Source organism: Melanostigma gelatinosum, assembly GCF_949748355.1.
Source record: "Melanostigma gelatinosum genome assembly, chromosome: 1".
Classification (NCBI taxonomy): domain Eukaryota; kingdom Metazoa; phylum Chordata; class Actinopteri; order Perciformes; family Zoarcidae; genus Melanostigma; species Melanostigma gelatinosum.
This window is the reverse complement of record NC_136634.1, coordinates 22,261,299-22,332,852: the sequence shown is the minus strand read 5'-3', so window position 1 is coordinate 22,332,852 and position 71,554 is coordinate 22,261,299. Positions and strand designations below refer to the sequence as shown.

General features: G+C 43.5%; 3 protein-coding genes across 10 annotated transcripts; 2 read left to right on the top strand and 1 right to left on the bottom strand.

Moving 5' to 3' along the window:
• Nucleotides 1-24,130: 24,130 nt before the first annotated feature.
• Nucleotides 24,131-26,999, top strand: setd6 (SET domain containing 6, protein lysine methyltransferase). The gene is made up of 9 exons (XM_079280880.1): nt 24,131-24,258; nt 24,681-24,761; nt 24,935-25,079; nt 25,174-25,315; nt 25,481-25,675; nt 25,770-25,920; nt 26,021-26,201; nt 26,303-26,439; nt 26,545-26,999. Exons 1-9 carry the CDS (start codon nt 24,232-24,234, stop codon nt 26,887-26,889), a joined length of 1,404 nt encoding a protein of 467 aa, XP_079137006.1. The 5' UTR covers nt 24,131-24,231; the 3' UTR covers nt 26,890-26,999.
• A 1,055-nt stretch (nt 27,000-28,054) lies between these two features.
• On the bottom strand, nt 28,055-52,830 carry cnot1 (CCR4-NOT transcription complex, subunit 1; the record flags this gene model as incomplete). 7 transcript variants are annotated; one of them, XM_079271328.1, is made up of 49 exons in its annotated part: nt 52,725-52,830; nt 50,795-51,086; nt 50,549-50,656; nt 48,193-48,285; nt 46,800-46,868; nt 46,591-46,645; nt 45,726-45,929; nt 45,433-45,601; nt 45,074-45,200; nt 43,807-43,917; nt 43,498-43,668; nt 43,256-43,383; nt 42,720-42,960; nt 42,501-42,620; nt 42,149-42,271; nt 41,888-42,039; nt 41,484-41,634; nt 41,108-41,321; nt 40,732-40,929; nt 39,293-39,417; nt 38,898-39,184; nt 38,729-38,807; nt 38,357-38,596; nt 38,076-38,216; nt 37,798-37,977; nt 37,524-37,640; nt 37,326-37,436; nt 37,046-37,123; nt 36,613-36,790; nt 35,063-35,217; nt 34,608-34,904; nt 34,339-34,479; nt 34,032-34,136; nt 33,744-33,863; nt 33,287-33,481; nt 33,036-33,178; nt 32,750-32,858; nt 32,276-32,445; nt 31,933-32,164; nt 31,597-31,845; nt 31,044-31,207; nt 30,793-30,910; nt 30,552-30,653; nt 30,245-30,418; nt 29,979-30,128; nt 29,702-29,882; nt 29,386-29,518; nt 29,159-29,293; nt 28,055-29,018 (listed from the first exon to the last, which is right to left on the bottom strand). In XM_079271328.1, exons 2-49 carry the CDS (start codon nt 50,894-50,896, stop codon nt 28,940-28,942), a joined length of 7,224 nt encoding a protein of 2,407 aa, XP_079127454.1. In that variant the 5' UTR covers nt 50,897-51,086; nt 52,725-52,830. The 7 variants fall into 7 exon arrangements, with proteins under 7 accessions (XP_079127454.1, XP_079127453.1, XP_079127456.1 ...); XM_079271327.1 differs by having other exon boundaries at nt 38,357-38,606; nt 38,730-38,807; XM_079271330.1 differs by having other exon boundaries at nt 41,120-41,321.
• Nucleotides 52,831-54,072: 1,242 nt separating this feature from the next.
• Nucleotides 54,073-61,557, top strand: LOC306776414 (uncharacterized protein). Of its 2 annotated transcripts, none has more exons than XM_079267095.1 (9): nt 54,073-54,235; nt 54,422-54,508; nt 54,928-55,001; nt 55,326-55,449; nt 57,457-57,656; nt 59,613-59,891; nt 60,047-60,151; nt 60,520-60,765; nt 60,973-61,557. In XM_079267095.1, exons 1-9 carry the CDS (start codon nt 54,168-54,170, stop codon nt 61,008-61,010), a joined length of 1,221 nt encoding a protein of 406 aa, XP_079123221.1. In that variant the 5' UTR covers nt 54,073-54,167; the 3' UTR covers nt 61,011-61,557. The 2 variants fall into 2 exon arrangements, with proteins under 2 accessions (XP_079123221.1, XP_079123220.1); XM_079267094.1 differs by having other exon boundaries at nt 60,047-60,205; nt 60,973-61,554.
• Nucleotides 61,558-71,554: the final 9,997 nt, after the last annotated feature.

Genomic DNA, 71,554 nt, shown 5'->3' with positions numbered 1-71,554 from the left:
CACGGCCGAAATGTAGTTAGGGAATATGATTTTATTGGTTCAGAGTGGCAAATCGGCTCAATAGCGCCCCCTACAAAATTTCGACGAACCAGCCCTCGCAGTACGTTTGACCTAGATGTATGAAATTTGGTAGGAACATGTATCACATATGGACTTAATTAAAAGTATATTGGCGCCATGCTCTAAACCTGCATGCAGTGTCTGACGGTCACAGAACTGAATGGCAGCATCAGCCAGAGTCCTCGCGCCGTCCGACGGTCGCGGACGTTCTCGGCCGCGCAGGCCGGAGTCCCGCCGGCACCCCGACGTGCATATTGCGAGGGCCCGCCCATCGCTGCTCGCAGCTTTAATTATTATTATTATTCTTATTTTTAGTGTTTCGTCGCAAAAAGGAGGTGCTTGGGATATTGGGAAGTCTGTGAAATTTTTCACGCAAGCCAGAATTTGCGAAAATTGCAGTCTGATTGGGGTATCCAGCTACGGTATGAAATATTGGCTCGCTAGCGCCCCCTATTGAGTAGCCCCAACATCAGGATTCACCCAGCTGTATGAAAGTTGGTAGTTATGTGGAACGTGATGAGACGCACCAAAAATCCTCTTGGAAGGTTTCTCTAAACCAAACAGGAAGTCGGCCATTTTTACTTTTATGACGTTTTTTGACCGTTTCAAGGCGTCATACTTTAACGAACTCCTCCCAGAGATTTGACCCGATTGACTTCAGATTCGGCTAGTCTGCTCTTGAGACCTTGGCAGTGAAAAGTTACTCAAAGATCAAAAAGTTATCGAACGATGTGGCCGTGGCGTGGCGTCAAAGAAACACCATTCGCCACGAAACAGGAAGTTGTTGTAACTCGGCCGTACATTGTCGAATCTGCTCCAAATCTCTCATATGTCATAACATCCTGACCCGGAACACATCTATATGATAATTTAGAATCATAGTGATAGCGCCACCTAGTGGCAACCGGAAGTTGTACGATGCGTACTTTGACATCCTGCTCCTCACAGATTAATCAGATCCCTCTCAAATGTTGTCAAACAAGCCTTAAGACCTTGATAATGCTTCATTGTGAAGATTGTAAGAAGTTACTGAAGGGCGGCGACGTGGCGGCTCGGCGAATTTCGATCCTTCGCCATGAACGAATAAACTGATGTATCTCGACTCCACATCATCAGATCTTTACCAGATTTCACATGCTTGATTAGACTCCAGGCCTGAAGACATCTGCAGGCCACTTTTGAATCATAGTCATAGCGCCACCTACTGGTAACAGGAAGTTAAAGTCTTTATACTGTGGCTTGTTTCTCTTAGTAGGTAAATCAAATCAATACCAAATTTGTTCCACACAAATAGGAGTTCATAATGCCAGATCATGAAGCTTTTGATGTTTCGTCGAACGCCGTTGCCGTGGCGATGCAGTCTTCGCCGTTAACAACGAAGGTCATTTTGAGAGGCTAAAAATGCTTGAAACATAAGCAAACTTGGCAAGTAGATTACAAGGCCGAAATGTAGTTACGGAATATGATTTTATTGGTTCAGAGTGGCAAATCCGCTCAATAGCGCCCCCTACAAAATGTTGACGAAGCAGCCCTCGCAGTACGTTTGACCTAGATGTATGAAATGTGGTAGGAACATGTATCACATATGGACTTCAATAAAAGTCTCTTGGGGCCATGCTCTAAACCCAACCGGAAGTCAGCCATTTTGCATTTCTTATGAATTTCTAGTGTCGTTTTTGTCATTTCCAGGCGCTGCACTTTAACGAACTCCTCCTAGGGAATTAATCAGATCAACTTCAAATTTGGTCGGTACAGTCTAAAGACCTTTGTGATGAAAAGTTACTCGAAGCTTGTTGTTTCGTGAAAAGCTGTTGCCGTGGCGACACATTCTTCGCCGTTTACAACGAAGGTCATTTTGAGGGCTAAAAATGCTTGAAACATAAGCAAACTTGCCAAGTAGATTACAAGGCCGAAATGTAGTTATGGAATATGATTTTATTGGTTCAGAGTGGCAAATCGGCTCAATAGCGCCCCCTACAAAATTTCAACGAAGCAGCCCTCGCAGTACGTTTCACCTAGATGTATGAAATTTTGTAGGAACATGTATCACATATGGACTTCAATAAACGTCTCTTGGGGCCATGCTCTAAACCTGCATGCAGTGTCTGACGGTCACAGAACTGAATGGCAGCATCAGCCAGAGTCCTCGCGCCGTCCGACGCTCGACGGTCGCGGACATTCTCGGCCGCGCAGGCCGGAGTCCCGCCGGCACCCCGATGTGCATATTGCGAGGGCCCGCTCATCGCTGCTCGCAGCTTTAATTCTTATTATTTTATGTGTTTCGTCGCAAAAAGGAGGTGCTTGGGATATTGGGAATGTTGTGAAATTTGGCACGCAAGCCAGAATTTGCGAAAATTGCAGTCTGATTGGGGTGTCCAGCTGCAGTATGAAATATTGGCTCGCTAGCGCCCCCTATTGAGTAGCCCCGACATCAGGATTCACCCAGCTGTATGAAAGTTGGTAGTTATGTGGAACGTGATGAGACGCACCAAAAATCCTCTTGGCCGTTTTCTCTAAACCAAACAGGAAGTCGGCCATTTTTGCTTTTATGACGTTTTTTGACCGTTTCAAGGCGTCATACTTTAACGAACTCCTCCCAGAGATTTGACCCGATTGACTTCAGATTCGGCGAGTCTGCTCTTGAGACCTTGACAGTGAAAAGTTACTCAAAGATCAAAAAGTTATCGAACTATGTGGCCGTGGCGTGGCGTCAAAGAAACACCATTCGCCACGAAACAGGAAGTTGTTGTAACTCGGCCGTACATTGTCGAATCTGCTCAAAGTCTCTCATATGTCATAACATCCTGACCCGGAACACATCTGTATGATAATTTTGAATCAAACTGATAGCGCCACCTAGTGGCAACCGGAAGTTGTACGCTGCGTACTTTGACATCCTGCTCCTAACAGATTAATCAGATCCCTCTCAAATGTTGTCATACAAGCCTTAAGACCTTGATAATGCTTCGTTGTGAAGATTGTAAGAAGTTACTGAAGGGCGGCGACGTGGCGGCTCGGCGAATTTCGATCCTTCGCCATGAACGAATAAACTGATGTATCTCGACTCCACATCATCAGATCTTTCCCAGATTTCACGTGTTTGATTAGACTCCAGGACTGAAGACATATCCAGGCCAATTTTGAATCATAGTCATAGCGCCACCTACTGGTAACAGGAAGTTAAAGTCTTTATACTTTGGCTTGTTTCTCTTAGTAGGTAAATCAAATCAATATCAAATTTCATCCACACAAATACAAGAAGTTCATAATGCCAGATCATGAAGCTTTTGATGTTTCGTCGAACGCCGTTGCCGTGGCGATGCAGTCTTCGCCGTTAACAACGAAGGTCATTTTGAGAGGCTAAAAATGCTCGAAACATAAGCAAACTTGGCAAGTAGATTACAAGGCCGAAATGTAGTTAGGGAATATGATTTTATTGGTTCAGAGTGGCAAATCGGCTCAATAGCGCCCCCTACAAAATTTCGACGAAGCAGCCCTCGCAGTACGTTTGACCTAGATGTATGAAATGTGGTAGGAACATGTATCACATATGGACTTCAATAAAAGTCTCTTGGGGCTATGCTCTAAACCCAACCGGAAGTCAGCCATTTTGCATTTTTTATGAATTTCTCATGTCGTTTTTGTCATTTCCAGGCGCTGCACTTTAACGAACTCCTCCTAGGGAATTCATCAGATCAACTTCAAATTTAGTCGGTACAGTCTAAAGACCTTTGTGATGAAAAGTTACTCAAAGCTTGTTGTTTCGTGAAAAGCTGTTGCCGTGGCGACGGAATTTCGATCCTTCGCCATGAACGAATAAACTGATGTAACTCGACTCCACATCATCAGATCTTTACCAGATTTCACGTGTTTGATTAGACTCCAGGCCTGAAGACATCTGCAGGCCAATTTTGAATAATAGTCATAGCGCCACCTACTGGTAACAGGAAGTTAAAGTCTTGATACTTTGGCTTGTTTCTCTTAGTAGGTAAATCAAATCAATATCAAATTTGTTCCACACAAATAGTTCATAATGCCAGATCATGAAGCTTTTGATGTTTCGTCGAACGCCGTTGCCGTGGCGATGCAGTCTTCGCCGTTAACAACGAAGGTCATTTTGAGAGGCTAAAAATGCTCGAAACATAAGCAAACTTGGCATACACATTTAAAGCCCAAAATGTAGTTGTATAATATGATTTTATTGGTTCAGAGTGGCAAATCGGCTCAATAGCGCCCCCTACAACATTTCAACGAAGCAGCCCTCGCAGTACGTTTCACCTAGATGTATGAAATTTGGTAGGAACATGTATCACATATGGACTTAAATAAAAGTATATTGGGGCCATGCTCTGAACCTGCATGCAGTGTCTGACGGTCACAGAACTGAATGGCAGCATCAACCAGAGTCCTCGCGCCGTCCGACGGTCGCGGACGTTCTCGGCCGTCCAGGCCGGAGTCCCGCCGGCACCCCGACGTGCATGCACCCCGACGTGCATATTGCGAGGGCCCGCTCATCGCTGCTCGCAGCTTTAATTATTCTTATTATTTTATGTGTTTCGTCGCAAAAAGGAGGTGCTTGGGATATTGGGAATGTTGTGAAATTTGGCACGCAAGCCAGAATTTGCGAAAATTGCAGTCTGATTGGGGTGTCCAGCTGCGGTATGAAATATTGGCTCGCTAGCGCCCCCTATTGAGTAGCCCCAACATCAGGTTTCACCCAGCTGTATGAAATTTGGTCGGTATGTGGAACGTGATGAGACGCACAAAAAATCCTCTTGGCCATTTTCTCTAAACCAAACAGGAAGTCGGCCATTTTTACTTTTATGACGTTTTTTGACCGTTTCAAGGCGTCATACTTTAACGAACTCCTCCCAGAGATTTGACCCGATTGACTTCAGATTCGGCTAGTCTGCTCTTGAGACCTTGACAGTGAAAAGTTACTCAAAGATCAAAAAGTTATCGAACTATGTGGCCGTGGCGTGGCGTCAAAGAAACACCATTCGCCACGAAACAGGAAGTTGTTGTAACTCGGCCGTACATTGTCGAATCTGCTCCAAATCTCTCATATGTCATAACATCCTGACCCGGAACACATCTATATGATAATTTTGAATCATAGTGATAGCGCCACCTAGTGGCAACCGGAAGTTGTACGCTGCGTACTTTGACATCCTGCTCCTCACAGATTAATCAGATCCCTCTCAAATGTTGTCAAACAAGCCTTAAGACCTTGATAATGCTTCATTGTGAAGATTGTAAGAAGTTACTGAAGGGCGGCGACATGGCGGCTCGGCGAATTTCGATCCTTCGCCATGAACGAATAAACTGATGTATCTCGACTCCACATCATCAGATCTTTACCAGATTTCACATGCTTGATTAGACTCCAGGCCTGAAGACATCTGCAGGCCAATTTTGAATCATAGTCATAGCGCCACCTACTGGTAACAGGAAGTTAAAGTCTTTATACTTTGGCTTGTTTCTCTTAGTAGGTAAATCAAATCAATATCAAATTTGTTCCACACAAATACAAGAAGTTCATAATGCCAGATCATGAAGCTTTTGATGTTTCGTCGAACGCCGTTGCCGTGGCGATGCAGTCTTCGCCGTTAACAACGAAGGTCATTTTGAGAGGCTAAAAATGCTCGAAACATAAGCAAACTTGGCAAGTAGATTACAAGGCCGAAATGTAGTTACAGAATATGATTTTATTGGTTCAGAGTGGCAAATCGGCTCAATAGCGCCCCCTACAAAATTTCGACGAAGCAGCCCTCGCAGTACGTTTGACCTAGATGTATGAAATGTGGTAGGAACATGTATCGCATATGGACTTCAATAAAAGTCTCTTGGGGCTATGCTCTAAACCCAACCGGAAGTCAGCCATTTTGCATTTTTTCATGAATTTCTCATGTCGTTTTTGTCATTTCCAGGCGCTGCACTTTAACGAACTCCTCCTAGGGAATTCATCAGATCAACTTCAAATTTGGTCGGTACAGTCTAAAGACCTTTGTGATGAAAAGTTACTCAAAGCTTGTTGTTTCGTGAAAAGCTGTTGCCGTGGCGACGCATCCTTCGCCGTTAACAACGAAGGTCATTTTGAGAGGCTAAAAATGCTCGAAACATAACCAAACTTGGCAAGTAGATTACAAGGCCGAAATGTAGTTATGGAATATGATTTTATTGGTTCAGAGTGGCAAATCGGCTCAATAGCGCCCCCTACAAAATTTCAACGAAGCAGCCCTCGCAGTACGTTTCACCTAGATGTATGAAATTTGGTAGGAACATGTATCACATATGGACTTAAATAAAAGTCTCTTGGGGCCATGCTCTGAACCTGCATGCAGTGTCTGACGGTCACGGAACTGAATGACAGCATCAACCAGAGTCCTCGCGCCGTCCGACGGTCGCTGACGTTCTCGGCCGCGCAGGCCGGAGTCCCGCCGGCACCCCGACGTGCATGCACCCCGACGTGCATATTGCGAGGGCCCGCCCATCGCTGCTCGCAGCTTTAATTATTATTCTTATTCTTATTATTCTTATTTTTAGTGTTTCGTCGCAAAAAGGAGGTGCTTGGGATATTGGGACGTTTGTGAAATTTGGCACGCAAGCCAGAATTTGCGAAAATTGCAGTCTGATTGGGGTGTCCAGCTGCGGTATGAAATATTGGCTCGCTAGCGCCCCCTATTGAGTAGCCCCAACATCAGGTTTCACCCAGCTGTATGAAAGTTGGTAGTTATGTGGAACGTGATGAGACGCACCAAAAATCCTCTTGGAAGTTTTCTCTAAACCAAACAGGAAGTCGGCCATTTTTACTTTTATGACGTTTTTTGACCGTTTCAAGGCGTCATACTTTAACGAACTCCTCCCAGAGATTTGACCCGATTGACTTCAGATTCGGCGAGTCTGCTCTTGAGACCTTGGCAGTGAAAAGTTACTCAAAGATCAAAAAGTTATCGAACTATGTGGCCGTGGCGTGGCGTCAAAGAAACACCATTCGCCACGAAACAGGAAGTTGTTGTAACTCGGCCGTACATTGTCGAATCTGCTCAAAATCTCTCATATGTCATAACATCCTGACCCGGAACACATCTGTATGATAATTTAGAATCATAGTGATAGCGCCACCTAGTGGCAACCGGAAGTTGTACCCTGCGTACTTTGACATCCTGCTCCTCACAGATTAATCAGATCCCTCTCAAATCTTGTCAAACAAGCCTTAAGACCTTGATAATGCTTCATTGTGAAGATTGTAAGAAGTTACTGAAGGGCGGCGACGTGGCGGCTCGGCAAATTTCGATCCTTCGCCATGAACGAATAAACTGATGTATCTCGACTCCACATCATCAGATCTTTCCCAGATTTCACATGCTTGATTAGACTCCAGGCCTGAAGACATCTGCAGGCCAATTTTGAATCATAGTCATAGCGCCACCTACTGGTAACAGGAAGTTAAAGTCTTGATACTTTGGCTTGTTTCTCTCAGTAGGTAAATCAAATCAATATCAAATTTGTTCCACACAAATACAAGAAGTTCATAATGCCAGATCATGAAGTTTTTGATGTTTCGTCGAACGCCGTTGCCGTGGCGATGCAGTCTTCGCCGTGAACAACGAAGGTCATTTTGAGAGGCTAAAAATGCTCGAAACATAAACAAACTTGGCATACACATTTAAAGCCCAAAATGTAGTTGTATAATATGATTTTATTGGTTCAGAGTGGCAAATCGGCTCAATAGCGCCCCCTACAAAATTTCAACGAAGCAGCCCTCGCAGTACGTTTGACCTAGATGTATGAAATGTGGTAGGAACATGTATCACATATGGACTGAAATAAAAGTCTCTTGGGGTCATGCTCTAAACCCAACCGGAAGTCAGCCATTTTGCATTTTTTATGAATTTCTCATGTCGTTTTTGTCATTTCCAGGCGCTGCACTTTAACGAACTCCTCCTAGGGAATTCATCAGATCAACTTCAAATTTGGTCGGTACAGTCTAAAGACCTTTGTGATGAAAAGTTACTCAAAGCTTGTTGTTTCGTGAAAAGCTGTTGCCGTGGCGACGGAATTTCGATCCTTCGCCATGAACGAATAAACTGATGTAACTCGACTCCACATCATCAGATCTTTACCAGATTTCACGTGTTTGATTAGACTCCAGGCCTGAAGACATCTGTAGGCCAATTTTGAATCATAGTCATAGCGCCACCTACTGGTAACAGGAAGTTAAAGTCTTGATACTTTGGCTTGTTTCTCTTAGTAGGTCAATCAAATCAATATCAAATTTGTTCCACACAAATAGTTCATAATGCCAGATCATGAAGCTTTTGATGTTTCGTCGAACGCCGTTGCCGTGGCGATGCAGTCTTCGCCGTTAACAACGAAGGTCATTTTGAGAGGCTAAAAATGCTCGAAACATAAGCAAACTTGGCAAGTAGATTACAAGGTCGAAATGTAGTTACAGAATATGATTTTATTGGTTCAGAGTGGCAAATCGGCTCAATAGCGCCCCCTACAAAATTTCAACGAAGCAGCCCTCGCAGTACGTTTCACCTAGATGTATGAAATTTGGTAGGAACATGTATCACATATGGACTTCAATAAAAGTCTCTTGGGGCCATGCTCTAAACCTGCATGCAGTGTCTGACGGTCACAGAACTAAATGGCAGCATCAGCCAGAGTCCTCGCGCCGTCCGACGGTCGCGGACGTTCTCGGCCGCGCAGGCCGGAGTCCCGCCGGCACCCCGACGTGCATATTGCGAGGGCCCGCCCATCGCTGCTCGCAGCTTTAATTAGGGCCCGAGCACCGACGTAGTCGGAGCGGAGGACCTATTGAAACCGTAATGTTTATTATTATTATTAGGGCCCGAGCACCGACGTAGTCGGAGCGGAGGACCTATTGAAACCGTAATGTTTATTAGGGCCCGAGCACCGACGTAGTCGGAGCGGAGGACCTATTGAATTTCGAATGTTTATTATTCTTATTATTCTTATTTTTAGTGTTTCGTCGCAAAAAGGAGGTGCTTGGGATATTGGGAATGTTGTGAAATTTGGCACGCAAGCCAGAATTTGCGAAAATTGCAGTCTGATTGGGGTGTCCAGCTGCGGTATGAAATATTGGCTCGCTAGCGCCCCCTATTGAGTAGCCCCAACATCAGGATTCACCCAGCTGTATGAAATTTGGTCGGTATGTGGAACGTGATGAGACGCACAAAAAATCCTCTTGGCCGTTTTGTCTACACCAAACAGGAAGTCGGCCATTTTTGCTTTTATGACGTTTTTTGACCGTTTCAAGGCGTCATACTTTAACGAACTCCTCCCAGAGATTTGACCCGATTGACTTCAGATTCGGCTAGTCTGCTCTTGAGACCTTGGCAGTGAAAAGTTACTCAAAGATCAAAAAGTTATCGAACTATGTGGCCGTGGCGTGGCGTCAAAGAAACACCATTCGCCACGAAACAGGAAGTTGTTGTAACTCGGCTGTACATTGTCGAATCTGCTCAAAATCTCTCATATGTCATAACATCCTGACCCGGAACACATCTATATGATAATTTAGAATCATAGTGATAGCGCCACCTAGTGGCAACCGGAAGTTGTACGCTGCGTACTTTGACATCCTGCTCCTCACAGATTAATCAGATCCCTCTCAAATGTTGTCAAACAAGCCTTAAGACCTTGATAATGCTTCGTTGTGAAGATTGCAAGAAGTTACTGAAGGGCGGCGACGTGGCGGCTCGGCGAATTTCGATCCTTCGCCATGAACGAATAAACTGATGTATCTCGACTCCACATCATCAGATCTTTACCAGATTGCACATGCTTGATTAGACTCCAGGCCTGAAGACATCTGCAGGCCAATTTTGAATCATAGTCATAGCGCCACCTACTGGTAACAGGAAGTTAAAGTCTTTATACTTTGGCTTGTTTCTCTTAGTAGGTAAATCAAATCAATATCAAATTTCTTCCACACAAATACAAGAAGTTCATAATGCCAGATCATGAAGATTTTGATGTTTCGTCGAACGCCGTTGCCGTGGCGATGCAGTCTTCGCCGTGAACAACGAAGGTCATTTTGAGAGGCTAAAAATGCTCGAAACATAAGCAAACTTGGCATACACATTTAAAGCCCAAAATGTAGTTGTATAATATGATTTTATTGGTTCAGAGTGGCAAATCGGCTCAATAGCGCCCCCTACAAAATTTCGACGAAGCAGCCCTCGCAGTACGTTTGACCTAGATGTATGAAATTTGGTGGGAACATGTATCACATATGGACTTAAATAAAAGTATATTGGGGCCATGCTCTAAACCTGCATGCAGTGTCTGACGGTCACAGAACTAAATGGCAGCATCAGCCAGAGTCCTCGCGCCGTCCGACGGTCGCGGACGTTCTCGGCCGCGCAGGCCGGAGTCCCGCCGGCACCCCGACGTGCATGCACCCCGACGTGCATATTGCGAGGGCCCGCTCATCGCTGCTCGCAGCTTTAATTAGGGCCCGAGCACCGACGTAGTCGGAGCGGAGGACCTATTGAAACCGCTATGTTTATTCTTATTCTTCCACTTTCATGGCAAAAAGGAGGTGCTTGGGATATTGGGAATTTTGTGAAATTTGGCACGCAAGCCAGAATTTGCGAAAATTGCAGTCTGATTGGGGTGTCCAGCTGCGGTATGAAATATTGGCTCGCTAGCGCCCCCTATTGAGTAGCCCCAACATCAGGATTCACCCAGCTGTATGAAAGTTAGTAGGTATGTGGAACGTGATGAGACGCACAAAAAATCCTCTTGGACGTTTTCTCTAAACCAAACAGGAAGTCGGCCATTTTTACTTTGATGACGTTTTTTGACCGTTTCAAGGCGTCATACTTTAACGAACTCCTCCCAGAGATTTGACCCGATTGACTTCAGATTCGGCTAGTCTGCTCTTGAGACCTTGGCAGTGAAAAGTTACTCAAAGATCAAAAAGTTATCGAACTATGTGGCCGTGGCGTGGCGTCAAAGAAACACCATTCGCCACGAAACAGGAAGTTGTTGTAACTCGGCTGTACATTGTCGAATCTGCTCAAAATCTCTCATATGTCATAACATCCTGACCCGGAACACATCTATATGATAATTTAGAATCATAGTGATAGCGCCACCTAGTGGCAACCGGAAGTTGTACGCTGCGTACTTTGACATCCTGCTCCTCACAGATTAATCAGATCCCTCTCAAATGTTGTCAAACAAGCCTTAAGACCTTGATAATGCTTCGTTGTGAAGATTGCAAGAAGTTACTGAAGGGCGGCGACGTGGCGGCTCGGCGAATTTCGATCCTTCGCCATGAACGAATAAACTGATGTATCTCGACTCCACATCATCAGATCTTTACCAGATTGCACATGCTTGATTAGACTCCAGGCCTGAAGACATCTGCAGGCCAATTTTGAATCATAGTCATAGCGCCACCTACTGGTAACAGGAAGTTAAAGTCTTTATACTTTGGCTTGTTTCTCTTAGTAGGTAAATCAAATCAATATCAAATTTCTTCCACACAAATACAAGAAGTTCATAATGCCAGATCATGAAGATTTTGATGTTTCGTCGAACGCCGTTGCCGTGGCGATGCAGTCTTCGCCGTGAACAACGAAGGTCATTTTGAGAGGCTACAAATGCTCGAAACATAAGCAAACTTGGCATACACATTTAAAGCCCAAAATGTAGTTGTATAATATGATTTTATTGGTTCAGAGTGGCAAATCGGCTCAATAGCGCCCCCTACAAAATTTCGACGAAGCAGCCCTCGCAGTACGTTTGACCTAGATGTATGAAATGTTGTAGGAACATGTATCGCATATGGACTTCAATAAAAGTCTCTTGGGGCTATGCTCTAAACCCAACCGGAAGTCAGCCATTTTGCATTTTTTATGAATTTCTCATGTCGTTTTTGTCATTTCCAGGCGCTGCACTTTAACGAACTCCTCCTAGGGAATTAATCAGATCAACTTCAAATTTGGTCGGTACAGTCTAAAGACCTTTGTGATGCAAAGTTACTCAAAGCTTGTTGTTTCGTGAAAAGCTGTTGCCGTGGCGACGCATTCTTCGCCGTTAACAACGAAGGTCATTTTGAGAGGCTAAAAATGCTCGAAACATAAGCAAACTTGGCATACACATTTAAAGCCCAAAATGTAGTTGTATAATATGATTTTATTGGTTCAGAGTGGCAAATCGGCTCAATAGCGCCCCCTACAAAATTTCAACGAAGCAGCCCTCGCAGTACGTTTCACCTAGATGTATGAAATTTGGTAGGAACATGTATCACATATGGACTTAAATAAAAGTATATTGGGGCCATGCTCTGAACCTGCATGCAGTGTCTGACGGTCACAGAACTGAATGGCAGCATCAACCAGAGTCCTCGCGCCGTCCGACGGTCGCGGACGTTCTCGGCCGCGCAGGCCAGAGTCCCGCCGCCACCCCGACGTGCATGCACCCCGACGTGCATATTGCGAGGGCCCGCCCATCGCTGCTCGCAGCTTTAATTATTCTTATTATTCTTATTATTATTTTACCAGTTTGATGGCAAAAAGGAGGTGCTTGGGATATTGGGAAGTCTGTGAAATTTGGCACGCAAGCCAGAATTTGCGAAAATTGCAGTCTGATTGGGGTGTCCAGCTGCGGTATGAAATATTGGCTCGCTAGCGCCCCCTATTGAGTAGCCCCAACATCAGGTTTCACCCAGCTGTATGAAATTTGGTCGGTATGTGGAACGTGATGAGACGCACAAAAAATCCTCTTGGCCGTTTTCTCTAAACCAAACAGGAAGTCGGCCATTTTTACTTTTATGACGTTTTTTGACCGTTTCAAGGCGTCATACTTTAACGAACTCCTCCCAGAGATTTGACCCGATTGACTTCAGATTCGGCTAGTCTGCTCTTGAGACCTTGGTAGTGAAAAGTTACTCAAAGATCAAAAAGTTATCGAACGATGTGGCCGTGGCGTGGCGTCAAAGAAACACCATTCGCCACGAAACAGGAAGTTGTTGTAACTCGGCCGTACATTGTCGAATCTGCTCAAAATCTCTCATATGTCATAACATCCTGACCCGGAACACATCTATATGATAATTTAGAATCATAGTGATAGCGCCACCTAGTGGCAACCGGAAGTTGTACGCTGCGTACTTTGACATCCTGCTCCTCACAGATTAATCAGATCCCTCTCAAATGTTGTGAGAGAAGTCGTAAGACCTTGATAATGCTTCGTTGTGAAGATTGTAAGAAGTTACTGAAGGGCGGCGACGTGGCGGCTCGGCGAATTTCGATCCTTCGCCATGAACGAATAAACTGATGTATCTCGACTCCACATCATCAGATCTTTACCAGATTTCACATGCTTGATTAGACTCCAGGCCTGAAGACATCTGCAGGCCAATTTCGAATCATAGTCATAGCGCCACCTACTGGTAACAGGAAGTTAAAGTCTTTATACTTTGGCTTGTTTCTCTTAGTAGGTAAATCAAATCAATATCAAATTTGTTCCACACAAATATAAGAAGTTCATAATACCAGATCATGAAGCTTTTGATGTTTCGTCGTACGCCGTTGCCGTGGCGATGCAGTCTTCGCCGTGAACAACGAAGGTCATTTTGAGAGGCTAAAAATGCTCGAAACATAAGCAAACTTGGCAAGTAGATTACAAGGCCGAAATGTAGTTATAGAATATGATTTTATTGGTTCAGAGTGGCAAATCGGCTCAATAGCGCCCCCTACAAAATTTCAACGAAGCAGCCCTCGCAGTACGTTTGACCTAGATGTATGAAATGTGGTAGGAACATGTATCGCATATGGACTTCAATAAAAGTCTCTTGGGGCTATGCTCTAAACCCAACCGGAAGTCAGCCATTTTGCATTTGTTATGAATTTCTCATGTCGTTTTTGTCATTTCCAGGCGCTGCACTTTAACGAACTCCTCCTAGGGAATTCATCAGATCAACTTCAAATTTGGTCGGTACAGTCTAAAGACCTTTGTGATGAAAAGTTACTCAAAGCTTGTTGTTTCGTGAAAAGCTGTTGCCGTGGCGACGGAATTTCGATCCTTCGCCATAAATGAATAAACTGATGTAACTCGACTCCACATCATCAGATCTTTACCAGATTTCACGTGTTTGATTAGACTCCAGGCCTGAAGACATCTGTAGGCCAATTTTGAATCATAGTCATAGCGCCACCTACTGGTAACAGGAAGTTAAAGTCTTGATACTTTGGCTTGTTTCTCTTAGTAGGTAAATCAAATCAATATCAAATTTGTTCCACACAAATAGTTCATAATGCCAGATCATGAAGCTTTTGATGTTTCGTCGAACGCCGTTGCCGTGGCGATGCAGTCTTCGCCGTTAACAACGAAGGTCATTTTGAGAGGCTAAAAATGCTCGAAACATAAGCAAACTTGGCATACACATTTAAAGCCCAAAATGTAGTTGTATAATATGATGTTATTGGTTCAGAGTGGCAAATCGGCTCAATAGCGCCCCCTACAAAATTTCAACGAAGCAGCCCTCGCAGTACGTTTCACCTAGATGTATGAAATTTGGTAGGAACATGTATCACATATGGACTTAAATAAAAGTATATTGGGGCCATGCTCTGAACCTGCATGCAGTGTCTGACGGTCACGGAACTGAATGACAGCATCAACCAGAGTCCTCGCGCCGTCCGACGGTCGCGGACGTTCTCGGCCGCGCAGGCCGGAGTCCCGCCGCCACCCCGACGTGCATGCACCCCGACGTGCATATTGCGAGGGCCCGCCCATCGCTGCTCGCAGCTTTAATTATTATTCTTATTATTATTTTATGTGTTTCGTCGCAAAAAGGAGGTGCTTGGGATATTGGGAAGTTTGTGAAATTTGGCAAGCAAGCCAGAATTTGCGAAAATTGCAGTCTGATTGGGGTGCCCAGCTGCGGTATGAAATATTGGCTCGCTAGCGCCCCCTATTGAGTAGCCCCAACATCAGGTTTCACCCAGCTGTATGAAAGTTGGTAGGTATGTGGAACGTGATGAGACGCACAAAAAATCCTCTTGGCCGTTTTCTCTAAACCAAACAGGAAGTCGGCCATTTTTGCTTTTATGACGTTTTTTGACCGTTTCAAGGCGTCATACTTTAACGAACTCCTCCCAGAGATTTGACCCGATTGACTTCAGATTCGGCTAGTCTGCTCTTGAGACCTTGGCAGTGAAAAGTTACTCAAAGATCAAAAAGTTATCGAACTATGTGGCCGTGGCGTGGCGTCAAAGAAACACCATTCGCCACGAAACAGGAAGTTGTTGTAACTCGGCCGTACATTGTCGAATCTGCTCCAAATCTCTCATATGTCATAACATCCTGACCCGGAACACATCTGTATGATAATTTAGAATCATAGTGATAGCGCCACCTAGTGGCAACCGGAAGTTGTACGCTGCGTACTTTGACATCCTGCTCCTCACAGATTAATCAGATCCCTCTCAAATGTTGTCAAACAAGCCTTAAGACCTTGATAATGCTTCATTGTGAAGATTGTAAGAAGTTACTGAAGGGCGGCGACGTGGCGGCTCGGCGAATTTCGATCCTTCGCCATGAACGAATAAACTGATGTAACTCGACTCCACATCATCAGATCTTTACCAGATTTCACGTGTTTGATTAGACTCCAGGCCTGAAGACATCTGCAGGCCAATTTTGAATCATAGTCATAGCGCCACCTACTGGTAACAGGAAGTTAAAGTCGTTATACTTTGGCTTGTTTCTCTTAGTAGGTAAATCAAATCAATATCAAATTTGTTCCACACAAATACAAGAAGTTCATAATGCCAGATCATGAAGCTTTTGATGTTTCGTCGAACGCCGTTGCCGTGGCGATGCAGTCTTCGCCGTTAACAACTAAGGTCATTTTGAGAGGCTAAAAATGCTCGAAACATAAGCAAACTTGGCAAGTAGATTACAAGGCCGAAATGTAGTTACAGAATATGATTTTATTGGTTCAGAGTGGCAAATCGGCTCAATAGCGCCCCCTACAAAATTTCGACGAAGCAGCCCTCGCAGTACGTTTGGCCTAGATGTATGAAATGTGGTAGGAACATGTATCGCATATGGACTTCAATAAAAGTCTCTTGGGGCTATGCTCTAAACCCAACCGGAAGTCAGCCATTTTGTATTTTTTATGAATTTCTCATGTCGTTTTTGTCATTTCCAGGCCCTGCACTTTAACGAACTCCTCCTAGGGAATTCATCAGATCAACTTCAAATTTGGTCGGTACAGTCTAAAGACCTTTGTGATGAAAAGTTACTCAAAGCTTGTTGTTTCGTGAAAAGCTGTTGCCGTGGCGACGGAATTTCGATCCTTCGCCATGAACGAATAAACTGATGTAACTCGACTCCACATCATCAGATCTTTACCAGATTTCACGTGTTTGATTAGACTCCAGGCCTGAAGACATATGCAGGCCAATTTTGAATCATAGTCATAGCGCCACCTACTGGTAACAGGAAGTTAAAGTCTTGATACTTTGGCTTGTTTCTCTTAGTAGGTAAATCAAATCAATATCAAATTTGTTCCACACAAATACAAGAAGTTCATAATGCCAGATCATGAAGCTTTTGATGTTTCCTCGAACGCCGTTGCCGTGGCGATGCAGTCTTCGCCGTTAACAACGAAGGTAATTTTGAGAGGCTAAAAATGCTCGAAACATAAACAAACTTGGCATACACATTTAAAGCCCAAAATGTAGTTATAATATGATTTTATTGGTTCAGAGTGGCAAATCGGCTCAATAGCGCCCCCTACAAAATTTCAACGAAGCAGCCCTTGCAGTACGTTTCACCTAGATATATGAAATTTGGTAGGAACATGTATCACATATGGACTGAAATAAAAGTATGTTGGGGCCATGCTCTGAACCTGCATGCAGTGTCTGACGGTCACAGAACTGAATGACAGCATCAACCAGAGTCCTCGCGCCGTCCGACGGTCGCGGACGTTCTCGGCCGCGCAGGCCGGAGTCCCGCCGCCACCCCGACGTGCATGCACCCCGACGTGCATATTGCGAGGGCCCGCTCATCGCTGCTCGCAGCTTTAATTATTCTTAGTCTTTCGTCGCAAAAAGGAGGTGCTTGGGATATTGGGAAGTCTGTGAAATTTGGCACGCAAGCCAGAATTTGCGAAAATTGCAGTCTGATTGGGGTGTCCAGCTGCGGTATGAAATATTGGCTCGCTAGCGCCCCCTATTGAGTAGCCCCAACATCAGGATTCACCCAGCTGTATGAAAGTTGGTAGGTATGTGGAACGTGATGAGACGCACAAAAAATCCTCTTGGCCGTTTTCTCTAAACCAAACAGGAAGTCGGCCATTTTTACTTTTATGACGTTTTTTGACCGTTTCAAGGCGTCATACTTTAACGAACTCCTCCCAGAGATTTGACCCGATTGACTTCAGATTCGGCTAGTCTGCTCTTGAGACCTTGGCAGTGAAAAGTTACTCAAAGATCAAAAAGTTATCGAACTATGTGGCCGTGGCGTGGCGTCAAAGAAACACCATTCGCCACGAAACAGGAAGTTGTTGTAACTCGGCCGTACATTGTCGAATCTGCTCAAAATCTCTCATATGTCATAACATCCTGACCCAGAACACAACTATATGATAATTTTGAATCAAACTGATAGCGCCACCTAGTGGCAACCGGAAGTTGTACGCTGCGTACTTTGACATCCTGCTCCTCACAGATTAATCAGATCCCTCTCAAATCTTGTCAAACAAGCCTTAAGACCTTGATAATGCTTCGTTGTGAAGATTGTAAGAAGTTACTGAAGGGCGGCGACGTGGCGGCTCGGCGAATTTCGATCCTTCGCCATGAACGAATAAACTGATGTATCTCGACTCCACATCATCAGATCTTTACCAGATTTCACATGCTTGATTAGACTCCAGGCCTGAAGACATCTGCAGGCCAATTTTGAATCATAGTCATAGCGCCACCTACTGGTAACAGGAAGTTAAAGTCTTTATACTTTGGCTTGTTTCTCTTAGTAGGTAAATCAAATCAATATCAAATTTGTTCCACACAAATACAAGAAGTTCATAATGCCAGATCATGAAGCTTTGGATGTTTCGTCGAACGCCGTTGCCGTGGCGATGCAGTCTTCGCCGTTAACAACGAAGGTCATTTTGAGAGGCTAAAAATGCTCGAAACATAAGCAAACTTGGCAAGTAGATTACAAGGCAGAAATGTAGTTACGGAATATGATTTTATTGGTTCAGAGTGCCAAATCGGCTCAATAGCGCCCCCTACAAAATTCCGACGAAGCAGCCCTCGCAGTACGTTTGACCTAGATGTATGAAATGTGGTAGGAACATGTATCGCATATGGACTTCAATAAAAGTCTCTTGGGGCTATGCTCTAAACCCAACCGGAAGTCAGCCATTTTGCATTTTTTATGAATTTCTCATGTCGTTTTTGTCATTTCCAGCCGCTGCACTTTAACGAACTCCTCCTAGGGAATTCATCAGATCAACTTCAAATTTGGTCGGTACAGTCTAAAGACCTTTGTGATGAAAAGTTACTCAAAGTTTGTTGTTTCGTGAAAAGCTGTTGCCGTGGCGACGGAATTTCGATCCTTCGCCATGAACGAATAAACTGATATAACTCGACTCCACATCATCAGATCTTTACCAGATGTCACGTGTTTGATTAGACTCCAGGCCTGAAGACATATGCAGGCCAATTTTGAATCATAGTCATAGCGCCACCTACTGGTAACAGGAAGTTAAAGTCTTGATACTTTGGCTTGTTTCTCTTAGTAGGTAAATCAAATCAATATAAAATTTGTTCCACACAAATAGTTCACAATGCCAGATCATGAAGCTTTTGATGTTTCGTCGAACTCCGTTGCCGTGGCGATGCAGTCTTCGCCCTTAACAACGAAGGTCATTTTGAGAGGCTAAAAATGCTCGAAACATAAGCAAACTTGGCATACACATTTAAAGCCCAAAATGTAGTTGTATAATATGATTTTATTGGTTCAGAGTGGCAAATCGGCTCAATAGCGCCCCCTACAAAATTTCAACGAAGCAGCCCTCGCAGTAGGTTTCACCTAGATGTATGAAATTTGGTAGGAACATGTATCACATACGGACTTAAATAAAAGTATATTGGGGCCATGCTCTGAACCTGCATGCAGTGTCTGACGGTCACAGAACTGAATGGCAGCATCGGCCAGAGTCCTCGCGGCGTCCGACGGTCGCGGACGTTCTCGGCCGCGCAGGCCGGAGTCCCGCCGGCACCCCGACGTGCATGCACCCCGACGTGCATATTGCGAGGGCCCGCCCATCGCTGCTCGCAGCTTTAATATTAATATTATTTTTTTAAACATAATTTGGACCCATTGTATACCCCGGGTCAAATAGTGTTTTATAGAACTGGGGGCAGACGTCTCGCTACCTCGCTCCTCATTGCTGTATTTAATTTATCTTGAATATTATGATGGTTGTTGTATTATTTTTTACTGCAAGAATCATAATGTACAGCATATATATTACATTAAAACATTACTATATCTTGAATTACATGAATATATTGACCAAACACAACACACAAGACTAGCAGCAGGCTACTGCACATGAAAACATTTATTTCTCTACACATTGTAAAATCAATCAATGCGTTGATTCACTTCCACACATTGCATTTGCACAGCAAATTCATTTGTGGAGACAACAAACATTTTTTTCTTTTTCTTTCTTATGCATGTTTATACAAACTCGCTGATGTTGGCTTCCATTGTTGTTGTACACAAGTCCTCACCTGTGGTCTTTTTAAAGTGCTTACAACCTGATTGATGAGTCAACAATCAAGCAATCAGGTGTTTGGCCAGTAATTGGCTGACATATTTGTTCTTCAAGTGAACAGGACAAGTATCTGCCTTAAGCAGCTGTCAGCAATGTATTTGGACACTTCCAAAGCTCCTGACAGACCTCTGACGTTGCTGACAATTACCTCCTCTTTTCCCCTGCATCCCTTTTTTGCACCATGTTTCATATTTGTCCTGCACTATATTTCATATTTTTATTTCGCACATATCGTATCGTTGTACAAATTGTATTCCTGTATAATATTGTATTTGTATGATTATATTTCAATGAGTATGGTGGCGGCACAAGAAGGTGTGGTTGCGCAGTCTTTAGGGACATGACAATCTGAGGGTCAGTGGTTCAAGTCCTAGTAGTGACCAAGTACACTGTCACTGGATACCGGCATTGTAACACAATTTAATCGTTTTTGATTTGTGTAAACTGTGAGATTCATCTGACTTGTTTCATGTGTTCTATGACATTGAAGCCCAAATGTTCAAAATCAGGGCTTGTCCGGGATTTGAACCCGGGACCTCTCGCACCCTAAGCGAGAATCATACCCCTAGACCAACGAGCCATACTTTTACAACTAAAAGGAGGTTACAAATCTTTCTTTCCTACTCTTTCCAGACCTGTACTTAAAGTGTACACTGCTGATGTGGCATCTTACAGACCCATATCATATCGGGTCAAAGAGCGCCCTCTGCTGCTCAACATGTTATATCGTGTGGAACGGTGCCTCGTTATTGAGGCTATTTTGAGCAGATTACGTCAACATAAGCTGCATATCTCATGTTGTGTGGGCCAGCCTCACCCAAACAGACATCAAGTTGAAAACGCACCCATTTGGGAGTGTGATATGGCTGCTGGCTGTTCCCCGAACTCTGCTTCGGATTTGCATGTTTTTGTTCATCCGGCTTACTGTTTCCATTGTTTTCCCTCAGCACGTGAGCTCAGACAACAGCTTCACGTAAAAAAAAATGTTCTGATGACATAGGATGTTTTCATTTTTCTGTCAAGGTTTTATTTCATCAAAGCATATTTCTTATGACGTTACTGGAGGTGAGCACTTGGAGTGCTGTAACTTTGTAGCAACATATTAGCTGTAACATTTCACAAACATGTTGCCATTTCTAGCTTTGCGTGTCCTTTTCTGTGGTTTCATCACAGATGGTTGTTCTCACAGACTGTTTAAGAAGATTACGTCTGATATTACTTTCTTGGATGTTTTTTTTCCTCAGAGTATCGTCACTTGGATTTGTAGGTTTTCTAATTTTCCATCTTCATTGACACATTGAGCTTTTACCAAATGATCAGTCAGAGTGAAGTTGCTTTGTTACTGTTAAATTGCCCATTTTTGTCATTTGTGCAGTGGATAAGTCTGAAGTACTGTGTACACATAAATGACAGCCTTTTTGTATTCAAATTGAATGTCATATATTTTTGTATCATGTGAGAGATCCAGTATTATTTTACATTATATAAAAATGAAGGAGAGACCGAGAAGCTTTAGGCCATGTCCTCACTCGGACTCGGTCCTCCGCTCCTCACTCACAGTATTATTACAACGGGGTACGTAGCGCTGTCGCTCATGAGCACAACAACACAGGCACGCGAAAGCTTCTTCTTCTCCTCCTTTGAGGTGTACTGGCGGTTGGCAAACGAAGAATTGGCGCATTACCGCCACCAACTGGTAAAATAAAATAAGGCATGAGACGTGTCGTATTTTGCCAGAGGGGGAAAATATGCTCATATTTCTGCAAAAGAATTGCTGCAGTGTGTGTACAAAGTGTGTGTGTGTTTTGTATTTATTTATATTTATTAAGTATACTGTAAACTGTTAACAGTTAACATATTGTTCATAGTTAAAAAGTTTGAAGCTGTAGTTTGAAGCCAAGTGTTTTGTATTTATTTATATTTATAGTATACTTTCACAGTTAATATATTGTTCAATTTGAAGAAAAAAGTATCGGTTCAGGCACCGTTCAGGCACCGGTATCGTTTTAAAAGTATCGTTTTAGCACCGGTATCGGAAAAAAACCCAAATGATACCCAACCCTACTACTGACATACATATACATATAAGTAATCACTCTGCATCACCCTGCGTCACTCTCTGGCAGCTTGTGTCACTCTGCATCACCCTGCGTCACTCTCTGGCAGCTTGTGTCACTCTGCGTCACCCTGCGCCACTCTCTGGCAGCTTGTGTCACTCTGCGTCACCCTGCATCACACTCTGGCAGCTTGTGTCACTCTGTGTCACCCTGCGTCACTCTCTGGCAGCTTGTGTCACTCTGCGTCACTCTCTGGCAGCTTGTGTCACTCTGCGTCACTCTGCGTCACTCTCTGGCAGCGTGTGTCACTCTGCATCACCCTGCGTCACTCTCTGGCAGCTTGTGTCACTCTGCGTCACCCTGCGTCACTCTCTGGCAGCTTGTGTCACTCTGCGTCACCCTGCGTCACTCTCTGGCAGCTTGTGTCACTCTGCGTCACTCTCTGGCAGCTTGTGTCACTCAGCGTCACTCTCTGGCAGCTTGTGTCACTCTGCGTCACTCTGCGTCACTCTCTGGCAGCTTGTGTCACCTACTGACAGACATATACATATAAGCAGAGGAAGAGTGAAGATATTTTCAAACATGTATTTTTGGATTGGACATTATATGTCTTTTAATTTTAATATATACCTTTAAATGATTATAAAACGGATGATTTATTTTCATTATTTTAGCCGATTGTTGTAAATGACTATAAAAGTAATAATTTGGAAAGAGTGCATTATGTTCCATTTTGTTGCAAAACCAGCAAAATCATACTTAAATGAAATGAATGAGAAACAAAAAAGGACAACGTACTTACTCTAAGGATGCATACAGAGAACAGCTGCTTCCTCCACATAAATGCAAAGTTTACTGCACAACAGCTGCTAGTATGCAACAGGTAATACAGCGTGCACAAAACCGGCGCTCCATATACGGCTGATAGCGTCTCTGGACTTGGGAATTGTCGCTGGTCGCCCGGCTGTTTGTTTTCTTCCGGGTACGGGTCACGTGATAGTGAGTGTGACGAATCAGGGACGGAGACGTCATGGTTGCCAAGAACCAATCCAGTAGCGAACACGGGTGTGGGCGTAATTTTGTTTCTAAGCACATCCGTGTCCGACCCTCTACACTCAACCAAAACTCCGGAGTTTTCAAATACCTCCAACCTCAGCGGAGTTTTCAGGCTCCTCCGTTTAGGGTGCTCCAAAACTCCGGCGTAGTGTGGCTGCTCAGTGTAAACATAGCAAAGATGGAGTAAAACTGGAGTAGTGTGGACTAGGCCTTAATTTAGTGTTTGTGCAATTAAGTGTGATCGTAGACGTTGCCATATAGCTTGTTCTCTGTCGGTGTGGGACATGTGTAAGCTTACTGTATTTACTGACTTTGTGACTTCGAATAACGTCTGTGAACTAAAAGCTTCAAGTCTGTTGTGAATGTATACCCTTTGATTTAGAAGTCTCCAGGTTAAAATCAGGTGTTGGAATTTGAAGATGTATGCGGTGATTTGGCCGTCAGTGTTAAAACAGCAGTCACAGTAGACAAACCTAATCATGCTATGACAACAATTATTAAATTGCACATCAAACAAAATATTTATATTTGTACACAACGTTTTTGGACACATATGACAATTGATTCATAGGTATTCCAATAATGTAATGGCCTCTTGCTGACATATGTCTCCAATCTAAAATCAGGAACAACAACTTGCAGGCCCAATCGTGATTTCGCCCCTTAGCGTTCATTCCTCTGATTCATTTGTCTGATTCATTTGTTTGTATGTACCACACAAACCCTGAACGTCAAATGTATCTGTGTAAATGTATGTATATGCTGGGCTAAATTCCCATGCGGCATCTTCTTTGTTTGCCTTTTTTTAAGCTTCCGGGTTTCCCCTCGTAACCACGTGTTTAACGTCATATCGCTATGCAGTTTGGGTATTTATCCCAGTGAAAGACTTACGGAAAGTATTCATAAAGGGCTCGAAATGTCTGCGAGGGCGCCCTCAAGAACTCGGCTGTTTGACAGATGGACAGCCCTAAACCCCTTTCCGGACTTTGTGGGAACTTTTCTTAAAGTCCACGAGCGTGGACGTTGGGAGGTGGTCCCCGAAAAAGTCAAAACGCCAGATTATACGTCACCGTTACTTGCCTGCAAGTCTACGTTTGGGTCACAATAAACCCTCTCACTATCACAGTCCGCATGCTCGAGCTGGTTCTTCACACACTCGTGTAGCGACCCAGGACCCACCGAGTCCTGAGGAACTACATTGACAAGATGGCAACCAAAGCGAAACGACCCAAGGTTACAATATCTTTCGAATTAACAGAAAACCGAACAGTTTGTACAGTGTGTCTGTGTAACGTTATGCACTACAGTCGCTTCACTGTACAGTTAGTTAGCTTCACGTGTGAGTAGTTAGTTGCTCCTGGTACATACTTGACGGTACATATTCTGTAACGTTATGTGGTGTAAAGTTGGGTACAATCTAACGTTTCTGAGGTTTCTAGCCAAAGTCATTCACGCAGTTTTTATGTATTCCAGCTGTTGGTGCTATTAATTTCCTAATTACTCGTTCACTCACAGCGAAGCTAACGTAGAGCGGCAGCGGTGACTGTCGGTGTAAATGTGGTTTTACGGTGAAACCAAGTGCTCCACAGCACAAGATCCCACGTGCCATTTCATGTTATTGATGTTTCTTTTTTCATATATCCATGCGCCGACAGGTCGATGATGGTTTCGAGATGAATCCGCTGCAGGACTTTCTACAGTGGTGCAACAGAGTCGGCTTGGTACTCAGCAATAAGGTGTGTTAGCCTAAATATGTCTGTCAACCAGTCTGTGTATTTTGTTGTTCCTGCCATTTTCTTTTCATTGTTCAGTATTTGTAAAAACTTTCTGAAGAAGGTGCACTTATTTCACTTAGCAGAGTTGATCCCAGTCTTCATAACCCCATTGGCCGTGATGCGTCTCTCTGTAGGTGTGTGTGAGCAAAGAGGGAACCGTGGCCGAGTACGGGATGCTGGCTGAGGACAACATAGAGGAGGGAGAGGTTTTATTCACCATCCCCAGATCGGCTCTTCTCCACCAGGAAACCACCGAGGTCTCCGTCGTGCTGAACAAAGGTGATAGATTTTAGTGACAAAGACGCTTTAGCGAGACCGAAGCCGCCTGCGCCGCCCGCCTGTTTGTAACCCAGCTTCTCCTTTTACCCGTCAGAGAGCTCGTCTCTGGAGAGCCCGTCCGGCTGGGTTCCCCTGCTGCTGACTCTGCTGTATGAATACACATCTCCACGGTCCCATTGGAAACCATACCTCGCGCTGTGGACCGACTTCAAGACGCTGGACCACCCCATGTTCTGGTAAGAAACAGATTTAAGTCCGTGTCTAAACCCTATCCTAAATCAGTAAAAAAAAAAAAGAAGCTGTCCCGTTGCCAACCACAGGAGCAGCTTTTTCTTGAGTTCTCTGATTGATGAAGTGAATTTCTAGCTTTCTCTTCAGTAATCTGCAGTTCATTCGTTCAGGTCGAAAGAGGAGAGAGACGGACTGTTGAGGGGAACAGGTGTTCCAGATGCTGTGGACACAGACCTGGCTAACATTCAGAGGGAATACACAGACGTGGTTCTCCCCTTCATCGCCAAGCATCCCGACCTGTGGAACCCCGACACACACACACTGGAGCTGTACACACAGCTGGTGGCCTTCGTCATGGCCTACAGGTTAGTGGGCATGAGACAAAATACACACGCACACACTCAAAGTATATGGATCCTCGTTGTCCCTCTAAATTCGTCCCCATCCTCCTCTCTGTAGTTTCCAAGAGCCACAGGAAGAGGATAGTGAAGACGATGATGAGGAGGACGAGGACGAAGAGGAGAAGGTCCCGAACCCACCGATGATGGTTCCCATGGCCGACATGCTTAACCATGTGTCCAATCACAATGCAAATCTGGAGTTTACACCGGTGAGGGGACCCCTCCGCTCCTAATAACGATGGAACTTTTCTTGTTTCAAAACGTCTGGATTTACCTGAAGTGTGAACTGACTGCACACTCATTTCTCAGGGCAGTTTGAAGATGGTTTGCGTGCGCCCCATCCGCAAAGGCGAGGAGGTGTTTAACACCTACGGGCAGATGGCCAACTGGCAGCTGCTGCACATGTACGGCTTCACGGAGCCTTACCGGAGCAACGGCAGCGACACCGCCGACGTCCCCGTCAGCAACCTGTACAAGGTCGCCACGCAAGGTGACGAGGTCGACGGATTTGTTCGAAAGAGTTGACGAATTGGGAGAAATACAACCCCCGTTACTCTGTGCTTCCTCTCAACCCTCCTCTTCTCTTTGCAGGTGTTCAGTCCGATGTGGACCGGCGGCTGGCGGAGGAGCAACGGGAGGTGCTGTGTCGCATGATGCAAGAGAAAGGAGCCATCGTCTTTGGCAAACAGGGCTGCCTGACGGACGCGGAGCTCCATACTGTGCTCAAGGTGAGAGGGGAACCTGCAACAGTGCACGAAACCTGGAAAAAACACACAAGACCACTTTGTTGGGGATGAATATTTGAAACGCAACTCTCGCTTGTGTATTTTCAGGTGCTGTGCATGTCAAAGGAGGAGTTCTCAGAGTTCAAAGACAATGAAGGCTGGGAGGAAGACGAGGAGGACGAGATTTCCCTCGCTTTCTCTAACGAGGGTCTCCCCGGGTTAAAGGCTTCGTGGAAAAGGCTGATTCATGAGGCAGCCCGCCTGACTGTGAGGTCCTACGGAGACATGGAGGAGGGTGGTGTGAAGAGCGACCAGGCGCTGATGGAGGACAAGGCGGCGTTTGAAGGACTGAGCAGCAGGAAGCAGCAGGCGCTGCAGGTCCGCTGTGGACAGAAGAGCATCCTGCACAGACTGATGGAGCTCACCGAGTCACGGCTCCAGCTGCAGCAGTGAGGCACACCGCTGGAGGACTTTTTCGTTTTTTGCTTATTTTTAAATATTTTTTTATCTCAATGATGGAACTGGAATGTCTAAAATCTGTGTCAATAAAGTTTTTTTCAACAGTCCTTGTTTTGCACTCCCGTTAATACACACCATCGGTGTCGATAAGCAGGATGTTGTCATCTGTTCATGCAATAGGGATCATTATGACTGCATCATTTGCTAAATAAATAAGTTTGTTTTTCTAAATATGCAAACGTGATCTTGCTGTCAATAAGAAACCTGAGAATTAGATTTTTCTCAGTTTTGTAGCATATAGTAGAAATTGAGTGTTCGTGCAAATGTCAAAAGTGAACCAGTGCAGGTATCAGTAGCTCCACTTTGAACCCGTTTAGACTTTAAGGAGTAACGGACCAGTGTCGATCCGTACTGATCCCCCCTCACGATTCGGAACGTGTGTCAACCGCGGATTCATTTCACAGATTAACTTGAATAAATCCTGTTTGAAGATGATGTATCTGCTACAACAGATATTATAGCGGGAATTATGAGCTGTTTAACTTCCTAATACTGGCTCTAAACAGATTATACATCATTCAAGCTATTGACAAGATTGTTTTCTTATTTAAAGAAAAAAACACAACTAAATTACTTTAGCAAACTAAAAGGAGCCCTTCTAGAACTGTTTACACTGACTTGAGTGGTTAAAATGTTTTTTGGGACTGGCAGACAAAAAAAAGTCTGGAGCCTTGTAAGACCAGCTGCTGTAATCAATCAATAGCATCTCTATCAGCCATTACAGATCAATGACTGGTGGCAAAATAATCAAGGATCTATAAAAGTTGTTTGCTCCTTTTTATCTTCTGTGATCAGTTTTACAACCCGTTGCACCATTATTTATAAGCCATTCATAGTTAAATGCGAAACATTTTGTCGTCTCGAATCCTTTGTAGACACAGCAGACCACTCAGTCCTCTGGACGTACAGAGTATTTCACTTTTTCTAAAATTAAATGTAAACGACCAAAAACAGTGTTTCAAAAGTAGGTCTACACATTGTGATGCTGAGAAACATTTAAACCTTGCTTAGAACTTAAGGACTATATATACACTTTTGAAACCGCTGGTACATCAACACCATCACATTACTCCTGTAGTCCTGAATGAACACAGATGCCTTGCAGTTTGAATGCTTTATTTCCTGTATGTACGCATTCTGCAGTTAAGTAGCAAGAACTAAAGGCAAACTAGAAAGGACTACAAAATACAACACATGGACCAATACATTTACAAAACATTCAAAATGTTACAAAATGGGCTGTATTGGTCCTTCTATTGTTGTTCTTCAATTTGGATCTTTGTACAAATCGTCAAGATACAATGTCACCATCACTTTGCACAATTTACAAGTGCCAGGGAGAGACTTCCAGAGCCGGTTTACCGTGGACGAACCATCAGCAAACCGTCTCCACCGACACGCCCGGAGTAGACCCCCACCCCACCTGGGAGACTAAACTTCATCTTCCTGTCCCACTCGGGGATAAAAAGGAATCAAATGAAAGTATCAGGCAGCTTTTTTTTTTCTTCAATCATCTACCATTCAGCCTCTGAAAGCAACAAAAAAAAAAAGAAAGTCAGAAAAAAAGGTTTGTGTGGGAGGGAAGCAAACCAAGGACTTTGGTAGTGAGTGAAAATATGTTGTCATGTCTTTTACATGTCAGGATACACTTTATTCGACATGTGCATTGCTCTCCACACATCTACTCGCCCGTTCTCCCTTTTTTCCAATATTTACATCAAACCATCAAAAAAAAAAAAAATAAGTATATTAAACAGCATGTCCCAATCCATTCTCTCCATCTCAATTCAGCCCCAGAGGGATAAACAAAAATCGAACTCCTTAGATCCGTGAGCAGTAGTCATTTCATCCACATTTCAAATGACTGTGGTTGCCAGTTCATCCAGTGCCGACAGTTGAGAGAGGGGTGTGGTGGTGGTGGTGGGGGAGTGAGTCAAGGCCGCGGCGTCTTCTCCCGAGGGCTAGGAGCTGGCTGGTGCACCAGCTAGCTGGCACCGGTGCCCTCCATCACCTGCTGGGCCTGCTTCTGTCCCATGCAGCACTGGGCCACTGACTGGAACAGCCTGAGGGGAGATAACATGACCATCTGTTAGAGAGCAGCGGAGCTGCGGACGGTCGGGCGGACATTACCGCGTCATCAAAACTCTCCCTAAGACAGCAACAATGAATGCATTCTGCGGTCATCGCGCCAATATGAACCTACTTCTCGATCTCGGGAGCACAGTGCACGAAGTCGTGGCTCCAGAACTTGAAGGCAGGATTCTTGATCAGCTCGATGAAGGTGATGAGGAGACCCCATGGGTGGGGCCTGTTCACTATCAGCCTCTCCAACAGGACCCTGGAAGAGACAGAGAAAGTATGACCCGACGGCACTCATAGTCAAAACGTCCGCTCGGGGACGGTTCGATGTCACTCAGACTCGGGTCTCACCTGGTGATCTGCTCCTGGATGGCCTCGGTGTTGGCCTCGGCGAACAGGTAGAGCATGGTGCAGCTGAAGTAGTGAGTGTGGCTGTTAGGGTAGCGCAGCTGGTTGGCGATCGCGTTCAAGAACAGGTAACGCCCTGGAAACACATGACGGCAGAAACCTTTGTTAAGCACACATGTTAAATATCTAAATAAAACGTAAACTTCCCCAAAAGCTGCTTTTAAAATGAGCTCTTAAGTTAGCACTTTCAGTAGAACCCGCGGCCTGACGTTTTTGTAGCAGTGACCGACAGAACGCCGATGCGGTTCGTGGTTCTCACCTTCGGTGTCCAGGTCCACGGCCAGGTTCTGGAAGATGTCCATGTGTGCAGAGTGGGTGATCGTGCTCATGGAGGGCGTGCTGCCCTTGTTGTGGATGTGAGCGATTGCCTGTGTGCCTACGTACAACACTAGAGCATTGATTAGCTGGATGTTGTAGCGGTTTCCTGGCTCGTTAGACACCTGGGAGACAAAGATTACAAATACATGTAAAAAAAAAAAAAGCCCTTTGTTGAAGTCCAATACTAATTCAAAATAAAGGTTTGAGGCCACTCCTACCTGCAGGTTGCTGCGCAGCTCAGACAAGAAGGTGACTGGTGAACGAGTCTTCAGATATGAGTCCAGGTCCTTCTTGAACTGGGAAGGCATCACGCCTGTGAAGTTGGTGAGGATACGGGGCGCGATGTTGATCTCACTCAGCATGTCCACCTGCAGCCGGGGCGTTTATAAAACACGGGCTCATGAGATCAGTCTGAACAAAGCTCATAGGTTCTGCTGATCTGAGCCATGCTTTGAAACATCTGGGAATGTATAATCAGCTGTACCTTGAGATTGGGTGTGAAGGGGTCAGGGAGCCTCATATTGCGTGGAAAGGCACTGAGGATGAGGTTGCGGAGCTGAATGCAGTTGGGTGGGATGACATCACAGAAGCCGTAATGGTAGTCACACAGGAACTCTGGGAAGTCATGCAGCAGGACCAGGAGCACCCGCAGCGTGCCCTGAAACGGAAAAGAATCAACAGATGTCAGAGGGAGCACAGAGGTTCTGTAATCCAACATTCGCACATTAACAAAAACAATAAAGAACAGTCAATACTCGTTACTAAATTAAATTCTAGAAACGAGAGAGCACCTTGTAGAGGATTTGCATAGGTTTGTTGAGCTCTACATTCCTCAGGAACGGGGCCAGGTACTTGAAGAGATCAATCAGCAGCTGTGCGTACATGGGCCAACCCTGAGAGAAATCATCAGTCTATTACACAAACAACTCAAAAAGCACACATACGGGGAAAGCAGCGACATTTACGCATCAACAAGACTAAATGCGAGGTAGTTAAAGAGCGTTATCTGTCAGTTATCCTGTTCTTGCATACCTTCTGCTGCGGAGTGTGCGCTAGCATCCTGGCGATGAAGATGCGATGGGAGATGAGTTCCAGCCAGGCGTACACAAAGCCGGGTGCTTTGGTGGGTCTCAGGATGTGGAAGGTATTGCTGCACATGAAAAGGGGAAAAAAATAAAAAAATGTGAGTCAAAGTGCAGCAATCACATGTGGACAGAAACGTTTAAAACATTCGGTATCGGCAGCAGGCGAGCCTTGTTTCTGGCTGGAGGTGGCCGTCCTACCAGAAGGCGGTGAGCGTCTGAAAGTTGATGGTCTCCAGAACATGTTCGGGAGCGTTGAGCTCCAACAGCAGCATGATGAAGATGCGGTGGTAGGGCAGCTGCTGGAATTCTGTCTGACGGACATCATGGTCCTGAATCAGCACCCCCACTACGATACCCAGCACCTGTAACAACAATGTGGGGCACAATCAGAGTGGGTGCCAGCAGTATCTACAGAGGAGATGAGCATGTACATCGTCGTGGATGTTGACGATGTAATTTCCCTTTTGATTATTAAATCAGGCTTTCCAGAAGGATTCTGAAATACTCAATACTCATCAAACTGGTGTTTTAACTAAATACTTGAATTAAATGATTTAACCTTTCAAATCGTTGCCACCCTCCTATTCCAGAATAAATCTAGTCACACACCTGGTGGACTCTACACAGTTCCACTTCTACATTTGAGCCGACACAGACATCCCTCAAGTGTTTCGTTAGCACAACCAAATGTTCTACGACGTGCCGTAATAGATTCTACTTTGAACCGTCGTGTCACAGACGTACACAGTACCTTGTTGAGGAGGTTGATCTTCGTCACCGTGTTGGTGGCCTCTCCAGAGTGTTTGACCAGCAGGGCTATGAGCCGAACGAAGGCATCCAGGTTGTGGTAACACTTGGCTCTGATGATGGCTGCGCTGGCTGCTGGGTTGTGCTGCTGCTCGGCCTGAGCCCGATAGCTTATCTCCACGCACATTTCTGTGCACAGCCGGAAGAACCTCGTGATTAGGTCATCCGTCTTCAGGATGCCCTGCTGGTGCATCTGGAAGGAAAAAGAAACGGAAGAAAATCTGAATGATGGGCAAGGGTCCTTGTGCGGTTGACTTTAAACGGATGAAAGAGTGTTTACCTGGCCGACAAAGGCAGAGAAAGCTTTGGTGCTGTCCCTGCCGGCAGCAGCCGAGTGGTACAGGTTGACCCACTCCCTCAGGAGATACTCGGCCTTCTCCCTCAGGCCTGGAGGGTCGTCATATTCTGACGCCTGTGAAATCCCAGAGTGCATCATGAAGTTGGGTCCTCCGTGGGCCCGGTCAATCATGGCCTCATAGTTGGAGCGAACAACATCCATCAGCTGGGGAAGGCTGGGCAGGAGGACAGAGAGACGACAGTCAGTTTTACCGCCTCTCACATATGATTTGATTCGGCAAAAACTTTAAATGGCCTTTTCAATCTTTAACATTGCAGTCGTTTACCCCTCCGGTGCGTTGGCTCTGGAGTGTGCACAGGTTCTCATCAGAGTCTCGATTGTGTGGAAGAGATCGGCCTCTGTGACGTGGCTGATGCTGCGTTCATCCACCAGCAGCAGCTTCACCAGCTGCATGGCAAAGGCGACTGCCATGTAGTGCAGTCCGTTCTCCATTGACTAGAAGAAAAAAAACAAAAAAAAAACAACATTAGCTCGTCATGACACTTGAAATGTCTCTCAGCCAGACGACTGATGCACAGACCTGTTGATCAAGGTGCACAACACCACACAGGGCGTTTGCACCTCCAGAATTTGATCAAAAAATTACAAAAACCACGACACCACTGTATTGGATATGAGGAGGACATTTTAACACCGTTTAACAGAAAGAACAAAACTTGACTCCACGACAAATCGTACGTAGATTTTGAGGACTGCATAATTACTTTACATCTAACAAAACATAAGATAAAGTGTGTACCTGTGCCAGGTGCAGGTCATACTGCTGCATGTTGACCAGATGGTTCCTGATCAGAAGCTCCACTGCCTCTACGTTGTATTTGTACTCATCACGACATTCAATCAGACACCTGCAAACAATCACAGCGAAACACAGCGAGCAGAACTATTAAATATGCTATATATCCAACTGCCTTATGTTCAACAGCCCTTAAAGCAAATGAACTGTTCAGAATTACAATCTCTACCCCTCGGCTTAACATGAGTTTGTATGATTCAAATCAGTGAGAGAATATGTCCCGACTCACCTGGTTATCTGCTTATTGCACCACTGTGGTCCATAGGCACGTCCATCCTGAAGGGCTTTGAGCACCAGCAGGTGGCATTCCCTGTAGCGGAGCAGCAAGTCTGCATCAGCACCACTTGTAGCATCCAGAAGACCTTCCACAGCCTGGGAAACAGCAAAGCAAACTTCGTAAAACACAGGTCGGCGTAGATTACGTCTCCCTCGCACTGTTCCTGAAGACTAGACTGCAGCCTTAACAGTAACCGCCCTAACCTTCTGCAGAAGGCCAAGTGCGGCGATGCCGTCCCTGGAGTTCCTCGCCAAGGCCACGGCTTCCAGCAGGCTGCGCAGAGCCTGGGTCAAGGGGTTCATGGCCAGGGCTGGAGGGATGGCGTGGAGGTGTTGCTCCAAGTCTGCCATGCACTTGTCGTAGATCTGAGCCACGTCATCTGTGGCCCATGCCTGCTGCTGTTGACACGAGATACAGAGAAACGGAGTCAAGTTCTGTGGGTTTAACATGTCCTCATATTAACACAAGAGGCACTGTTGTACCGGTAGTTTTTTTAATTTACTGTATTATAAGACAGAAATTTAGGGTAATTGTTTTGCTCTTGGTCAAGATGGGCACACAGCAGAAAATAAATGAACATTCATGATGACTATAAATAAGAACTGTAGCACCTTTCAACCTTCCCTTTTCAGCTCTCACGTTCCGTTTTGAAGAACTCACCTTCATGGGCTGAGCCAAGAAGCCAGTAGGTTGGGAGAGATCATTGCTGGGTAAGAAACCTGGAACGTTCCTGGCAAACTCCTCATACACAGCAAGTTGCTTCGGGTCCACTCCTCCCACCTACAACACAACAAGTAAGTTAGTTTCTCTGTTATTTCACACTGTGCGGTCCATCTGCAGATCAACAGAATCATGATCCTTTCGGACATGTTGGACAGATCCAGTATCTGATGCAACAGTATATTGCGCTTGGATTTATTGCATTACTGGATGCTACAGTGGACTTACCTTGAGCCTGATCTGCTCAGGCATACGTTCAGCCTGGTAAGTCAGGACAACCGGATCACAATAGCGACGTCCCTCTTGGCGGGCGTGCTTCCTCAGCTCAAACTCCTGAAAGAGTTAAGTGATGAAAAACCCAATCAAGGAATTGGAGACTTTTGCATTACGGAAAACACAAAAGATGTGAATGGAACTCTAACAAGCATCACGCATCCTAGCAGAGCAGCATGCATCCAAAATAGAAAAGGTATACCAGTCTGGCCACAGTTCATGTATTGGATATACATTTATTTTCAGGGCTGTGGAGTCTCACCGTGGCTAGTCTCTTGTCCATCTCAGGGCCAGCCTTCTCCACGGCTGTTTTCTGAATGAAGCAACAAGCCAGTTCACAGTTGTCTTGAGCAATCCTGGCTGCAGCCTCTTCCATCATCTCCCTCTGTTGGGGTGTTGGTGCCTGAGGGAATAAACACCTCAAGTTAAAGCAGCAGGAAGAGTACAAGGCGAAAGGTAAGAGAGCTCTTAGTCTCTGCATATCTTATGAACACGAGCGATGAAGGAGCCCTCGTGTTTCATTCAGCTTACCCTCAGTGCAGCAGCAAAGCTGTTCTTAAGGTTGGTGGCGATGCTCATGAGCAAGGGCTCGCGGCAGGTAATCATGGCCATGCCAGCGGTCAGGTTTCTCATCATGTGGTGGGCAGCCACACGCATGCGGGACTCCTCCGAATCCAGGGCAAAGTCCTTCCTGATGATCTGCTCACAGGTTGTCATGGCGATTTTGATAGAGCGGTCCACCACAGGGTGCACCAGCTCCTGCACAGCTCGCTCCACCGACTGCCGAACGCACTGCTTCAACTGGGGATGGGCCTGCAGCAGCGGTATCTAGAGACAAGGAGGGGGAGGCAGGACAGAAAAGTCAAACAAAGGAAGAACAATGGAAAGGATGAAAGCAACAAGAAAACACAGTGTGTGTGCATCGCATGTGCCTCAAGTGTAACGACGGCTTCTCCATCAGTGGGTTGCAGGTACTCAACACTTACGTTGACATTTATATTGATGTGTGGAGCCAGGCCTGCCAAGGCATACACGTTGATGTCGTGGTAACTGAACTGTGGGGTCGGGGGCCCGGTGGTTGTGCAGGCGGTGGTGGTGGCAGCAGGAGTTGAGGGAGGGGCTGCAAATGGAACAAAGTCTCCTGTTGGTGACAAAACAAACATTCGATTAAAATCAAATAAGACAGCCGGTTACCGTACTTTTCGGACTATAAGCCGCTACTTTTTACCCCACGCTTTGAGGCCTCGGCTTATAGTCCGGTGCGCTTTATATATGGATTTTTCCGTAGCTTTTCTCCGCCACAACAACAACCGCAACTTCCGGTTCCGGTCTAACACAACATTTACTAGCTCCCGACACAGAACAGTTGCTACCAGCAACCCCTCTGCTACCAGCTGTTACTGACAGGGTCGCTACAATATGGATGAAGTACCTTTGACCTACCTCTCACTAGGACTGTTAACAAAAAAGGTTGAACGGCAAGATGCTTTTAACAGTACATGTCCGACTCGCTAGCTTCTAAGCTAATTTTAACATTACGGCCAATGGGGAAATGCTAACCGCGATTAGCATTAGCGAATATATAATATATATATATATATATATATATCTTTGTACATCTTTTCATGCAGACATACTTGCATTACAGACTCGTTTTTTCCAGGTTTTTTTCCCAGTTTTTTTCCCCAGTTCTACAAAAGTTGTTCAAGAGTTTTTTTGTGTGCGTGTTTTTGAGTGAGAGAAATAAATGTTTTGTAGAACAAGTCTTTAGAACTGTAAAAAAAAGAAAAGAAAAACGAGTCTGCATTTGGGTCCTTGAACACACCACATCATGAACCGGGGCAAATCTGCCCTTGAGCTTGCGTTGTCCTCATTGCTCTGTCCCCTTAATCTCATAGTATCCCACCCTTTCAGAACCCGTTGGTGAAGGTGGATTCTTTCACACTGTTCCGGGCTGTTAGGATCCACTGGCAGAAAAAGCTGATCTTCTCTGCTCATAGCTCTGAATAGCATTTACGGCTAACTGGCTTGGCCAGTTGCTGCTAGCATGACAGCTATTCAGAGCTATGAGCAACAACAGTTATTGCCTCATTGCTTTTCGTTTGGTAGCCTTGAGAGACCTTAGTCTGTAATGCAAGTATGTCTGCATGAAAAGATGTACAAAGATATATTATATATTCGCTAATGCTAATCGCGGTTAGCATTTTCCCATTGGCTGTAATGTTAAAATTAGCTTAGAAGCTAGCGACATGTTATGATGTTCATAGAAGACAACTTTAGTACTGTTGAAAGCATCTTGCTGTTCAACGGGGACACCTGCGGCTTATAGACCAGTGCGGCTTATCTATGTACAAATTCTTTTTTTCTTTTAAAAATCAGCTGGTGCGGCCTATATACCAGTGTGCTCTATAGTCCGGAAAGTACGGTATTCAGCCAAGTAGTAAAGAGAGACCTGACAACAGGAATAGGTGATATGACACAGACAAATAAATCAAAGCCAACAGGGAAAAGTTCAAAGTAAATATGGAGCATCCACCTGTGCTGACAACTGGCAGCATCTCCTCTGGAGGCTTTGCCTCCTTCTTTGGTGCAGACAGCTGATCCTCCAGGCTCTGAAGCTTATCTTTGTCCTTCAGCAAGGTCCCCGGCTTGAGGTCATTGATGTCCAAAGACAAGTTCTTACACAGAACTTCAATCTCAAACTTCAGGTTGAGCTGCAGAAAACAAGAGAAAACTACGTGAGACACAATCACAATCGTTCAGTTTCAAAAGATGCATTTGCAGTCACTGGTGAAAACTGTCTGTGTGATGGGTGGGATGTAGGTGAGTAATGTTAGCAAGCAGACAGTCGGTTTTGTAACATGATCATTTCATATCTGGTACCAGAACAAATCTTTTGAACTGTGATTTAGATGGCCTACATTCCAAAGAGCTGCCTGGAGTTCAGCACAGGATGAATGATGTTTTACCTTGAGGTCATGTTCTTGATGCAGCTCAGCGAGAACATTCATGATGGCCATGGTCCAGGGGTTCTGGGGCCTGAAGACCTACAACATCAGAGACGCACACATTAGTGAATCCACAGAACCTCAAACAGTGGAATCAGGTAAGCATAAGCCAATTATACAGACTGTGTGTAAAAGTTACTTTTAACTGAAGTAAATATGCCAGCATGACATACTTGGCCAGTGGTTTGAAGTCATATAAATTGCATGGAGACGCCTCTCAGTCTGAACCTATTATACTAACCATGCTTCGTAGACTGGACTCCAAAACTTTGGCCACAAAGGGAACTACATACAGCAGCTCCTGCTGGCCTTTCATGTAGGCTTCTAGTAGCAGAGACTTGACTTCCAGGTCCTGGGAAAAAAATATGTCAGCCAACTCGAAAGCAGACAGATCCACCAGGTAATGAAACACTCCAAAAGTAATATTACAAACACTTACCGTGTAAAGGATAGGCTTGTTTTTGGCCAGTGTAATCATGCCCAACCAGTGGCCCAGGTTCTTCAGCAGGGAGCGATCAGAGAAGTTGGCAGCTGCCTTGTCAGAGGTCAACAGAACCTGAAGACATTTAAAGAAATTCAGGGATGGGAGTGTTGCTGGGACTTCAGAAGTCAAAATCATAGTTATAGTAGGCAGTAAATAAGAAAAATAACAAGAAATGTCTGCTTCCGAAGACGTTCAAGCCCTCAAGTGACCATCTTCTCATCACTGTTACCTTGATATTCCTGTATGTCTCATTGAGGACCATCTTCACAAACTCAGGGTTCTTGAGCGTGTCCAGGAAGTTGGAGTAAAGACCGTGAAAGTTGGGCTCAATGCTGACACGCTTCATCACCAGGTACTGAGACACCCAGGGCATGAACTCATCTTTCACAGTCTCTTTCAACTCCTCAACCTGAAAGAAAAGCACAAATGGATTACATTTTTTGTTCTTCTTCTTGTTCTACTGATAAGGTTGTTGAGGTAGTATTGTTGTGTCTGTTGTCACTCTACCTTCTGTGTCATGTTGGACTGGGAAAGGTTGTTGAAGATGAACGCGATCTTCTCCTGGACATTTTCTGGAGGCTCTACAATCCGTTCTGTTTGGTCAGTGGCCACCAGCAGGGTGTCAATGTTGGTTGTGTTTATGGAAGGCTGCAAGAAGGAACAAAAATAAAAACACAAGTGTTATTCTGTATATTGTATCCAAGTTTTACATGCAGAAAAATAAAAAAATAAAATACATTGACAAGGCACATCATCGGGTGTATAGACATTAGCAAAGCCAAACTCACGGGCACATCCTTCTTGAAGGTGCTGGGTGTTGGTCTAGTGATGGTAGGCGTCTTGGCCACCGTGGTCGTATTCGTGGTGGTGGTGACTAGAGTGCTTGGCTGACCTGGCTGTGGGGCCTTGGGGACACCAGGCTGCTGCGACTGGGCCTGGACTTGTGCCAGTGCCAGACTGCCAGGGGTGGTGATGGAGCCTTGCATCTTCACCGGAGGGTCCCGTGACTGTTGGCCATACTCAATATACTGCACACACAGGATATTGAAAGAAGCAGAGCGCGATTTTATTTGTCTATATGTATGAATCCTCTCCGCGGGTCATGGTTAAGACAAACTAAGACTTAAAAATGCTCATTTAAATTCAGGAAACCTGATTACCTCTTGTAAATGGTGGGGGAATTGCAAGAAGTGGGCAATTGAAGCCAGGTGTTGACAATACTGAGGATAGTCCTTTAGTCTAGAATCATGAAAAAAGTTGTTATTCGGAGACAAACGGGACTGTTGGTACATTCATACTCACTTTACAGAAGAAAACATATTTCAGTACCTGTTTTTAAACCTATCTAGGGCGGCAATTCCAAAGTAATACATTTTGGATCCATAGGGCTTTCTTAAGGCTTCCAGAACATATCGGAGGGCCAAGCCTAGGGCCATGTAGGTGACGAGACCCTTCTCGATAATGCCACCAAAAAGGCAGGCCGTGATGTGCAGCTCCTTGTCTGGGTATTGGGGGAAGAACCGGTATTCCTCAAACAAGTTGCGCAGCATGCAATTGAACACCTCGCGCTCCCGCTTGATGGTCGAATCCTTGAACCTCTGCAGCATCTCCAGCACCTAGGAGGAGGAGAATGATGTAGTGGGAGTTCACAACAGTACTCACTGGTGGGTTTGATTTGAGTTCGTGTTTTTGGCACAGAACAAATGAATAATATCACTGCGTACTTCATCCACAGACATGGTGGGGTGAGGTGGGTGGTTGTAGATGCGCTGGAAGTAACTGTTTGCCTCGTCGTCTATCTCCTTACTAAAGTGCTGGTTAGCCTCGGGCCACACCTGAGAAAGGTCAGCTGAGAAAAAAAGAAAATCAATTAAAACCAAACACTTAACCAAGACTGTCATTTGCTTCAACGTGGTAATCCAAGTCATTGACTCATTAGTTAACATTGAGCAGTCAAGTGATGCATCAAGAGTGTTTTAACAGATGAAGGTTAGACCTCTTTTTGATGCTTGAAAGCCTTAAAGTGGGGCTGTCAGCATAAGCAGACACGGAATGGAAGACTGATCTGCATTTCCTCTGTGATTAACCAACTTCGTTTGAAAGTGAAATCATACACACAAATGTTTACAATGCGCTTTTTAGCATATTTGCATTAGCATAGTCTTTTACAGGCTCTTGGTAAATACTTCTGAAACATGTCTTGTAAACTGTAATTGTGAGTAGAGATGCACGGATTGCAATATTTTCAGCCGCCAAAAGGCTGACCTGCCGAATCCCATTTGGATTTTTTTTTCTTCTCCTCAGAACTATAATTGACAGCAAGGCTCAAGACTAAATGTTCACCACTGTCCCCAAAGAATGATTTCCACTGTCCCGAAATCAGTGTAATTCTTAGTGTTATCAATAAAACACACCATTCAAATGATTTAAATACTTGCACAGTGGCGTTAGTGGTTTTAATGATGTATTTTAAGCTAGTGTTCCCTCTCTAGTATCTATGTCATACTGCTGTGAAACATCTCCTTCAAACAAGAGTTTATTCAAGTTTCTCATGCAAAACTAGATTTTTCTTTGAAAACATAATGGCATTATAATATACTTTTGTCTAATAGTCTATTTACGGAGTAGGTTGAATGCATCAAAATGAGTCAATGCATTACCGTTAGCTGATATTTCCGTTATAAGCAGGACTGTGCTAGAAGGACTCTGTGCTCTCAGCCGATGAGTCAGTTACTGAGATTTCTCTGAGCAGCATTCATGAGAATTAATTAAAATATAATAAGTGTCTGATTAAGTTAGTCGTTTCTCTACGACTTAGTTGTGATAAACCGCAAGCTTTATGTCTCCTTCATTAACAAACCGACGACGTGTGTGCGAGTGGTTGTGACGATACCGTCTGTTCTGCTGTTTGTCGATATTAAACCATCATGAGGTACACGTGCGTAAATGTGACCGCCATAAAAACCGGAAATATGAAACCGATCAGCACGTCACCGATCGGGTTTTGATCGGCAGCCGATTAATCAATGCAGCTCTATTTGTGAGGCACACTAAGGTGCATTAGAACTAAATTAGCAAATTAAGAATCATAATCACTGCAGAGGAAACACAGTAGTGAGCAGCACAGAGCACCACCTCCACCAGTTACAGGCCTTCATCTTACTCTGTTGAAAGGTGGGTGGGTTCAGGCCTGGTGTGCTCATCTTCCTGGTGCCAAAGGGGTCCGTGTTGACAGTTGGCATCCCCAGACTAGAGCCGATGCCAGAGCCGATGCCAGAGCCGATGCCAGAGCCGATGCCAGAGCCGATGCCAGAGCCGATGCCAGAGCCGATGCCAGAGCCGATGCCTGTGCCCAAGGGACCTGAGGGTAAAGTAAAAACACTTAGCGACAGTGTAACTGCAACAATTTGTACCAGTCTCATTTCTCAATGAATAACAAAGACGAGACTGAACTATGATGCAATATGACGTGTTGATTTAGTATCAACATGGGTCTTGGTTGTTTGTGTTAATCGTGAAAAAATAAAATAGCGTAGTACCAGAGTCCATACCAGGGAGCTGCGAGGACAGGCTGCCAATGCCCCCAAACGGTGTGCTGGGGTTTGGGTTGGTGAGAGGTGGGAAGGCCTTTGCTGGGGACTGAGGGTTACTGAAAGCTGAACTCAGTGAGGTTGGGAAACCCTGCATGCTTTGAGTGTGGGAGGGGGCTGTGACCCCCAGGTTCAAGGAACCCATGCCGGACAGGGAGTCCATCTAGAGAAGAAGAGCAAGGGATGGAGAGACAGACAAGAAAGAGAACAACAATAATTCATTTTGAGTGTCTTTTTTTTAGCAATTTAGGAATACGAGGCTGTTTTGAAAACACAATACAAAGTTTGTCTGCAGAGGCATGCTGTGCCTATCATGTGAAGATACCTGTACAGGAGAGATGGCATCCAGGCTGCTGGTGCTGGGGGCACGTCCCTTTGGCATTACCCCTGGTGGTGGTTGTCGGGCTTTATTCATTACATTGCTGCAGTTGGCAACCATGGTCAGGATCGTCTCTGACAGCTCCTGGGAGACGTTGCTGAGGAAACAAAAGTGAAGGCGCTCTGATGTTAGATCACCGTATGGAAGGGTAAGACTGATGGCGTCTATAAATAACTATACTGCACATGCACATCTTTAGTCTTACGTGGTGAAAGCAACATGAAATGCAACTGAAGCTGCGCCTCACTTTGACCTTTTTATTGTCTAATGTTGTCAGTCTTGCTCAAAACGTTTTTTAAAAAGACCAACCAAGAGTACAGTGAAGGGGACTAAGCCACATAGCATCTCACCCAGCACAGGACTGCAGGCAGGCCAGCATGGTGGCCAAGGTCTCCGGGGGCAGCTGAGCGCTTTTGGGCTGGTCCTTGTCTGGGGCCAGACCCCCCATGATGGATGGGCAGCGCCTCTTCAGGAATGTCACACACGCCTGGATGAAAGGCTCCTGACAAAACACAGAATGTGTAAAATACAATGTTCTCAAATTACAATGACTTAAACAAAAACACCAACAATCTTTTTTTTAGTGTACCGACATCAATTGGAAGACTTACCCCGTGCTCTCTGATTTTGTCAGTCAGCCATTTATCAAGTTTGAGGTATTCACGGCGAGAGGCAAGTGCAGCGAGGTCAATAACAAAAGCAAATGGAGTTCCATTCAGCAACATCGATAGAGACTGCAGGGGGGAAACACAGTGGCTCATTGACCATGATAATCATACCTACATATAGGATAAAGCAGAGACCACATGACCCTTTATCCTCCAATTTGTTGACTGAAAACACATTATTTAATGCAACAGTCAACTGTGCAACAACGCTGTTTCCTAATTATTCTGCTTTAGTATGAAGGTTTTAGGTTCAGAGAAGTCACCAAGTGTGATCATTCCGTCTATTCCGACAAACCTTCAAGTCCTGGGCCACATCGAGGATGCGAGACAGCTTGGCCTGGTCATACTGCTCCCCTCTCATGTACCACTCGGCCATTGAATGCATAATCAGCTGACGGATGGAGGGAGACTGTCCCTGGAAAAATAACCGGCAGGTATTATCAGTACACGCAAAAAAAAAAAAAAAAACACAGGACAAAATCATGACTTCAAATCAACAAGTATTAACACCAACCTGTCCATGCCAGGCGTAGTGCAGGATGATGGCAGAGTTCGGATGGTTACCCAGAAAGATGGGCATTAGGGTAGAGATGAGCTCATGGCGCAGTGTGTGCCAGGAGGTGGAGATCTGCAGCAATGCCAGCACCAACATGTCTGGACAGTGCTTGATTGGGAAGCTGAACAGCTGCTTCACCTGCTCATACTGTCCCACCTCAGATAGCCGAAGCAGGCTCTCCACCAGGTCCAGACTTTTCCTGTTAAGAGTTGAGGGCAGTCAGTCAAACACACTGTAGCTTCATAACAGCATCGGCCCCGCAACTCCTTCAATTAATCAACAACTGAACCATATTCAGTGGGTCAAACTACACCTCCAAGCATAGAACAGGGTTTCCTACAGTGTATTATAGCGATCAGCTAGAGACAATACAAGTCACTATTCTTAAACAGATTATCACAGGATATATTGGATGGGCTAGGTGAAACTAATAAACCCAATAAGTAGAAATAAAGCAACAGCAACACCCTTCTACATAGCAACAAGCTCCATACCAGGTGGCAATCTCCCTGTTGTCATCCTCAGGTGGAGCCTTAAGGATGTCAATGGCCACAGTGTGGCAAGGGTAGTCTGCAAAGGAGAACACTTCTGGGCCCATGAGGGAGTGCTGAATGAACGACAGCTGAAAAAACAAAGCAATCAAGACAAATAAAGAGGCGATACAAGGCTCAACCATTACTACAATTAAAACACATGGAATCAAATCATCGTGATGCAGACGTTGTTGGCCAGTCACCTGTCCTTCAGCGTGTTTCCATGGCCGATAGATGAGATCGACGGGAAAGACCTCCATGCCCAACCCCCTCTGAATGCCATACACGACGATGTGCAGGCCTTTGCTGTCCCGGATTATAAAGCCCGCGTGGTCCAGCTCGTACGTCACCTCTTTGAAGTTCAGGTTGGGATTCTAGGGCACAGACAGAAAGCCACAATTGAAAGCTTCGCAGGCTTTTCAAAGTAATCTGGTACAGAAAATAAAAAGATAATATATAATTGGCTGAACATTTTCCCGATGGAACAATTGAGAAACTGATGGCTCACTTACCACTTCTTTCACGACGTCGATGAGAACCTCGACGTTCCACGTGTGAGCCTGCGAGCCGTCGTTCTTGTCCTTACCGTCGCTCCAGATCCCACTTCCTGGAGCAGAGATGGACTGTGGGAGGAAAATACTGAAAATGTAAACTCCGGCGTGCTGAAAGGCTAAGAATCCCAAAACAAGTACACTAGATTACCACTCATCTTTATTGGACATATTGAATCAAATGACTGCGATAACGAAAACACGAGTGACTCATATTACAAACAGGCATTATTAACCAATTCTCCAGCCCTACAGAGCTTTAGTTTTTCTATTGTTGAAAAATATGAAAGCATAACCATCACAACATATAAACTGGTTTATTTCATGATAGAAACGTATAGCCTGCTTAGACACTTTAGCCTTATATGGTGCTTCTGGTTCTAATAGGACCAAACCAGTTACATTCTGTTGCGAACTCTGGTACAGGATGTCTCCTGTATGTGATTAGGGGAAGTTCTAGCCTCAGAGTAGCATAAAAGCAGCAGTGAAACTGAGAGCAAAGAGGCTTCACCCTTAGGGGTGACTGGAGTCCCTTCTGGGGCTTTTTCCCCCCCATCTCTAGAGACTGGGATAGACTCCTTTAATCGACCCTTAGGGGTCTTACCCCCTCAGAGGTGGGGAATAGAAGACTCTTCTGCTGTCTTACCCACTCAGGTGGAATAGAAGACCATTTGTGCGTTATCAGAAGACAGCATGAAGAAAAAAAGAAAAAAACTCACAGCGAGAGCTGACTGAGAGCCTGTTAACAGTGGGATTGTTAGCATCAGTACCACTGAGACTGTGATTGTTTTGGAAAAACAACAGCCTTACCATTTGTAAGTGACTGGATCCAAACTAGAGACTGGTTTTTTAGAACAAGTTTACCCTCTTCCCCTGTCCGTTAACCGTGTGATACAGAAGTGACGACTGACTCTACCAGAGGAACCTACTCCACCTGCCCGGTAGATCCAGGTCGCATAAAATCAATCAAAGACAATTCAAATTGACCCTCCTCCTTTTGTAATGTCTCGATATTTTCTGTGAAAGTAAGTAAAACCCAGACTAGGCAAAGCTAGTTTCAACACTTCACATGTAGACCTATCGGTTTGTGTGTGTGAACAGAAATGGACTGCAACCGAATTGCAATAGTGTGTCGTCTTCTCCCTTGGTCCATACCGAGTAAACTACAGTGAAGTAGTTAAGTGACCGTAGACTTCGGGCCGCCCTTGCGTCACATAAAGCACCTCACCTGTAGCGGGATGCCATCGGTTAGGCCAGAGTGGGTGCGAGCCATCATGCCCAGGACCCTGGCTACCTGGCTGGCGGTCACCTCTCTCACCCCATACTGGAGGATTATGTTTCTGCACTCATCCAGACTGGAGGGACAAAAGGACGGGTCAGTGAGGACCATCATCTTGAACATGTCATTTCAAATCACACTGATATTGTATTATTGTAAATAAATCAACTGGCATATACTTTGGTTTAACCTCAGGATTTGGAGATTTCTTTTTTACACTTCTACTGATGCAAAACAGTTGATGTATACAACAGCACATTGAATGCATTAGCTGTGGGCATAGCCTAGAAGAATTTAAAGTAATTCACCTCGCACAGAAGCCATAGCCAACTTCTTGCATGAATTCTGCAAGAGAACTCTCCATCATGGTCTTAGCTAACTCTCCCGAGTCCGGCAGGATCCTGTCCATGAGAATGTCCCGTTTTTCAGGGTACAGCAGTGGTGCGAGCACCACAGGGCAGCGCTCCTGGGGGAAATCTGAAATACAAATTCAAAAGAAATTGTGGCAGAGCAACATTGAAATACAATTTAAGTCTGACAAATGCATCTTCAACTGTGGCTATCATTATCTGAAGAACAAGTTTCTGTCGATCCCCCGTACCTCGGCAAAGTGTCTTGAGGAAGGCGTCAATCTGCTCTTGCCCTAGCCCACTGGCTCCCTTCTGGCCAAAGAGTAGATGGGAGAGCAGTAATTGCAAGACCTCTATGGCAATGTCTTGGAAGCCACCTTCCTGGTTTCCTCCGAGATCCGCGTCAACGTACGACCGCAGGAGGTCCGGAAGTTTCTGCTTGATGAACTGCGCGGCTGAGAGACGTTAAAAACAAGTTCGTGAAGCACAGGCTTGCTTTTCTACCACTTCCTCTGTACTGATGAGCCAAAGTTAAACTTCACTTTAGCCACTAACACGCCATTGGCCTTTATAGACTCTGCATGTTTGTCCGATTGGTGAATTTCAAATCCTGCTTCAATCTACTGGTCAGTAATTTACAGATTTGACCCTCGACAGCCTGTAAATGTATTTGGTGGCGTCTATGAAACTAAAAACCTGCATTTGGAATTATGCTAAGCAACAATCGACATGTGCCATGCCTTGCATTTGTGATCATTGAGTTTATCAATTTGCTGGTGCGACAAAAAAAGAATGCCATAGTGCAGGAAAGGAATATTGTGTTCATCTGATGTTCAACATCAACGTTTTAGAGTAAAAGGAGGTTTATGTGCCGCAAGTTTCAGCCACGTTTTCGTCCAACGCCACACAATTATAAGGGCGTGGCAAACTGTGCCAAACTAGTGTTTTAACTTTTTTTTAAAAGTCAGACTTATCAGCAGTAAGTTTACTATTTAGAAGTGTTTTGATGACATTTAATACTTTTAATTAACATTCAGAGTAAGACTATATAAAAGAGGGTTTCAAACCATCTTTGCTCCGGGTTCACACACGTCAGGCTCTACTAGATGTACTTACCAAAACCACGAAGGTCTGAGTTGCTGGAGTTGAGCAAAGCAAGTCCAAATATCACCTGGGAAATCATTAAAGAATTTAAAAATTCATTCAATTATGTTTTCCCATTTCAGAAAGACTTCTTCAGGTTAAACATGTTGATATTCAGTACTGGCTAACTGCCAAACGTACACCATGTACTGTACCATTTAAGGTTGGCAGAGCTGGCTTACCTCTTGGACTTTGCTGAGCTTAAGAACTTTACTCAGTTGAGTGAATAAATGGGCCGATGGCTTCAAACTCTGAAAGACAGTTTAAGTATATTATATTGCATATCAAACATATTGTCAATGTCTATGAAAACCTGCAAAATGTCTGTACACTCATGGGACTCCGAGTTGATGCCATAGGATGGTTACAGACCAATATGTCAACTGAAAGCCAGTACATTTTTGTACTAAATAAATAAAAGGATTTTTCATTCAGCCAATTGTGACCTAGGACTACATTTTCTTGCTTGCTTGCTTGCTTTCAGTTGCAAGTCTTTATTCAAGTCAGAATGTATCTACCAATAAGGGCTATTTAGGGCTGGGCGATATGGCCTAAAAAAAAAATCTCCGATTTTTTTACAAAAAATCCGATTCACGATTTAAATCGATTTTTTCCCCCACAAATTTTTGCAGATGACAGAAGCTGTTGAAAACATTTTTTTATTTTATTTTGTGATGATTTTCCCTCGTAGGTTGATAAAAATAAAGTGCAAACAAAACCTGAACATTGTAGAAAGGTGCCTGTAGTATACAAAAAGTATTTGGTCACTCTTTTGTTTCCCTGAATCATTTAAATATAAAATTAAATTAAACATAACATTAAATGGCATTAAATAGTAGCCTTCCATTGTAAACAACTGTGCAAATGTAACTTTTTACACTAAGCTTTTCTAACTGAATACACTGATACAAACACAGCATGAAATAAAATGTATGTGACCCTTTAACATTCACATTTTCAAAAGTGCAACATCTGATCTAACATCAACATAACATATTTTGCACAGTAAATAAGTGCATGTAAACAAAATCAAGTGCATTCACAACATAACCAACAGTATTAAACAGTAGTGCATGTTTTTTCTAAATATTTTTTGCCAGGAAGACGGCATCGCTTGTGCTCCCGCGGTCCTGCTCCCTGCTCAGGGCGCAACGCTTCTCCCACTCGGCGGCATGCCTCTGTTTGAGGTGCTGCATTAAATTTGTTGTGCTGCTTGATTTTGTAGCAATAGCTTTTAGACAGACCTTACATCGTGGTGCTGTTTGTTCGGTGTCAGATGACATGAACCCGAACCATTTCCAGACCACCGAAGACACATTCTTCCCTCTCTTAAGAACGAGAGCTTCACTGCTGGCCGCCATTGTTTTCGTTTGTAAACAATGCGCGCGCACTCAACTACGGGCACCCAACGGGGGGGAGGAGTGGGGGCGATTTTCTCGATTTTCAATAAAACACATCGCCTTAAAGCACACATTCGAATTAATCGATTAAATCGATTTATCGCCCAGCCCTAGGGCTATTACACAGTCTGGCTACAACAGTAATAATACAGACAGTCTAGCATCCGCTTCTTACCTTCTGGTAGTGCAGGGGATTGTCAACGGCGTAACACAGAGTAGCGATAAAGTTTGGCTTGGATATCAGCGACACACACTCCTGGATCAGAAACTGTGTCTTGGGCAAGTTGAAAAGCAAAACGTACCGAGAAGAAGGAGAGAGGAAAGAGAACAGAGGCAGGTGAAGAATAAGATAAGACAGAGTCTCTCACGAGCATCAATATGAATATGAATAATAATAATAATAATAACAATAATAATAAGCGGCATTCATAATCACAATGTGGGCTACACAAACTATTAAGACTGTATATTAAAGAATCTGATAACCTATGTAACTCTGTGTTAAGTGTTTCCAGTCATCAATCTGTAATAAACACTGCATTATGTTTATGCCGCCTATTCAAATGTTGGGGTTTAGTGTGCATAAGGGCTTAGAAGATGATAGAACTGTATGGTGGCCATCACATGACTTGTTGTGCATTTCCATTCTATAATTCTACTACTGCCGACATGCAGAGGAAGCAAGCGGCTATTCGAGTGATTTGCGAGCGGTGCGTCCAGCGGCGTTATCAGCCCTACGGAGCGGACGTTTGAAGTCACTGTTTATGGCGTTAAGAAGGAAGATGTAGAACTATTGTGAAGTTCACAAAGAAACCTTTCAACGAACAATAGCTTAAATAATCTCCAGTCGGACGGGGACTTCCAGCCACCTGGCAGAGCTACGAGCGAGAGAACAGACAACAACGAAACGTGAGATGTGCGTTTGCCAAATTTATTGTCCAATAACCTAGGTTTGGATAGATTTGTAAGTATTGATTTTTAAATTTGATTTGTGTGAGAGAGATGGAGCAAGACCTGCAGCCCTGTAACTAAGTTTTAAAAATAAAACCTTTTTTTTTTTTCCACAAAGATTTTGTTTGAGTGAAATGTAGAGGATCTTAAGTATCAAGCACAACCTTTTATTAATAGAGTACAATAATGTTGTATTTTCTGTAACTAAGCAAGAAATCTACACTGGCACCTGCACGCCCAGTGTACCTGAATGAAATATCACATAACCAGTCTTGTTAGCATGGTCGGAAATCATCTTGAAGTGCAACTCATTAAGTCTCACTACAATGAAATGGCCACCATGGGGATTAACATCATCACACATGAATATAATTGAGCTCAATGGATCTACAAGACTCAGCTTTCCAGATAAACCCAATGTATTCCAGATAAACCCAATTTATGCAACCCCAACATTGTTTCGGAACCCTACCATGCAGAAACAATTTAGAATAGGCTACTATTGCATGCACAAAGTTGCATGTTTTTGGCCCCAACTGCATGGAATTAGCATTTAGTGGGCATGTCTGTAAAGGGGAGACTCGTGGGTACCCATAGAACCCTTTTCATGCACATATATTAAGGTGTGAGTAAGGGAGGCCTGTGAATATGGCCATGACAGTTTTTCCCTTGCCAAAATTTAGGCTAACTTAGGAGTTTTTCATTTTTCAAGTCCTAGAGTCTGCTACAGCCTCTGAAAGACAGCGAAGTCGGCCGAGGAGCAGGGTGTCAAAGGAGTATAAAGGAATGCGGTAAGAGAAATCATTTATGAAATACAGGTTTCCCAGCGCTGCCGTTTGGAGATATATGCGCAAACCGGGGCAGAACACACACAGTATCATAGAGAGCTACAATGAGAGGACTTGGTGTCGGGTAGACTGCGCCAAATTTAAAAGTACAAAATGGTCAATATCCCAGGCGTTAAATGCTTTCAGAGCAGAGAACATAGTTGTATGCATCCAGTGATTTACAAGCACGGCCTCTATTTACTACACACACTGGGCTTCTCTGTCAAATTGGGCCAGCTGTAAATACCAGGTAAATGTTTGACAAATTATGCTTTCAACTGAGCATCCCAAAGAAGGAATCAGCAGGCCTTTTGCCAAAGTAGGAAGAATAAATAACCAACTAACCAACCAAAATAACATGCGTCAGCACGTGTCCAACTTATCACATCTTGTATTTTAATAACACTGAATGCTAACTCTTTTTTAGTGCATGACTGCGGCTGGGTTAATGAGAAATGTAGATGTTTGTCAGGCTCAGTGATCAGTGCTGTGCTCATCTATAAGTGAATGTGACAGACATACCAAACGTTTGTTCCAGGACAGCAATTAGGTCAATATGAACCCATTTTTCTTTGAAGTTTCAATATCATATTCGTACAAATTTGACTGTAGACTATTCATCTAGTTTAAAACAGACCGTAGGGGGGAACCTGTAAAAATACTCAACTTCCAAGAGGGTAGGGCCAACAAGATTAGTAACACAATTTTACAAAAAAAAACTAAATATAAAAAGCATCTCTAATCAAAAATTACCTGGTGAAAGTCCTTGCCACTGCTTTTACCATCGCCACTGAAATCCACATGAGAGAAGAGACAGCGTAGTAAATGCCTGTCTGCCTCAGGGCCGTGACGATTTACAATCTGGGAGAGCACAGGTAAAACATCCAGAAGATGTGAACACAAGCGTGCATTTTAGTACACTTCATAGATACACTTTCCGATATCTGTTGACTAATGTACAAAAAAAAGAAAGAACTTGATGTCTTTGTTACCACTTACATGCTGTATTTCTTGCTGGCTGGCTCGGTAGTTTTTCTTTGTTAAATTGTCCACGAGATAGCTGATTTGAGACAAAGCCAGCGAAAGCGAATCAAGATTCATTGCTAGTTGGGGCGGAAGCAGGCGGCCGAGCACGGCGCAAAATAACCATTATTCCCCTTTAGTCCCTTCAGTGATAGGTTAATTCTGCTCCCCCCAAGGTGTAAAAAAAATGTTGGCTTCCAAATAACTTTTCCGATCAGTGGGTCCCGGTGCTAAGTAGAGTCCTTCAATTTAAAATCAAGTTCAGCATCTGTAATGAAAGGACATACAAGTTAAAAGTGATGTTACTTAACACACACACACACACACAATACGTTTTGCAATAGAAATTAAAGAAAAAGCAACAGAAACAAGAGGAAGAATTCCTATGCGAACAGTCCTAAACATTGAGTTCTGTAGTTTCACTTCCATGCAGGACAATATTTACACTCAATTGGAACCACAAAAGTGACAGGATTCGAGGCCTACGTGCATAACAAACAGAGTGCAGTGAAGTCTATTTTAGCTGCACATGTATCTGCTAACACATCCCCAAACTACGGTCAATACCAGTTAAAGCTCGGTAGTTTAGAACAATACTTCCTCGGATATATTGTAGTTATGTAAACATGCCGTGACAATAGCTCGTACTAGGCCTCGACTGCACCCAGATATCTGGCACAAATATTGAATGCTAACGTGAGTTAAGTTGTTCACCGAACTGACCAACTTTCCGTTAACAATAGCAAGATAACTGTCGCGGGTTTATCATCCAATTCATAAGTACAGAGCATTAAAAGCAGCTAGCCAGCTATTTCTGACGACTAACGTTAATGGACAGAGAGTTAAAATCACCCACTGAAACAAAGAGCAAGCTAATCCGAGTTAGCAGATGTTACTAGCAGGCAATCCGAGTAAATGTACCATTTACCTAACTGTTATCGTCGTAAAATCACCAGACATCCGAAATGAGTCCATGCTAAGCCACTGAATTGATTTAAAACAATACGATACGATAATACATGTGCGAAGTGGGTAAACCTAGAGTTAGCCACGTACGTTAGGCTAACATTACCATGACGCTGATAAACACTTGCTGGGGGAAAAGTTTGAGTGAACGTTAGCCAACATGTTTACAGGATAAATAAGCTAGCATTAGCCGTGAAATCCACTACACAGTAACTAGCTTCAACGCACTTAATGTTATAGTCGTATATATACACACTCATCAGAATTACTTATCCGTGTCCATATCTAACGTTAACGTTGAAATAGCACCAACTCCGGTTGGCTGCGAGCTAATGCTACCAAGTTAGCATTTACGTGAAGCTAACATTAGCAACGTGAGCCCGTTTCAAGCTGGTTTGAATGAATCGGCAAAACCAACTAACGTTGTGTGTCCTGTTTATTTATTACCATGTTTAAGAGCAATTTTGTCTAGCTAACCGTATATTAAGGTTTCGAGATCGTTACACATGCCTCTGCCATGAGCGTGAAGGCCTTGTATTGCGGATGGATGTTTGCGCGATCGTGCTACAGTTAGCAGTAACCTTGTTAACGTTAGCGTCTTTCTACGGGCACTGACTAATGTCTGGAACCGCTAAGATTGTATGCTAGTTGGAAACGCAAACTATCATGCAACGAAGCGTAAACGTTACATAGAGACAACGTCTCCAGCGAAAATGCGACTAATGTCGTTATAGAAAACTACGTTACCTACGTTGTACGAAAAACGTTACTAAATTACAGAAATTAAGTTTTTTGATATGACCAATATGACAGCTGCTTTTCAGCAAATAGACGACCACCGCACTGCTGGCTAACGTTCATCCTCCGTATCAACATCGTTGTTTATGTGTTGTATATAATTCGGTCGACGGTTGCTCACCAACTATATTTTAAATCTTACCGTGCTCCCAAGAAAGTGATTCAGGTTTTCACCCCTTCTTGTTTCGCACAACAAACTTGACGAAATGGAAGGGTCGCTGTGCCTCCAGTTCAGTTTGATTTTCAAAATAAAATGGCGACTGTCACCACCGCGGCGCGGTCACGGCTGGAGATGAGTGCGTGAGCTTATCCGCGCGGCTCAAACACAAGGTGCTCACCAGTAGACACCTGAAAACAACAGTTTTGTTGTCTCTCTACATAAATGCAAAATGAATGGGTCTTTTTTTGTTTTGTTTAATTGTTTTGAGGGAAACTGGATCAACGTAAACTCGAAACCAGAAGGCAATATGTGAACCATGTTTGTTTTTTTCACAAGTAAAAAAAAAAATGCACATTATTTGCACTTGAATGACAGATGAAAATGAAACTACCCCCCCCTGTTTTCAACAAGTCGTAAAACGGGACAGTATAACTGTACATTTGGTGCATTCCACCAAATGTACACATGAAGCACAGGCTGACGCTTTATGATGTTAGCAGCACTACTACTTAGCCTAAAAACAGTTATTATGACTGAAAGTGACCTGACAACCTGATAGGCAACCTACTTGTTGTTCATAGCCGCATAGGTGAAACTTGAACACGAGATGGTGTAAGAGAAATTAAGATTGTTCTTGTCGCACTATTTTTTTAACCATTGAGTGTAAAGACCCAGCAATAATCCCTTGATTGCCTCACACGGGAATTGCACAATGTGCATATGTGTCCTGTGTTGGACTCGTGTTTCATTGTCAGTGCTATAAACCGGCAAGAGGTGGTACACAGGTATTGTAAAAAATATATAAAGATAAAGATCTGCTGCTGGAATCGAGCTTAGACCCAACAGTGTCTAATCATAATGACCAAACCTACACAAAACCACAGGGGACAGGAGCAACAACCAGAGAATGACATCAGAGCTTAAAAAAAAGAGTCAGGTCTGATATAACCCTGCAGTGACCAATGATTATATATACGATAATGTGCTGAACAGCTACAACATAAACAGTATTTTGTTTCACTCCAACTGTTTATGGGCCGCAGTGGACATCTCACATACACGCCATCTGAAAACCGCAGCTAATAAAATCATAAAACGAAATATATTTTGAGATATGCATTGGGTATAACTCTTTAAGGGCAAATACAGATGGGTGACATTGTGATGGCTTTGAGAAAACAAGCAGCAGCAGGGAAGGATCAAAACATGATATATCCAAAAAACGTGCTGGTCCAGTAGGTGGCGGTAATACTGTAAACTAGCGAGTCAACCACCAGAAGAAGAGCTGCTCCCCCTCTTCCTCCTCCCCCCACTACAGGGAGGGCTGTAGTAGAACACTGGTGGAGTAACGCCAATCATCGGTTTATCCTCACTCTGTCGGTAAAGGCGCAGGTTTATTTGGGCAACATTGCAGTGCAGATAAAAATGTCGTCGTGGGCGAAGTCGTCTGCAGCTGCCCGGCGGCCACCAGCTAACGTGAACCCGAACGGAAGGTAAGCCCCAATGGTAGCACGGTTAGCATTAGCAGCGGGCATGCTAGGTGGTAGCAGCAGTGGAAAACAAAACAGTGTTGGTTTCCACAAACTTGACACCTGCCTCCTTCTACCACCAGTCAACGGTAGTACACGTGTTGTATTTGATACGGTGCACTTAAAAACCTCTTCCTGTGTGTTGTGCAGTGGTCAACAGCTGCGTCTGTTTCGGAGAGGAGCGCCTTACCCCACCAGAGAGGAGAGGAGCGAGGAGCTCAAGGATGTCCTAGACAGGTGACGTTTACCAGCCTTCTACGATTCACCGACATTCATCTGTCAGCCACCGCTGGACAGCTGTAGTAGGAGATCCATCTGGGCCCCTCTCATTCTTAAATATTTCAATTCGTAATAATGAACAAGGAATGTTTTGTGGCACACAGAAAGAAAAAAACAACATGCATCACAACTGGTGCGGACAGACGAGTTCCATTGTATGCTTGGGCCGATTGATAGTAAGCAGTGGCTTTCTGTAACTGCTGCCACCACAGTATGGAAGTGAATGGCTCTTGTTTATTGTTGCATCAGTTAGGCTGGGACAGCTGACACCTGCTTTCCAGTCAACATGGTTTAACCTAAACTAAGTTTAAGGCATAGAAAGGCCTTCCTCCTTAAAATGTAACAAAGATGCTCCTGTTTCGCCGCGTTTCTTTCAGCTACGAAGAACTGGAGCAAATTCAAAACTACAGCGGAAGTGTGAAGTACGAGGCATACAAGCATCAGCCAAACGGTGAGATGGTTTCTCTATATTGATCACTAAAAGCACAGTAACTACTTTGCACCAGTCTCCATATGCAAATCCATGCTAAGTAATTGTGTTGCTGCAGCTTTAATGAAGTAAAACTGCATTTCATCAGCGTACCCCATTGGTTTACATTTTTATGTTATGGTCATATGTGTAGGCCATTTCAATGACCTTGCTTCCTGTTTTTAAATGAACCAAACATCTGCTCTCATTTCTCTACCTTCAAATTCCCATTTCTCTTTTATCCTCTAATCTTTCCGTCTCCCTTTACCCCCCCCCCCCCCCCACACACACACACACACACACCAGCCAAGCCAGACGGCTGCACTCCAGCAGACCGACGTAAAGCCCTGTATCAGAAGTTCTACAGACAGGTGCAGGAGGAGAGGAAGCCCGCCGACTGCGTGGTCCTCTCTGTCACCAACCGGTGCCTGTGAGTACTCATTAGTAAAATCGAAACAACAAGCAGTCCAGCTAGAAGTTCGCTTATACATGCAGGGTTTGTACTTGACTGCTGTTTTTATTACTTTAATATAAAAGTATTGCTTTACACACTCCAAATTCACTTCCGTACCTGGGCCACTGAGAATCAGTGGATTGTACGTCGGATGTCGGCGGTGTCGACAGCCAAATCCACACCTTTGAATACATGCGTATTGTAATTATATTGATATTTATTTCTCCAACAGTGTCAAGCACACGCAACGTTCCACCAATGTTTTCTATCCACTCTACAGTAGATTTGGATCACACATTCTCTCAAAACAACTTTATTTAATTAAAGGTAACTACTGTTGCGTACCAGCGACATGCTACACTCTCTCTCTCTCTCACACACACACACACACACACACACACACACACAGATCAACATGTTTGCTAATGGTTCAGCAGTGGATGTTGCACTGAGCTCAATAATGAAGTCTGGTCATTTGATCCACCTTCATCCCCCTTCGATGCAAAATGAAAATGTGCATAAAACATAAAACATCACGACACAATGCAACATAAAAAATGAAGCCATGCAAGACACTCATACACACACACACAAATGGCGACTTTGAAGCTATACCACATTTGGCAGCTGCGTCTGCATCTATGGAGTGACAAGGTCGCAGTAGCAAACCAACCAGTCGACTTACCTGGAAGTACTAACGGCGCTAACTCTGCTATGCTAATCATGAGACCTAGTTTGGATATCGGCACGTATTACCGTAACATTGTAACTGCTTTTATTTTTCTTGGTCTTTTAAAAACGTGTCGAAGTTTGATTCTAATGTCAACGTAGGACAGATGTGGATGTTGTCGTTCACTTTGTGTTCTGGTTGCAGCACACATTTTGCATAGTGCATTCATTCAAATGCCTATTTACAACATTAGCTAATGACTTTATAGCCAGTTTCACATGCCATAAGGACCTATGAAAATATATAGCTGCTGGTTTGAATAGTAAACACCAAACCTCTGTAGGGTTTAAAAGGTGGCTCTGGCAGCTGCAGTCGGCTTGGATGCTTTGCATTAACATTGAATTCTAATGAGGCCTCAGTTTCCCTGTGTGTGTGGTGTGGGGAGGGGGGGGGGAGAATAACAAGTGTCACAATGGCCATGAAAACATCTGAAACCACTCCTGCAACATCAAACTCTTCCTATGTCACGTACACTGTGGACAGACGAGCTGCTAATGTTGATGGCGGTAAGCAGATGCTGTTTATTCTTTGTTCACCCAGTTCTTCCAAAAGCTGCTTTGTCCTGCTTCTATGTCGGTGGATGTCCTCCTACGTCTACCAGAGTTGGTATTGCTGCCTCTTCTAACACATTTCACATTGCACGGTCGCTGAATTTTGGAGCGTACATTTGGGAATGAAGCCCCGCGCTCCATGTTTCACGGGGACTAACATGAAAGCACAACATTTACCATTGGCCCTTTACAAAGGTGTACATGCCTCCAAACTCAGCCACATGCAGACATTTATCCACAGCTGTTTCAAATGCCAGCATTCAACAGAGTGTGCTCTCAAAAGTGCAAACTGCCAGTAGCCGCTACAGCGGTTGTGTTTTTTTTTGTGTTGGTCCTTCCTTGGACAGAAGGGCCGCCGTTCTTTGCAAATTCACACACGTCTTCCATATGAGTAAGACCCTCTGTTTTACCCGATATGCTACCTAAACACATACTGCTACAACACTAAATACATCCACGAGAGAGCCAAAAACCTGTGTTTTGGTGCCACACAAAGCTCCACATAACGCTACACTTGTCTAATTGAAGATCCATATAAAGAGATTTCACCACACAAGAGGAATGATGACCTTTCTTCACCATATACATCAAGAAATAACCCTCTGTTCCTCTCAGATATACCATTTAGGTTCCTCTACATGCCGGCGGAGTCACTTAATACAGACATGTCAAGTTAACAAAGTGTTTCTCTTCCTCTCAAAGGGATTACCCCAAATCGCTAAGCCAGTGCTTGCAGGAGCGTGGCCTGTCAGTGGAAATGCTCTACCTTCAGGCGGAATCGGGCCTGACCCGAGCTCTGCAGGACGTCCGAGCAGACGGCTCCCCGTTATGTATTCTGGTGGAGCAGACAAACGTAGTTCTGTCCTCCTGCACTGTTATCATATTCTCAGAATCCCTCAAAAGTAAGTCCCTGCCCCCTCATTCCTTGAAGCTTAGCCAAGCCACCTCAGTGACCTCCTCCCCCTTTTCAACCAATGGTCAATTGCAGCTTACGTTTTACTTGGATTCCACCAAAATAAAAACTCTTAAATATAGATTTCACATGAAACCAGATAAAAAGAAGAAATGCTCCCATTAAAGCACCAACAAGTCGATTTCTAAAGCTCTAATTCTGTACTCGACTGAAAAAGACAATCTCTGAGTCCATCAACTATTCACATTATTCATTCAGTATATGCATCAATGGCTCGTCATCCACCGGCTGCCACTGTAATACACTTTGACATTACATGACAGCTCACACTTCCACATTTTGACACGACTCTCATATTTGTCTGGATATGAAGCTGCCAGCGCCTCCAAAGCCCACTGATTGACACTTTGGATCCTGTTTGTTTTTATCTTCACATAAACCTCAACACGGCCTGAACAAAGTTTCCAATTTTATGCTAAATTAAGCTAACTGGCAGCTAGCCGTAGCTTCACGTGGACTGTAAAGGCATGAGAGTGGTGTTAAAAGTGAACACGCAAACTTCCCAAAATGTCAAACGAGTCCTATTTTTTTTTTTTAAAGGAAAACTCTGGACTTTGGATATATTTTCAAAGCTCGAGCCATCGGCTTTATTAAGATTGTCAAAATATATATTATATATATATATATATATATATATATATATATATATATATATATATATATATATATATATATATATATATATATATATATCTCATGAGCTGCATACAACTGATCAACACATAGCTGGCTACAACAGTTATTTCTATACTTATAATGAAAATGATTTAATCATGGGGAAATACACGTCACTGAGTCATTAATGTGATTTAGATGCCCCACGGAAACATTTAAAATAGCACACCATGCACAAATAAATATGCGTAATACAAATTACAAATATGCGTTTTATACAAGAACATCCAAACTGTGCAAAGGAAAGTTATTATTCCATGATAATGCTTATTTCTGTGTAGTTCACAAAAAGGAAGTCAAAATACATTCTACACAAACAAAGTCTTAAAGCAAATATAATAAAGGGATTATTTATGGCACCGGATAATTTAAACACACAAATCATCTCACGTTTTGCTGTCACACGTCTAAATGCATGAGGAAAAAAAGAATAAGTGTACAAATCAAGTATTTTACGTCCAGGAACATAATGCAGCCAGAAATAAAGTTCCTGATCATCCTCACACAACTGGCCCCTCCTCTCCCAACAAACCACAACTTGCATATATACCTATTCTAAAGTGCCTACTACCAAAAGTACCAATTTATCAGTTGTATTTGCTGACCATAACGTCACAAAACGACAAAATTGCTAAATTATCTGAGTGACCAGTGAGAACTTGGGGCTTCGAAGCTTCCGCGAGGAATAACCGACGATATTCGAAGCTTCGCCGGGTGTGTTAAACGACAAGACAAGCGGTCAGACTTTTCTCAAACCTGCGCTCATTATTTACTTCATTTGTACTTTACTTTTATTTATATATATATGTGTGTGTGTGTGTGTGTGTATATGTATATATGTGTGTGTGTATATGTATATATGTGTGTGTGTATATATATATGTATATATGTGTGTGTGTATATATATATGTATATATATGTGTATATATATGTATATATATGTGTATATATATATATATATATATATATATATATATATATATATATATATGAATGAGGATTTTTGGGGGTAATGCATAGGCTTTATATGAAAATAAAACCTGATGCGTCAAACACTGATTTGGACATCAATCACCATGGCAACGGTCAAAGCTTCGAAGCGTTTGGGTCAGCCTTAGTTTGAGACCAGTTTATTTCTACAGTTTTGTCTCCTCTGTCTACCCCTTCAGTCTCCTGACACGTCACCACTAACATTTCAACCCCCCCCCAGTCCATCGCAACATGCCCAAGGACCAGGCCATGGACTTTGTTGCAGCCGAGTACAGTTGCAGGCGCGTCAAAGAGCGCAAGCCGAAGGACCCCGCCGACAGTGCAGCCCAGGCGTCGCAGCTGCTTGATGACTTTCTGGAACGGGAAAAGATGGAGCGCCACGCGGTTCCCTCCGAAACCCGCCAGCTCCTCTTGCTGTTAGCTGACGGGGTGCATCTCTACCCCGAGGAGCTGGAAACCATCTCGGAGTATGTCCGTTGCCGGCAGGAGCACACACAAGGTAGTTAAACTGTAGTCGCTCGAAGAGCTGGGACTGGTGCTGTGTCCGTCTCACTGATTGCACCTTTAACTAATTATCTGTCTGTGCTTTCTCTTTGGGTCCTACGTCTTCCTGTCTGTTGTGGTTCTTTCATTTTTGACTTTTCTGTCTTCCAGCATCCAACACCGAGGGACAGAGGGGGAACATGTTACCTCCAGGACTGGGGAAACCGCCTCCTCTGCTGCCCACGCCACCCGGGCCCCCTCAACCCCAGTCTGCAGGTGGGCTCCTGATGGATCACCCCCTGGCACCGGCTCCTCTCTTGCCTTCACCAGGTTAGACTGCATAGTCTTGCAGTATAATTGTTGCTGGTTATCTGGTAAAAGGCATCAGTAGAATGACATTTCTGCAACAGCACATATGCAGTTTCACTATTTATTTTTGAAGTTTGAGAGTCTCTGATCTAGAACAACGAGAGAAGGACTTAATGAGCAAATTGAAGTCTTGAGTTGTCAGTGCAGTGTTTAATTGGACTGCACCATCATGAGATGTTTCTAACGTACACATAACTTCTCATCCTTTCATCTGCAGTGTCTACAATGTAGATGTGGTACATCCTATCATAATGTCTCTCTTTCTTTATTTTAAGGTTCTTATCCCAAAACCAAACCTCCTCCTCTACTGTCCTTGCATCGGCCTCCTGGTCCATCGTTAGGGGCCTCGTCTTCTCGAGGCCCCCAGTCCTCACACAGCCTCTACGGTGCCCCCCCCGTGTCTCGTGGGCCGTTACTCCATCACCTTCCTCTATACCACCCAGGCCCCAGGGGCCCTCTCCTAGGTAGGGGAGCCCCGCCTTCTCTAAAGAGTGCCCGCCCTCCACTTCTCGCTTCTCCAGGTGGGTCGCTTCAACTTTTTTTTCATTCACCCTTTGTCTTGATATGGATTTCTCTTTTGTCCTTTTACAATACGAAGTATATAGGTTCCGCATGTATATAAAAAAACTGAACTAAAACCAAATACTGGGTTTAAAAACACAATGAACATCAACTTAAACTTATTGTGTAACCCTGTGTTTTCTTTTCTCCTGTCTCCCTTTGATCAGTTGCCCTTCTTCCACGACCAAGTGGCCCCCGACACTAAAAAAATACCAGAGACATCCACACACACATCCACACACACACAGTTACACATGCAGGCTACAAGTGCCAGAAGTGTTGTGAACATTTCGGCTAACTCTGGAACAGAAGACTCGTGGAGCCTGCATCAAGTCACCGTTTCTTTCTTTTTCTTCTGTTATAAAAGTGACTGTTTGGTGAAAAAGATGGTAGTTAATGTGAAATAATATCATTGTGGACGGAGTTTAAGGATGACATGGAGTATTCTCATGACTGATCATTTTAAGTATCTTTTCCAAGATCCCTCTTTCATTATTGTTCTTCCCGTTTTCTTTATAATGTACTGTGCTTTTTACACAGTCTTCTCATTTAAAAAAAGAAAATTAATAAAAAAAACATGTTCCATACTTCCAGTTTTCCGTTTAAGATTTGTTAATGCTGGTTCAGGCTCTAGTGACACGCTGCACAGGATGAACATTGTACATCAGACTTAACTAGCTGAATGCACAAAAGATCCTGGCCACCAATGGACAGCTGGCTCATAGGACCTTTTATTTTTCTGTATGTAATGAATATAGCGAGTAGCCTACCTGTGTTTACAAGGAGTTCTCCAAGATTATCTTGAGTTGAGGATTTAAACAATTAAAAGTCTGCTTTTACAAGCTGTGTTCTTGGCTCACACTTTATTTAGTTTGTCTCAAATTGTTTTCATGTCATAAGTAGAATAAATCAGTCTGAAGGAGTTGGTGTTATGATGGTGTTCCTTCTAAATTTGCATTTACGACTTCTGCCGCAACAAAATCAATGAATCTTCCATCATTCATCGGTCAGTTTCCCTCCACTTCGCGTGCGTTCCCTTAGAACGCCTTTCATGCTTCATTCGAGTAGTGACGCTAAGAACGACTAACGTGCACCCTGGCAGAACAAGAACAACCTCCGGACTGTTGGCAGGCTTTGCTGCGACATCCAGAAGAGCAAAGGACCATCCTGTGTCGTTAGAGGTCGCTTGTAATGTTTGCTAGGCTAACCTAAAGTTCTATGAATCTCTTCATATTATTATGTCAGATTTATGAAAATCCAAGTGAACAAATATTGGATTTTCGTCACAGACTGGTGTCTTAATTTTACAAAACATATTAGGTGTTAATATGTGTTAAAATAACTAAAGGATAGCTATTCAGGGAAAAAAATGAAATCTTGTGCTGTTTGTTTTTATAACTTTTGACCGATTGCCAGAAACCGCAGATTAATCTGATTTGATTGTTCATATTCATTTGCAACACTGCCGTATTTTTCGAGTTCAGATAAGGCAGCAATCCTTTCATGAAGTCCTCTCCCCTCACTGTATACCAGCAACATGTCACAGCTGCTGTAACGTGTGTGTGCGTGTTTGTGCGTGTGCGCGCGTGCGTGCGTTACCTCGGCTGTGGGAAATCTTTCAAAATATGTGAATGTGTTGAAAATTGATGAAGATGTTTCGTTGTGTGGAAAACATTGACGGGTTAAAGATTACAGATGTTATGTTTGAATCGTGTCTTTTAAAAATAAATATATATATATACACACAGTATAAATTGTAATGTTCAACAACTTTGTGCTTTGGACTACCGGTAGTTTTCTTTGATGTGCTTCATTATATTAAATATTCAACAGGTATGGAGGTGGAATCTTGATTATATTTTTAAAGAAAATGTCTACAAATGTTTCTTCTTCGGTTCAAGAAAGAAATAAAAGTGACCTTTTATTAAGTATACACTCCCTTTATCAGTACTGACTGACGTACCATTTTATTGAATCACAAATAATGTTATGTTATTTTATTATGAAGCAAAAGATAGTCTTGAATCTCGATGTGAAAAGTCTGTACAGTTCAGTCAAAGTTAGCTGGGAATAAATTGCATATTCCACCTTCGCATCAATATTTCAGAAGAGACCCTTCGGGTAACATGTGGCCTTGAGTCTGAGTCAACAGGCCGACATCATTTTTTAACAGTAGTGCTTTACAGTTAGGAGCTACTTGGGGTTTATTTTCTTGCTCAAGGACACTTGGACGTGTAGACATGAGGAGCCGGAGTTCGAGCTGCAAACTAAGCGGTGAATGTACATAATGCAGAACAGCAGAGTGTTCACTCCTCCTGGTAGAGTTGATCAGCTTTGTCTAGTGTTGGACAGAATACAGCAATGCCAGATTCTTTCTATTTTTGTAGTATTTATGGCATATTAAGTGGCATGGATGTATTTATGTATCCTTCACAAGCCCTCATTGGCGCTGTTCAGTAACCTAGCTTCAGATTTGTTTGACATTCTCCTTTGACTTTATGTTCAAATGAACAACCCAGCAGCTGGGCCCGATTCTATACAGAGGAACTTCATCTCATTCAGCTGTTGCAACATTGGCTTTGTCATAATGGAGGGTGAATAGAGGAGGAGACAGACACAGTAAATACTTTTGCTTCAATGCTTGTGTACAGAGCAACATGGGCGAGGATTCAGTCTCAACGTCACAATATGAACCCAACTATTCTTGCTTGCTGTAATCAAACCCTTTTCAGAGATTCCTTCCTCATTCACTTCAGTGATGGAGGACAAAATTCACAAGCCGTGTTTTCTTACTAATATGGGTCTTCTGCAGTCTGAGCTCTCAAATAAAATGAGTTTCCTCCAAAGTTCGGTCTTTTGAGTAAGAAATTCCCTCCTTGTGTCATATCTGTACTGCAGCTCAGCAAAGACGCACTGTTCTGTGAACACAAAGAGAGTTGAATGGCAGTTCTGGAAAGTTCTCAAGTTCTCAAGAAATACAAGGGCTTGTAGGGCAGGGAGAAGGAGCTTTACTCGAAAATATGTGAGGTTATTCAATTTCAAGTAAGAATAGTAAAGGTGTATGTTGTCCCTCTCGAATTGGTTAAACACAGCTAGCAATCAAGGAGACCGAAGGAAATGCCAATCAAGCACATCCTTAGGTCCTAAGAAGGGGTATCGGCACAATAAGTGAGAACACCTGCGTTGGTATAGTGTGTGGGGCTTTTACTTTATATCAACTTCTAGACATTTGTTTGTGACACTGTGCTTCAGCATCATAAAACAAGTCAAAAAAATCTAGGCAGGATATTGTCACGGACAGGAGACTTTGGTGTTTCATGTGTGTTGCTGTGTTTTGTGATGAACGTATAGACCAGTAACATTTTTGAGTTGAGCAGGCAACTCGAGGTGCGTTCCACTATCCACATAGAACCAAGTGGCAACATGTTGAAAAATTAAGCCAACGTGGAAGAACCAAGAACTGCACTTGAGACTGGCTTCGAAGACGAGTCAATCCCTTATATGTCCCAATGTTAGACTTGACAGCAGAAATAAACATGTTTACAGCATTGTACAAAAAACGCTTTTGGTCTCTACAGCTCATATGACAAGTGTACTTGGGTGAATTTTCATATAACTCACCCGTTTAAAATATATTAAGGCTTAAAGTAATGCATAAATAAGGGCCGTCTCAGGTCTCTGCTAGAGTTAGGCTGTGTCATCACTGCCAAGATGGCGACGGCCGGTGTCAGCCATTTTGAGCTTCACAAGGGTTCTTCAGAAACAGTGGTGACGTAAAGGATTTTATGTCCATATTGTATGCAGTAAATGAGAATACCATACTGGTTGGTAGGCCAGAAAAAGATTTAGTGTGTTCAAATACATAGCATGTCAAATGCAGTAGGCATGCCAGAATGTCCGATTGGTACCTAAATCCCAATGCTATGCCCCGCCCCTTTCTGCTACTCAGAGCTGTCAGATTCTTACCATGGACCAGACACCCTGATCTAATTTTTGGGAAAACGAAAAATCAATTTCAAAGAGAAGCAGACAGAAGCATCTACAATATTTGTATATCCAGGATATATCCAGGATGTCAAAGCAGTGAAATCAGTGTAAAAAGATTAAAAAAAAATAGAAGTGAGCGCCCACAGATCGCAGTTTAAAAGTGAACCACCACATCACCTGCTGATTAAGACGGAAGACAATTAAAACAGCACTGTTCCCGTAAAGCCAGGTAATTCTTTATTCACTGTTGCAATAATTAAAATGCAAACGCAGCCTGCATATATGCATTCAGTAAACCTAGTTAGCGTAGCGTAGAAATGCTAATGCTAGTTAGCAATGTGCCAACGTACTCTGCTAATGTTAGCTCCACAGGTTTTTACGTAAGAACGTCTCGCTTTAAAAACACATATCTCCCTCCAACCTCTACGGGTAATGAGTATCACTGTAACACATCGTTTAACCACGACTATGCTCAGAATCCACAAAACCAAACCAATCAAACTGAGGAGAATGAGAGACATTTCAATCAAGTACACACTCTTTGACCAGCTTTAATCACGCAAAGGAAGTGAAAACACCTTGATGGAAGTAGCATCTGCACAGTGCACATCAGAGGTTTCGGGTATCTAAGCATACTTCATCTCTTGTAACTTAGATTTTAGTTTCATGAATAAGAGTTTCTTTTGTAACACAGTGAAGCTCTCATGGGATGGATAAATCAGTGTGCAGTGACAATCAGTTCAAGTCGAGAGTGAATTGTAAAAACAGGCACAAACAAGCCTCAATGGTGACGTTATGAATTTTATACTCTAGATGGCGACGTACACCTGCTCTTTTACCGACATACGCCACAAGGACAAAATTTCAACAGTGAACATGTAGAAATGGTTTGTACCGCAAAATCAAATTTTTACTTCCAAGTCCTGAGCCTATCATGTTTGTTATTAGTCTTATTGTAATTCTTGCTCCCAATATTGACAAAGACTGAATCCCTGAGACTACTGGAGTGAGCAGGTTACTTATTGTACAAAAATACACTCTCCTTTACAGGCTTACTTGTATTATAATGTTTTATACATGGAACTGAAAATGTGCTTATGGTTATGATAAGTCAGCAACAATGTTGTATTTGCTGTGTGTGCTTAACACACGCAGAAGCAGGTTATTCCTTGCATTTTTATTCGGCTATTTAGCATATCACTTTCAGATAATCTATTTAATCTCATAGTTACATTATTTTTTAGACAATTTCTTCATTTTTTTAATTTACGAAAAATATTTATTTTGAAGTGGTAAATATGTCTCAAAATCATTTCCTTGTCATCTGGTTTATGTGGTTTAGGCAGCAGTTGTATTTTGTGTGATAAAACTGGATTCTACAGGAGAAAAACATTAACACTGCTCGATGATCATTCTGCGTTGTGTGCGTTACGTTTCTTACACCTGGGCCGTCTGATTAGTGGAGTTGACAAACTGCACACTTTGTTGGAAACACTGTGAAGGGCCATATGCATGCAAAATATGTGTGAGGGAAACCAAGTCTCTTCTCTCGTCCCCACTCTTATCTGAGTTATCTTTCAAATCAAGTATATACAAAAATGAAGATTCATTAAAAAATATGCATGAATAATTTATAACTATTTATCATTTTATTTTGCCTATTTTGTTTTTATTCCCAAAGAATAACTTCTAACGAGCATCCTGTAAAACTAAAGTTAGCCATGTCTGTATAAAACCCTGAAACGATGTTCCATACCTACTTTAATTTTTTTTTATGTATTGTGGTGAATTATTGTTGATAGAATTTACGTTTGTACTATTTTTCCGGTGTTTTCCGCATGAAGACGATGAACAACTTATTTGAAAACTGCTTTAAAATAAAGTTTTATAAATATTATGGCGAAGTAGAAGTGGGAGTCAAAGACACAAACACACAGAGGGTGAATATGTCTGGTATTTTCTTCTTGTTGGTTCCTTCTCTCATCCAGCTGTGGGCACACTGCTGTGAGGAGCCCATCAACTCAGGAAGTAATGGACAACTGTCTCCACCTCATTACACCAGCCTACACACACACACACACACACACACACACACACACACACACACACACACACACACCCTCTTTCTCGCTCTGATTGGACACTGTGTGTGTGAGAGAGAATTGTGGGTAGAACAACAGCAGCATGCCGCCGGTGTAAAAGTATCTCAAATTCATATCTGTCTCACTGAAGTATTTATCTTGCTTTTTAAAATCTTTGAATTTATTTAATTCACCAAGCAGTGGTGTGTGTGTGTGTGTGTGTGTGTGTGTGTGTGTGTGTGTGTGTGTGTGTGTGTGTGTGTGTGTGTGTGTGTGTGCGTGTGTGTGTGTGTGCGTGTGTGTGTGTGTGTGGTTTAAGGGAACATCCAATAAATGTCATTGTTCTTGACATGTAACTTGTACTTGTCCCTCCAGGCTGCTTTCCTTTCAATTATCTGTTGCACAAACTTCAACTATCAGAGAATGAATATACGTATACATCACAACAGATATCATGGCTAGTGTACGTTTTGTTGACAACATCACAATCCTTCATAACAACATTATTTGCTTGGAGCACTTTACTTTGGAACTAAATGAAAAAAAAGCTAAATAATGTGGCCTTCAGTCACGCAGTATGAATGATGGTGTCCAACACTAATTACTCTGCTATCGATTCTCATCAGGTAACATGAAGGTTGACTAACTTGTTGATCCTCCTCCAAATTCAGATTTAAAAAGAGATCCCATTCTTAAAAAATAAAAGTCACATGATGCTGCTGATACATTCTGATCATTCATATTTATTTACGAGTTCAAATGTAACAATCAGAAAAGTTGGATTCATTATTTCTGCTTTGTGATTTGTAGTATGTAAATATATCAAAGCTAAAAATAGAAATTAAAGGATTTTTATTTGATTCTTAATGAACCAAAATTCAATAAAACAAGGATCGAAATGGAAGATATTGGATATAAAAATCTCTGCCTACACACACACACACACACACACACATATTTTGTCCTCCCATTCCATCGTCTCCTCAACACTGTTCCTCCTGTTTTTCCCACCTCCGTCTGCGCCCTCGTCCTTCCGTCGTTCCTCCTCCACCTCCTCGCCTCTCTAGTCAAGTCATTTATTTGCCATTAGCGTTGAGTTTGTCGCAAGGCTCGAGTCACTAAAGCAGAAAGTACAAACACATGATAAAAAATACACACAATTACGCAAATGCTCTCGGCTCCTTTCATCAGTTTCTGCACTGTCCGGCTACACCTCCTGACTTCCTCACCTCCCTGTCTTCTATCTCCTTTTACCCCCCCCCCCCCCCCCCCAAAAAAAACCCCACCCCTTTTTCTGTTTCCCACTGGGAAACCTCTATCAATCAGAATCTATCACTCCAACTATTCCTGTTGCCGTTGTGTCAGAATTCACAGGAACTTCATCAAATTGGGAAACAGTTTCATTGTTACACAGAACGCTCGCTGCATGTGTGTGTGTGTGTGTGTGTGTGTGAGGGGTGTGTGTGTGTAAGCTGCGTGGTAACATTTATGGAATGCACACACACTTCCTCTGCACTCAGCATCGCGTGAAGGCCTGCACACACTCACACACACGACAGCACATTCCCTCCTATCACCACCATCACACACACACACACACACATTAGGGTGTTAATTGTTGTGCTAACACCTTCCAATAACAAGGCTCTAATTGTCAACATGTTTGGCTGTTGGAGTGTGTATCTGGCACTCGTGTACAGTTCATGGGGTGAGCGTGTTTGTGTGTGAGCCAGCGTGAGGTGTGGCACCAGGAGAAGGTTTGATGATTTTGACATATGCTGCTGTGCGTGTGCGCTCTCATATAGGGGTGATGATGTCTGTGTCTCAATCGACATTTGCATATGACAATGGGGTCTTTTGTCCTTTGGTTAATTGCAAATGATCTATTTGAGAACTGACGCCATTGCGATGCACCTATTGCGTTACAGGAGAAACGATCATGTAATTAAATGTGTTTAACAAACATCATAACAAATTCACTTTCGTCCTCGTGGCCGCCATTCTGCCCTGGAGCGCTGGTTTTAAAGAAATGTGCTACAATTCAAGGCTAGAAGAGGCCCAGACACATGAAGAGCACTCCGAAGAGCATATTAGGAGAACTTTATGAAATATGTTTTATCAAAGGAGGAATATTTGACATTGGGACTTAATATTTAATGTATTGACAGTTAAAGCATAATTTCAGGGTTTTTTTTAATCTGAATGCAACACTCACATTCCCAGATGGGAGGAGTTATTGACGGTGGATCAATACCGAAACAGAAGAGGAGTCACACAAATGAACCTAATATAAATAAACACCACCACGATAGTGCAACAACATCGGAGAATTGAATGCATACTAAAATATCAGATCTCTGTCATCTAAAGCCAAACTAACAAATGAGTTAATATCAGGTAGTCATATTGATTTAATTAATTTGTCTTTCTGAAACCTGCTGAGTCATGAAGAATATGTCAGCCTGAATGAATCCACTCCCCCCAGTCATATTAATATTCCCATCCCTCGGGGATGGAGTAGCAGCCATCTTCGACTATTCAGCAGCCCTAAACCTAAACTAAATCCTAGCTCATTTAAAAGCCTTATTCTTTGTCGTTCACACCGAACCTGGGAAACATTACAATCAATTCTATTTGCAGTATCGTACCTCAGGTCCGTATACGGAATTTCTCGGTTTTCTATTATGTTTAGTTCTTAAAACAAATAAAGTAATTGGATGGCGATAGCGACAGCCTTAGTGCTGCGTATCTTATATCGCGAGTGTACAGAAACCCACTCATTGTTTTAACCAAACCCTCGACCTTGTACTGGCATATGGCATTAAAATTGAACATTGAATCGTGTTTTCACAGAATCATTTAATGAATTAACGTTTGCATTTTTTCTACAGGTTTACAGTAGATGTCTATCTGATACTTCTGCAGCTAAATTTAAAGGAGCGACACAATCTGCATTAAATTCAATTCCATGTCTACAACAGCTATAGAGGACTCCTGTGCTAACTTTAGTCCCTTCCAAGTTGATGAACTTTTCCAAAGTGCTACAGGCTGGGAATAACTCTATTGCCTAAAAAATAAAAGTTGATTAAACAAAGAAAGACAGTTCCATGGTATAACCTTCAAATTAAAGCAAACATCGCAAAAACTCAAAAGGATATGGTTTTCCTGCAGTCAGTCGAGATATTCGTGAAACATACGAAGGCCCCCCGTACTGCCAAAGCAGCCTATTACTCACCATTAACAGAGAAAAATAAGAACAACCCCAGGTTGCTCTTCAGCACTGAAGCTGAAAGAGTCACAGCTCTATTGAGCCGTGTATTCCTAAAGCCCTAACGAATTCATGAACTTCTTCAGTGATAAGATTCTCACTATAAGAGACAAAATGAGTCACATCTGGTCCTTAACAGGTACTGATCTATCCTCAAATACAGGGACCTTAGAAACAGCTGTAAAACCTGATATGTGAGGGACTGATTTTCTCCCATGGACCTTCACCAATTGACTTCAACTACTTTTTCATCCAAGTCATCTACCTGTATCTTAGACCCATCGCGACAAGGCTGCTAAAAAACCTTTATAGTTAGTTAGCACCTGTTTAATAGAAATTATCAATCTGTCTTCACTACCAGGCCATGTACCACAGTCCTTCAAAGTAGCTGCAATTAAACCTCTTCTTGATCCAGAAGCTTTGGCTAACCGTAGACCTATTTCTAACCTTCTGTTTTCTCTTCAGACTACGGTAGCTACGCTTGGTAAAGTCATATCGCTCCGTCGTGTATCCAGCAAACGTCACCAAAATGAGAAAAAAAACACCAACGACGTCGGCCGCCTTTTCTGTCTGAGTTGAATTTCTTCAACTCGAAGCGTTCAGTGCGCTTATTCAAAAACGCAAGGCGCTCAGCGTGTTCTCTCCTATTCCGTTCCCTCTGACCGATCTTAGCACCGCTCTGTCTAAGAAACGGTAGGTTGTCCGGAAAAGAAATCCTAGCCAGGTTCCACTTGTTTACCCAGCATCCCTGTGCTTGTTGTCTGGCAAGGTACTGCAGTGGCCAGTCAATACACATAGCTTACATCACTGGTTTATTACTTTGCAAGGTGAATGCTGTGTTTCTGTTCACCTTCCGATCATCTTACGAAGGAATTGTTACACAAACAGTATGGAGATTAACGTTGCTTTGATATAACCTTTTATAAGTGACAAGAAAATTTGAGATAAAGAGCAAAAATTTGAAAGAAATTAAAATAAAGTACACAGACAAAAAATAAAAACAATATATTGAAAAGTAATAATAGTAACTACAATACAATTGCTTGGCATAATAATACTTCCTTATGCTATATGGATCTGGTTAATAAAGTTGGGATCAGCCTCACGATGCCAACATGAACACTGAGACCGGTTTTAACAGAGGTCAAAATCCCTTCAGGATAAAGAGGCTGGCCGTCTGATAGGCTGGCTACCTGACAGAACGCCTGGCTAACGGTTTGCTGGCTGATTATCTGTCCGACTGCCAGGCTGGTGGGTGTACCCAGTAGGCAGCTGGTTGGCTTCCTGACTGTTTGACTGGCTGCTGGTTGACTGAGTGGAAGGCTGGCTACTTGCCTGCCTGACTGGCTGGTTGGCTGGCTGGCTGACTGGCTGGCTGTGTGCCTGGTTGGCAAGCTGGCAGCCCCAGCTGTG

Bases quoted from the DNA above. Each gene is read 5' to 3' on its own strand.
- setd6 (XM_079280880.1), top strand. From the start codon at position 24,232: ATGGCAACCAAAGCGAAACGACCCAAG. The intron at 25,676-25,769 runs GTTAGTGGGCAT...TCCTCTCTGTAG, and splicing joins GCCTTCGTCATGGCCTACAG to TTTCCAAGAGCCACAGGAAG. The intron at 25,921-26,020 runs GTGAGGGGACCC...CTCATTTCTCAG, and splicing joins CAAATCTGGAGTTTACACCG to GGCAGTTTGAAGATGGTTTG.
- LOC306776414 (XM_079267094.1), top strand. From the start codon at position 54,168: ATGTCGTCGTGGGCGAAGTCGTCTGCAGCTGCCCGGCGGCCACCAGCT. The intron at 55,002-55,325 runs GTGAGATGGTTT...CACACACACCAG, and splicing joins ATACAAGCATCAGCCAAACG to CCAAGCCAGACGGCTGCACT. The intron at 60,206-60,519 runs GTTAGACTGCAT...CTTTATTTTAAG, and splicing joins TCCTCTCTTGCCTTCACCAG to GTTCTTATCCCAAAACCAAA.